General features: G+C 49.8%; 2 protein-coding genes and 1 non-coding gene across 4 annotated transcripts; 2 read left to right on the forward strand and 1 right to left on the reverse strand.

Annotated features, from left to right (window-relative positions):
- Positions 1-5,978: 5,978 nt before the first annotated feature.
- GTSF1L (gametocyte specific factor 1 like) lies at positions 5,979-6,443 on the forward strand. The gene has a single exon (XM_058562117.1). The coding sequence runs from the start codon at positions 5,979-5,981 to the stop codon at positions 6,441-6,443; it is 465 nt and encodes a 154-aa protein (XP_058418100.1).
- A 1,787-nt stretch (positions 6,444-8,230) lies between these two features.
- On the forward strand, positions 8,231-8,337 carry LOC131418815 (U6 spliceosomal RNA). Its single transcript, XR_009223054.1, has one exon. It is a non-coding gene; the product is annotated as a U6 spliceosomal RNA (small nuclear RNA).
- Positions 8,338-19,302: 10,965 nt separating this feature from the next.
- On the reverse strand, positions 19,303-60,747 carry MYBL2 (MYB proto-oncogene like 2). Of its 2 annotated transcripts, XM_058562665.1 has the most exons (14): positions 60,546-60,746; positions 57,163-57,256; positions 44,922-44,993; positions 43,880-43,972; positions 43,430-43,650; positions 41,494-41,656; positions 36,920-37,207; positions 33,116-33,526; positions 30,784-30,923; positions 25,072-25,171; positions 23,466-23,579; positions 21,910-22,014; positions 20,466-20,615; positions 19,303-19,839 (listed from the first exon to the last, which is right to left on the reverse strand). In XM_058562665.1, the coding sequence occupies exons 1-14, from the start codon at positions 60,563-60,565 to the stop codon at positions 19,711-19,713; spliced, it is 2,100 nt and encodes a 699-aa protein (XP_058418648.1). In that variant the 5' UTR covers positions 60,566-60,746; the 3' UTR covers positions 19,303-19,710. The 2 variants fall into 2 exon arrangements, with proteins under 2 accessions (XP_058418648.1, XP_058418649.1); XM_058562666.1 differs by lacking the exon at positions 23,466-23,579 and having other exon boundaries at positions 60,546-60,747.
- Positions 60,748-66,575: the final 5,828 nt, after the last annotated feature.

A 66,575-nucleotide genomic window follows, 5' to 3' on the forward strand; every position in this document is an offset into this window, starting at 1 on the left:
CACGCACATTCCCCACTGCAGTTTCTCCTTCTGTAAAAATGAGCAGAGAAGCACATCAGGACTCACGGACGGGCTCAGAGCTTCAAAGGGACGGGCCATACCTGAGAAATGAACACTATGATTCTTCGTAAATAGCTGTGCCTCAAGAAAGAAGAGAAAACCTTTAAGCAGAATTTTTCTGAAATACGTTCCATGGGAAACTCTCGAGGTGTTAAGGAGAAAAGGCTGCCCTCAGGAAATATTGACTGAGCAAAGGGACACGGGTTGTTCTACCTCAGGACCCCTTGGATCCGTGCTGATGGGCACATTGGATCCTGGGCTGGTTCCTCAGGAGAGGGTCACAGTATGCTTGTTCCCAGAGTGACTTGTGGGACCCACGTTCCAAGGAATGTCAGCTTCAAAAAATAAGATTCATTCAATAAATACTTACAAATGGAAAAGACATTTCATTCAAACATCTGCAAGGAAGTAACTAAATGATGACATTCTAGGCCACAAAGAAAACCTTAGTGGTCCTAATGAGCAATCGTCTTTCAGGCCACATTATCTGACCACGATCCAATAAAATCAGAAATTAAAGACAAAAGGATAAATGAAAAAAATTGAATCACTTGGAACTTTATTCCTAAATAAGTCAAAGAAGAGAATGAAACTGCAATTACAAGCCATTCAGAACACAATGATAATTGGAACTCCACAGAGCCAAACCCATGGAATGTGACCAAGGACTCCTCGTGGCTCTAAATGTTTTTGTCATTAAACAAGGAAGACTGAGAGTAAATGAAGCATCCAACTCACGAAGCTAGAAAATAAGAACAAGACAAACCTGGGGAGAGAATTGAGTAAGGGTAAAAATTAATGAAATAGAAAACATAAAAATCAGAACTGATAAATCTGAGACTTGGCTACTTGTAAATAGCTGTAAGATACCTAGACTTGTAAGAGTCCAATAAAGGGAGGGACAGGGAACGAGTGAGAGAGAGAATACAAAAAAATTAGAAAAGTGGAGGAAATTTAACTAAAGATGCAGAGGAGAGTTTTCAAATTAAAGAGAACACCAAATACATAGGTATGCTAGTGCTCGATGAAGGGTGCACGTGTATCCGTCTGTTTGGGTACCATAACAAGAAACCACAGACTGGGTGGCTTACACAACAGAAGTTCATTTTCTCACAATTCTGGAGGCTGGAAGTCCAAGATCAAGGTGCCGGCAGGCTTGGTTTCTGGTGGGACCTCTTTTCCTGGCTTTCAGATGGCCGCCTTCTCTTTGTGTCCTCACGGGGCCTCTCCTCTGTCCTCCTGTGGAGAGAGAGAGAGATCTCTGGAGTCTCTCCCTCTTCTTATAAGGACACTTGTCCTATTGGATGAGGGCCCCTCCCTCATGACTTCATTTAACCTTAATTACTTCTTTAAGATCCTATCTCCAAATACAGTCACGTTGGGGTTAGGGCTTCAACATATGAATTTCGGGGGGACACAATTCAGTCCATAACAGCATACTTTTCTAGAAAAATAGGAATTGCCAAGAGAAGTAGAAAATCACTGAACCAACTTGAAAACTGACAGAACGATTTCCCAAATGAATACGGGTCAGAGAGTTCTTTCAAATTTTCAAAGAATGTTTCTAGGCTATTTAAACCGTCTAGAAAACAGAAAAAGATAGAATGAGTTCCGATTCATTTTTCAAATCCAACGCAGCCATAACACATACATCTGACAAAGATCACTCAGTCTGGCATCTTAACAAGACCCCAGGTGATTCGTGTGTGTGTTAGTTTGAGAAGCGCTGCGCTGCACTACACTGGGGGTTTTCAAGATAAGGTCCTCAAATCTAAGGAGCTAGCAGGAGCCCAAATGGGCCGAGACCAGGGCAGCCTTGAACAAGGAGTGGCCCACAGAGGCAGCACAGAGAAGCCCTGGGCCACAGTTCAAGTGCTCAGAGGGGCTACCTAGGCTGTCCACACCAGCCTGCTGGACATGTAGGGAGCCGCAAGGAGCCAGGAATGGAGTGGACAACCCCAGTCCAGTGCCACGTACACGGGGCATGAGTTTGAGAAGCTCGGGATATCCTGGAGGATGTTCCTGGGGCCGAGGGCACAGAATTAACACTAACTGCTAGAGGCCATGAGGAGGCAGATCAGCTCAGCTCAGTGGGAGAAACCTAACAATGGAACTCTCTGGGGAGGTAGGAGCTCCCCATCGCTGTATGACCATCCTCCGGGGATGCTCCAGAGGGGATGCTGGCACTGGGAGAGAAGCTGGCCTTGATGTCATCAGAAGTCTCTCCAAGCTTGAAAGATTCAGACTCATAGTGATTCTACTCCTCAAACAGCTCCATACCACCCCATAATGATCACTGCTGACCTGGCTGGCCAGGACACACAATTTTTCATTTTCAGAAAACATTGTTTCTGCATGCTCCGTGCCTTTCTCCTCTCCATGTTTGTATTACCATCTGTGGCACCATCTCTCAAGATGATCGGTGTGGGAGGCGAGTGAGCAGAAAGCAGATCTGACCTTGCCTGCGTTATTGCAATTATATTGCATATATACATACATATATATACATATATTGCATTATATACATGCAGACAGGCCTGAGAAGTGCCACCCAGACAGGTGTATCTGCATCCCTCTCTCCCCTCGTGTTGCCATGGTGAGCAACCTGTCAGATCCCAGACTCGGAGCAGATGCTGGGAGAAGGCGGCAGGCTTGAGGACCATTCAAGATGTCCATTAGAAGCATTAACAACCCTGGCCTTCGCTCTCTCCGTAATGGACTAAATGTGGGCCTGCCACACTAATGTGTGCTTAGCCACAAAGAAACCTGCAACAGCTAATGCCTTGTTCTTTATTATGTGGATTTCAATGACGATGAAGTGCTTTCATTACCATCTCCATTCACAGACTTACAAATGCCCGAATTACTCAAGGCCTGGGCACTCCTGGTCACAAGTATGAAAAAGGCTGTAGGACTGGGAATTTAAAAAGCAAAAGCATTACCAGTGTCATCAGTAAACACCGTGCCAGGCTTTGGGGGGATGTAAGAGCAGACACTGAACCACCTGTTAACTCCCAGTAGGGCCAATGTCATAGTTCCTTCAATACTGGGTTGCAGGCTCAGAGAAAATGAGCACTCTGTCACATAAATGATATAGAAGTTACAATTTACCAAGGACACCTTCTCAGCAAAGTATACCAGGAGATATCTCTGGGGTGGATGGGTTGGTGTACAGTGAGCATGACTCTGTGGGCCTCTCATTCCTCACAGGGGACAGCTTGGTTGGAGGTACTAGAATTCCCACCAGTCTAGAGTAAGGTCCTTCCAGAACCCAAGAAGCCCCAAGTGAGCCCTGGCCAAGCTGTTTATCCCTCCACCCTGAGCTAGGACTTCAGGTTTGCTCCCTTGGAGAGGAAGGAATACACTGTGTACATATGGAGAAAAAGATACAAATACTGGTGACAAGAAGGACAGACTGGGGACGTTCTTAGGACTCTTGACAAAGTCCCCATTCTCCTTCTGGGCACGTGTACCTCCTTGACTCTTGAAGTTATGTGTGGGCAAGAGACTCACTTTGGACAATGAACTGTCAGTGGAAGTGACATTTATCATTTCAGTGGATGTGAGAGAATAGGGTAGAAGCAATATTTGAAGAGAGAATGGCTGAGTGTTTTCCAAAACGAATGAAAGACACTAATCCACAGATTCCAGAGGTCTAACAAAAAAATTAAAAGAACGAATAAGTAAAAAGAAATCCACAGGTCAACATCATAGTGAAACTATAGAGAAACAAAAGAGGAAGAAAAATTCTTTAAAACACATGTAGGGAAAGAAATAGATTACCTTCGGGGCCGGCCCTGTGGCATAGTGGTTAAGTGCGTGCACTCCACTGCTGGCAGCCCGGGTTCAGATCCCGGGTGCACACCGATGCACCACTTGTCAGGCCGTGCTGTGGTGGCATCCCATATAAAGTGGAGGAAGATGGGCACAGATGTTAGCCCAGGGCCAATCTTCCTCAGCAAAATAAAAGAGGAGGATTGGCATGGATGTTAGCTCAGGGCTGATCTTCCTTGGGAAAAAAAAAAAAAAGAAAGAAATTGATTACCTTCATAAGAAGTTAGGTAACAATGGAATTCTGAATTCTCAACCACAGAGTGGAAGCTAGAAGAAATTGAACTCCGCTTCAATGTGAAGGAAGAAAATAACACAACTACACTCAGCAAAAATATCTTTCAAGAATAAGAGTGAAATAAAGACATTTTCAGACAAACAAAACCAAGAGTTTGTCAAGAGGAAATTCTAAAAGGTAAACTTCCAGCAGACACAAAGTGATCCCACTTGGTGGGTCTGAGATGCAAGAAGCAGAGAGAAGTAAACAGGAGGACAAGTGTAAACAAACTTTGACAACGTAAAGTGACAATAATAATACTGTCTTGTGAAGTTTTCTAAAATTAGGCTTAAAATACAGGGGACAATAACATAATAAGTCAGGAAGGGAGTAAATGAAGAAAAAGTCTGTATTATCCAGGAAGAGGGTGAAACTTTTACTAACTTTAAACCTTGATAAGTTATCTATGAATGTTTTAATTTTTAGAGTAACCACTAAATGATCAGAGAATGTATAACTCACAAAATAGTGGGGGAAATGGAAAGATTTTTTAAAACCGTCTATTTAAAATAAGAGAAGAGGGGCTGGTTTGGTGGTGTAGCAGTTAAGTTCATGCCCTCTGCTTCAGCGACTCAGAGTTCGCCGGTTCGGATCTTGGGCATGGACCTACTCACCACTCATCAAGCCATGCTGAGGCAGCTTCCCACATAGAGTAACTAGAAGGATGTACAACTATGACATACAACTATCTACTGGGGCTTTTGGGAGAAAAAAGGAGAAAGATTGGCAACAGATGTTAACTCAGGGCCAATCTTCCTCAAAAAGAAATAAAATAAAATAAGAGAAGAAAGGAGAAAAAATAAACCAAAGAGGGGCCAGCCCAGTGGCATAGTGGTTAAGTTTTCACGCTCTGCTTTGGCAGCCTGGGGTTCAAATGTTCAGATCCCAGGCACAGACCTACACACCACTTATCAAGCCATGCTGTGGCAGGCGTCCCACATAAAGTAGAGGAAGATGGGCACAGATGTTAGCTCAGGGCCAATCTTCCTCATCAAAATAAATAAATAAACCAAAGAATAAATCAGGAAGCACAAAATAAGATGGCAGATTTAAACCCAAATATATTAGGAATTATATTAAACATATAAGTTTAAAGACAGTTAAATGATAACAGACACACCACAAACAATTTTTCCCCCTCCCCAAAGCCCCGGTACGTAGTTGTATATTCTAGTTGCAGGTCCTTCTAGTTCTTCTGTGAGAGCCACCACCACAGCATGGCTACTGACAGACAGGTGGTGTGGTTCCCCACCTGGGAACCAAACCCAGACTGCCAAAGTAGAGCACACCGAACTTTAACCACTAGGCCATCAGGGCTGGCTCCACAAACAATTTTGATTGGCAGCCATCCCCAAAGCCACCCCGCCCCTTGAAAGTGAGGGACGACAAGTAGCCTTTTCCTGATGACTCACACTGCCCCTTGTGACCCCCCGTGACTGCTCCTTGACATCACACAGTATAACTCGCAGAGTCAAGGGGGCTGGTACAGACCTTCTTCACCTCCCCGCAGGGCTGCTGTGGGTTTTTGGCTCCTGCCTCTGTGCTATATAGTTCTTCTGTCTCACGTGCCGTTTGATAACTCTGTTCTCTGTGCAGCTGCTTCCGGCAGCTCCTTGTCCTGTTTCTAACCCACCACTCACGGTCCCAGAGAACAACGAACACGAGAACATGAGTCGTTAAGACCTTCGCCTACAAGGGCCAACTCTGGGGCAGAGGACAGCTCTCTCCTTCTTACCAAAGGGCTTTTCCACGAGGGGTATTACATTTTGACTCTGAGCGGTGAGCTACTCTGCTTCAAGAACAATTTCTCATGGAGCCAGAAGCCTTAGAAATTTGCCCTTACAACCCTCACCACCGAATCCCACTCAGCAGATTTCAGTACCACCTGGCATCATGCAGGAGAAAGAACCCCAAGAAAGCCAAAAAGACTGCCAGCTGCAAATACAACGCCTGCCACGTGGTCCCCATCAGGAAGCTGGAGGAGCACAAGGCTGCCTGTGTCGACAGGAGCACGGCGGAGGAGGAGGGCAGCGTGAGCCCTCTGAAAGTTAGCCTCCCAAGTCCAGAGCAGAACAGAAACACCCCTCTGGTGTCCCCCTGGCTCCCCAGCGCTGAGGTCTGGAACGTCGATGGTCCTAACTGCCACCCCATGTTCATCCTTATGACTTTTGCTCCCCAAAAGCTTGCTTGTGAGAGCGACGGAAGAGAGACAGAGAGAGAGGACCACCTCCCATCCTTGATCACCCCCCACAAGATCCTCAGACCAGGAGAGTAGACCTCCAGCAGCAGAAAGGAGACCCACGCCTCTTAAACGCATGAAAGGAGATGCAACTCACAAGAATAAAAGGCATGCAAAGTAAATTTCACTGGAATACTTTTTTTTTTGTCACCTAAGCAGATTGGTAAAGATTAAAAGGCTTACGAGATTCTGCCAGCAAAAGTGGGGCAAAATGGGCACTTTCATAACATTGGTGAGAACATAAGTTGATAAACCTCCATGGAGGGCAATTTGACAATAGCTATAAAAATTACCAATGCACTGTGCTTCGATGGAGCCATTCCACTTCTAGGAATTCGTCCTTAAAATATAGTCACACATGTGGAAAATGAGGTAAATACAAGGTTATTCACTGCAGCGTTATTTGTAGCAGCAAAAGGTCAGAAATGATCTAAATATCCACTAGGAGGGTTTGATTAAATGAAGTGTGGTGCAGCTATACAATGAAATAGTATGCTGCCATGAAAAAGAGTGAGGAAGCTCTTTCTGTACTGACATGGAAGGGCTAAGACATGTTGTTTAACTTGGAGACCAGCAAACTGTTTATCTAAAGGGCCAGAGAAAAAAATATTTTAGACTTTTTTTGTGAGCCATATGGTCTCTGTCGCAACTATTCGGTTCTGCCTTGGTAGAGTGAAAGCAGTCACAGACGATATGTAGACAAATGAATGTTATTAGTGTCAATGAGTCAATTCCGAGTCTTAGCGGCCCTGTGTACAGCAGAATGGGACCCTGCCCAGTCTTTCTGCGTCATCCTCCCCCCTTCTGGCGCTGTCTCATCAGACAACACTCCGCTGCTATTCACAGGGTTTTCATGGCCAAATTTTTGAGAAGTGGGTGGCTAGGTCCTTCTTCTTAGTCTGTCTTAGTCTGGAAGCTCCACTGAAACCTGTCCACCATGGGTGACCCTGCTGGTATCTGAAATACTAGTAGCATAGCTTTCAGCATCACAGCAACACACGGCCACCAGAGAATGACAACTGACAGATGGGTGGTGTGGTTCCCTGACTGGGGAACCCGGGCCACAGCCGTGAGGGCACTGAATTTTAACCACTAGACCATGGCTGCCTCAAATGAACATAGGTTTCCATAAAACTATTTACAGAAACCAGTCATGGACTGGATTTGCCCAGTGGGCCAGTTTGCCAACCCCTGGTTTAACGGATAAAAGTCAAGTCCAGAACACTCTATATGTTGTGCCACCATTTTGTAGAGTTGTGGGAAAGGAGGTGTATAGGGATGTGCTTATATTTGCATAAAATTCCTCTTCAAGGATCCACTAGAACAGGGGTCTACCCACAAAGCCTAAAATATTTACTATCTAATCCCCACAGGAAAACATTGCTAATCCCTTCACCAGAAACTAATATCAGCTGCCTCCGGGAAGACCACCAGGTGACAGCAGGTCAGGGAAGAGAGGATTTTTACACGTGAACACATGTGAATGCATTATCTGGTCAAAAAATTAAAATACACATTTTTCAGGAGGAAATTTTAAGTAAGTTGTCTTTTTGTTAAAAGATTGGCCCTGAGCTAACATCTGTTGCCAATCTTCCTCTTTTTTCTTTCCTTTTCCTCCCCAAAGCCTCAGTACATAGTTGTATATTCTAGTTGCAGGTCCTTCTAGTTCTTCTATGTGAGCGGCTGCCACAGCATAGCTACCGACAGACAAGCGGTGTGGTTCTGCGACCAGGAACCGAACCTGGGCCACCGAAGCGGAACACGCCAAACTTTAGCCACTAGGCCATCAGGGCTGGCTCTTAAGTTTTTTAAAAGCAATCATAGTGCTCGCTTCGGCAGCACATATACTAAAATTGGAACGATACAGAGAAGATTAGCATGGCCCCTGCGCAAGGATGACATGCAAATTCGTGAAGCGTTCCATATTTTTTGGGTTGTAATTAGTATTTTGGTGGTGAACATGATGTAATCTATGCAGAAATAGAAGTACAATGATGTACACCTGAAATTTTTACAATGTTATAAACCAATGTTACTGCAATAAACAAAAAATTAAAAAAAATAATAATAAAAAAATAAATAAATAAAAGCAATCATAACTTTGCCACCCCTGACCCCTTCAACTCTTTCTACAAAGTATTAAATAAAGATTTATTCTTGGGGGAAAAAGAGAAGTTCTGGATGTTGGCCTCAGAAACTCCACGATTAACAAAGTGCATGGACTAGAGAATTGCCATCTAGGAAGCAGGTGAAACAAGACATGATGTGTAAGGCACATATCTGTAAACTGCAGGTCCATAGGACCAAGAAAAAGAAAAAAGGAATTTGGTTTGGGGTATGAATGAAGCAAATTGGTCATGAGTTAATCATTGTTGAAGCTGAGTGAAGGATAAATTTTACTGTTCTCTACTTTTATATAAATGTGTTTATTTTACTATTCTCTCTATTTTTATATAGATTTGCAATCTTATATAATAAAAATAGTTTTTAAAAAAATATATGTATATATACTAAATGCAATGTGGTATCCTGGATTGGATCCCGGAACAGAAAAAGAGATTAGTGGTGTTGACACAAATAATCAATAACCAATCTATAGATAAGAAAGATATTTAATGAGCTAATGTGATGACTAATTCCAGAGGTGTTCTCGCCACAAGAAAAAAAGCACTCCGGGGAGTGTGGTTTACAGCATAGTTATACACTGTTTCAGAAAAAAGAACATACATCAAGCATGACAGAAATACAGTTTTTCCCCCCAAATCACAAGGAGATGTTTTGCTGCAGTTTAGCACATACACAGCAGGTCAACTTGACCTTAGTTCTCTGGGAAGAAAAGCTTATATTCAAAGAAGTACAGGTATCAGTGTCAGAGAGAAGGAGCCATTACATCCCCATCTGGAAAGAGTGCATTCTTTGCTTCGGGAAAGTGTTTGAAGCAGATGTACAATGCATGTTTGCTGGGCCATGAGTCAGGCTGCTCTGGGAAAAACAAGTTTTAGGCTGAATCAGATCTAAACCAGAATGGCTTCCCCTATAACTCAATATGTGAAAATTTCTTATTAGTCTTACTATTTTAATCAGTGGAAAAGCTGGTAAAATCCAAATAAAGTCTGTGGTTTAGTTAATAGTATTTTACCAATGTGAATGTCTTAGTGTTGCTCAATGCCCCATGGTCTTGTAAGATGTCGACACTAGGGGAAGTCGAGTGGAGGGCATAGGGGAACTCTTTGTCCTATATTTGCAAGTTTTCTGTAAACCTAAAACGACTTCAAAATAAAAAATTTAAACACACACAGAGCAAAGAGCAACACAATGGATACAAGGAGGGACTTGCAAGACGCCTTGCTGGGACTGAAGCCCAGCCCTACTTCCTCTTGTCTGCTAGACCTTGGACAGCTGCCTGACCGCTGCAGGACCGAAATGTGATCCTGTTTCTTCAGCCACAAAACGAGGATGATAAGCTCATAGGATTGTGCGGAGAACTAAGGGATTTAACACAAGCAGGATGACCAGGACAGTATCTAATACATAGGAAGCCCTCAATGCCAACTACTAATAGTAGTAACAGTGGTGGTGGTATTCAGAAAAAAAAAAAAGTAATGGAGTAGGAGAAACAATGATGAATAAATAAATTTATAAAATATGTAAACAAGTTTAATTAACCAAAAAAATCGTCAATTTTGCATTCAAAATGATAAAACAAAACTTGTAGATAAAAATACGCTAGGGGAGGGCATTGTTCAGAAGGATAAAAACATTGAATAACAAAAATGTACATTAAAAATTTTAAATAGCCTCTAAAATAACATAAATATTTTTTATATGTTCCAAACCAAGCAAGAGGAGAAAACAGACAGGAGATTACAGAAAACTTTATAAATTCAACAAAGAAAAAGAGGAAAAAGGAATAGCAAAGAGAAAACACAATTAAATGATAGAAATCAATCCAAATATATCAATAATCATATAAATGAAAACATTTAACTTGCCTATTAAAAAAATATTCCCTTTATCTCTCTAAATCAAGTACATGTCCATTCTGATCAATACTAACCAATACCTTTAAGCCAAAGATAGTAGTAAATACGTGAAATGTGTGCCACCACCACCACCTCCCATGCGTACAACAGACATAACTAATCAATCATAGCACTCTTTCAGAATCCTTCTTAACACAAAGCTCCAGGCTGCCATTACATAGAGATAAAGGGTAGCTCTATCTTGACAGAGCCCCCTGTAGGCAGGTTCCCCACTTGGCCCACTCTCACCCTCCTGGCCTGACTCAAGGTGCTTCAGGAAGAGTAAGGAAATAAAGGGCTTAAGAAAAACTCCTGCCTGGAGAGCTAGTGGGAAAGACCAGGCAAGAGAAGGGGAATGCCCGTTCTAAGTTCCTGAGCTGGATCTCAGCCAGCTGTTCCCTCTCCTCTTCAGCCCTCGGCCCTTGCCTCTGCAGGGCCTGTCTCCAGGAGAACACCAGCTGCCAGCCACACTCTAACAGGGACCATCATAAAGACACTCGTTAGTGGTGACAGTGACCACAGCAAGCGAATGCTGGGCTGGGTGCCAGTGATTGAGAGAAAGGAGAGCAGCAGATGGACTTGGGACAGGCAGCCCTCCCAGCCCTGGGCAGCGGGCAAGCTTTCCAAGTTCGTGTTGGGGATTCCTGGCAAAGGGGGAGCCTGGCAGAAAAGCCACGTCCTAGGGCAGAGTGGGCTCCAGAGGGAAAGGGGAGCTGTACTGGGGCCAGGTGCCTTCCTTGCGGATATTATTATATTATGTCCTGGCCACAACACTGAGGGGCAGGTATTTTCATTTTCCATATACAGATATGAAAAGTGAGTCTCAGAGAAGCTAAGTAACTTGCCTTGGTTCACAAAGCTAGTAAGTGACAAGTGTCCTAATGAAATGGAACCCATCCTCAGCAATTCCACTCCTAGATACGTACAAACCAGAAATGTGCAGGAGTTCACTAAAAGATGAGGAGAAGCTGTTCATAACGCACTATTTGTAATAGCCAATCCAGAAACACTCTACACGTCCTTCAGGAGAATGGGTAAATTGTGGAAAACTCACACGATGGAATACTACACAGTCATGAGAAGGAACAAACTATAACAACCCAAGTCAACATGGGTAAATCTCACATAATGTGGAATTCAGTTTACATGATGTTTAAAAAAAGGCAAAAACAAATCTATGGTGTTTGAAGTGAGGATGGTGGTTACCCTCGGTGGAAGGCAGTGGGGTTTCCAGGGTGCTGGTCATGTTCTATTTCTTGATCTGGGTTACATGAGTGTGTTCTTTGTGAAAATTCATCCAGCTGTACACTTGGGATTTGTGTACTTTCTTGTGTGTTGAACTTCCGTGGAAAGTCTTTAAAAATTGAATCTATGTCCAATGCATATGCTTTTCCTACTGCACTGCCCTCCTTCGCTGGCTAATAACTATGAAGTAAGTGATTGCACAGAACGGGGCACACTAAAGAGCTAGCCATCTAGTCCAAGACCAGGATCAAGTCCTGACGACCACGTTCTAGTAACTTCCGCTCAGAGCAGTCAACTGAAGCAAGGACATGAACGTCTCCTTTGAGGGTTTATTGCGCATAAGAAAGGAATGAGAAGGCATTTTGTAATAACGTCATAAGAGCTCCTATTTTCTGAGCCCAAGTGTGTGCCAGGGTTCTCTCCAATCCCTTCAACAACCCCAAAAGGTTACGGATTCTCCCACTTTATAGCCGAGGACTCCAAGGCTCAGAGCAGGAAAGAGACACGACCTGTAACAGCCAGGCTGGGATTCACACCCAGGACTGTCTGATCCAAAGTCAGAGCTTTATCCATGGCTGCCAGGAGAGCCATGGAAAGCTTGCCAGGCGTCCTCGAGAACAACCAAGACACAGGCATAGTCACACTGGCTCTGGATTCCAGAATCCTCCATCCCACTCACGTCTAGCTAAGTTCTGAGTCTCCCATGCTCCTCCTCCACCCTGCTGAGCCCACAGCACACTGTTCATTTTTCTCACGGCTTTTTAGTGGACATGAGTCTACCTTCTGTATCAGCTAGTTATCGCCACGTTAATGCTGAGTAACAAACCACCCCAACCTTCAGCGGCTTAAAAAAACATTCTTATCAGGTGCCATTTGCGGGTTGGCTAATCTAGGTCCACAAAAAACCCCACGATATTGGATATTTGGATAATAGGATTAGCATAGACAAAAATGGGACACAGTCTTTTCAGATGCATAAGGAACGTTTACAAAATTGATCATATGCTTGACCATAAAGCAAGTCTCAACAAATTTCAAAGATGTGAAACCACATAGACTATGTCCCCTGACTACTGGAGAATTAAGCTAGAAATCAGCACTGAAAAATGACAAAACCTTCCCCACCCCTCTGGTTCTGGCTGCCCCGGGCTTTTTTCTCTACTCCATCACTTCATGGCAGATGAGACACTTACTGAGCATCTACTGGGCACTCAGGCCCGGGCTGCTCTCCGGACGGAGTGCAGGGACTCTCTCAGAGAGGAGACAGACATCGCCCCAACTATACCTTTCTGAAGGGCATTGAGACTCGGGCTCTGCACCTACGCTAGTCAGACTGTCCCATTCCTTATGTGCTTTAACCTAAATACCTACAGCTCAGCCCTAGCCAATATATCAGTAAAACGCCTTCCTCCTCACCAGCTGGGCCCACCAGTCTGTAGCAGTGAAAAGTCTGATTCTCAGCTCATATCAAAACTCAGCTTTAATTACTTTCAAACATGCATGGCCAATGGTGGAAACATAAAATCCATCTTAGAGGGGGTTAAATCACTATCAATACTAAATCAGAGGCCCGGTGATCTCTAGAAACAGCTAGAACACAGAATTGATTCACACTGGGGTCTGTGAAGAAAGTGGTGAATTCAGGCAGTCAGGCTCTCATGCTAAGCCTGGCCTGTTCTGGGACCCTGATTTCCCCACAAACCAGCTTCCCATGCACCTTAGTCATCGCTTTTGCTTTGGAGATGACAAGGGGGAGGATTTTTTCCCTGGGTAATGAATTATTTTTTTCACAGCTGCTGTCCAACAGTGGAGCTGGATGCCAAGGAATAGAGTCACCTCTCCCTGTCAGTGCAAGAAAGGCCAGACAACCGCATGATGGGGATGCTGAAGAGCGGGTCTGGAAAACAGAAAAATGCTTCAAGGACCTTCTGAGACCTTCAAGACAGTTCTATGGCCCCCTTTCCCTGCTGCTGCAAAACACACTAACGGCCACCAGGTGGCGACAGAGTCACACCATCGTGGCAAAGGCTTTAACAACCCAGAATACAGCTTTCCTGAAAATACCAAAAACCTTATTGAAACAAAACGTAAACAACTAAAATTAAAAATAGGATTACCATGTGATCAATCAATTCCACTCCTGGGTATATATCCAAAAGGACTGAAAGCAAGATCTTGAAGAGATATTTGCACACCCGTGTTTATAGCATCGCTATTCACAACCGATAAGAGGTAGAAACAACCCTACGGTCCACCAACAGATGAATGGATAAGTAAAATGTGGTATATCCATACAATGGAATAGTATTCATTCTTAAAAAGGAGGATATTATGCCAAGTGAAATAAGCCATCACAAAAAGACAAATACTGTATGATTCCACTTATATGAGAGTCCTAGAGTAGTCAAACTCATAGAAATAGAAAGTAGAATGGTGGTTGCCAGGGACTAGGAGGAGGGAGAAATGGGGAGTTGTTATTTAATGGGTACAGAATTTCAATTTTTTTTTATTGATGTTTTAATAGTTTTTAACATTGTGAAATTTTGGGTTGTACATTTTTGTCAATCACCATACATATGTCTCCCTTCACCACTTATGCCCACTCCCCACCCCCATAGCCCCTGGTAACCACAATACAGTTTTCTCTGTCCATGTGTTGGTTTATATTCCACATATGAGTGCGATCATACAGTGTTTGTCTTTCTCCTTCTGGCTTACTTCACTTAACATAATACCCTCCAGGCCCATCCATGTTGTTGCAAATGGAACGATTTTGTCTTTTTTATGGCTGAGTAGTATTCCATTGTCTATATATGCCACATCTTCTTGATCCAATCGTCAGTCGAGGGAGACTTAGGTTGCTTCCACTTCTTGTCTATGGTGAAAAATGCTGCAATGAACACAGGGGTGCATAAGCCTCTTTGGATTGTTGATTTCAGGTTCATTGGATAGATTCCCAGTAGTGGGATGACTGGATCATAGGGCATCTCTATTTTTAATTCTTTGAGGACTCTCCATACCGTTTTCCATAGAGGCTGCACCAGTTTGCATTCCCACCAGCTGTGTATGAGGGTTCCTGTTTCTCCACATCCTCTCCAACATTTGTTGTTTTTTGTCTTGGTGATTATAGCCATTCTAACAGGCGTGAGGTGATATCTTAGTGTTGTTTTGATTTGCATTTCCCTGATGATTAATGATGTTGAACATCTTTTCATGTGCCTATTGGCCATCTGTATATCTTCTTTGGAGAAGTGTCTGTTCATTTCCTCTGCCCATTTTTTGATCGGGTTGTTTGTTTTTCTGTTGTTCAGCTGTGTGAGTTTCAATTTTTCAAGGTGAAAAAGTTCTAGAGATCTGTTGCACAACAATGTGAATATAGTTTACACTACTGAACTGTACATTTGGAAAAGGTTAAGATGGTAAACTTTATATTGTGTGTTTTTACCACAATTTAAAAAAAAGAAAACCATAAACAACTGAGTCTGGCATGTAGGAGAGATCTGGGATTATCAGTCATGAGCAGAGACTGTGATTCAGGCCTTTAGAGTCACCCCGGGCCAGGTAATTGTCAATGGATGACGTGGTCTGGTCTGGGACAGGGACTCCTCCTGGGAGGCGGTGGGGCATGAGCCTGGGAAGAGGCCTCTGGGCTCTTGAAGGGGCTCTGTCTGCGTGGCTGGAGAGGAAGAAGTGGGAGATTCCGCCTGTCGAGACACATGTATGACTCTCAGACCACGGACACTTTTTGATCTGGCGCTGTGGTCAGACAGCAGAAATTCAGGTCTTCCCTTGGCCTTGTCAAGAGAGCAACCCCGCCTTGAGTGGTCTAATGTGGAGATCCTTAGCTCAGGAACACAGAACAACAGCCACAGGATGGCTGATCTCGCTTGGTTTTCATCATTCGTTCAAGAAATGTTTGTTGAGCACCTACTATGTGCCAGGCACTGATCAGGTCCTGGAGATAAAGCAGTGAACATGACAGGTGTCATCCCTGCTCCTCGGAGGTTACACACAGGTGGGGAGGGTCATACAATCAACCAGTACAATACACATGTAATTGCAGCTGGACAGGCTCCTTCCCAGGCAGATGCTCCACTGCCTGGGAGGCGAGGGCAGGTGGAGGGGGCGCAGAGGGCTATCACCATGGAAACCACATGGCCAACACTGCCCTGAATCTGCCAGGACTGACTTCTTGGAGTAAGTGAGGCTCTAGGAGGTGCCATGGAAACCCAGGAAGAAGAAAAGACAACAATAGCCCTAAAATCTCCAAACATTGAATTTGATTAATAAAAAATATGGTACCTTATTTTTTTACCCTAAGAAAATGAACACATCAGTTATATCCCAGCTACTCAAAGTGCAGTCCCCAACTCAGCATCACCCAGAAACTTGCTGGAAGCTCAGCATTTCCGGCCCCGTCTGAGAACCTCCCAGATCACTCTGCATTTTAACAGGATCCTAAATAATTCATGTGCACATCAGAACTTGAGAAGCACTTTATTAGACTATTAGCAGTGGTTACTTCTGAGAAAAATGGAGTGGATGAGAGAAAACTTCTCCCTTCTAATTTATACACTTCTGTATCATTTGAATTTCGTGTAACGCTTTTATAAGTTAAAAAATAGACAAATATCTAATCTAAGATCTAAACGCATCTTGGAAAACAATTCCCTTTATCAAAAGGTAGATATAAAAATGCAAATAAATGCTCTACTACATATCCCAAACATTATAAATAAACACCCTGTACCTAAAAATATGTCAACAAACTTCACTGAACGTCTTTACCTCCCCCACCCTCGCCAGGGGTGCCTGGCCTGCTCCAAGCCCCCGCAGCTTCCTCAAATTGAGAATGCCATTCTCCCAAGTTCTTCGCAACTGGGAGGTGAGCTGCTCACTGGCAGGCCCTGTTCCTCCACCCTGTGCTGGTCCAACCCAGGTGTGAAGGGTCGGCTGTGGCCTCCTCCTGCCCCTAGTCCCTGCCCTTCCATCACTAAGGACCAGGACACTTGACCAATTTATCCTGGACCACCAAGTACCCACAGTCCCAGTTCCCTATGACAGCATTTGTATCAGTTAGCTTCTGCTGCATAACAAGACATCCCAAAATTTAGTGGCTCAAAACAATACTGATTTATTATTTCTCAGGAGTCTGTGGTCGGCTGGGCAAAGTTCTTCTGGACTAGACTAGATCGGATGAGGCTGGACGGCTTTGGACAGGGTCTGGAGTCTCAGCTGGGAAGGTGGGGCATTCTCGCCTCCTTCAGCAGGTTCTCGCACAGTCCCTCACATGGTAATTGTGTGATTCCATTGGGCAAAGCAAGTCACGGCCATGCGGGTCCTACTCAAGGGCGTGGCTGCAGAGAAGAGTGATTCATTGGGGCCATTACTGGAATAATCTCCCACAGCCTCTGTGCCTCTGACCCTCTCACCTTCACCTCCCGGCCATGTTAGCCACCAAATGCAGAGCCACCATCAGGATCTTGTCAGAACACTCACCCTTGGCCATCCTAACTGAACCACGCGTGTCCCTCCTACCTGTCATCTCCCAGGGGGGACCCTGGTCCTCCCACTCGTGTACTCCCTTCCTGGACTCAGACGCTCAGCACCCCGGCACATCCCTGGCTAACTCTCTCTTGCTCATCACACTGGCCTAGCAAACACCTGGCCCTGGATCAACCCAGACAGCCAAGTTCTCCAGGCCACCCAGGGGCTGCAGGCTCCATTCAAGCATTGCATGTCCCAAAACTCGTGGTCACACCACAGAGGGGCCCTCAGCATTGACGTAGTGGCACCCTGTCCCCCCTTCCCCAGTGGGCTCTCCCTCCTTGTCCCCATGGTGGCCGAGAGCTGTGTCCAACCTTCTCATTCAAACCTCTCACTTCTTCATAGCACTCAGTCTGGCCCCCACGCTATTATCCGCTGCTATATCTTTCTTCAAAGCCCCGATTACCTCTGGTGTGTTTGTATAGATGTTGTTTATAGTTACCTGCCCTCTCTAGAATTTAAGTTCCCTGAGAACAAGGTTGTTTTGGGGGGCTTGGGGGTTTTTTACTGTTGTATCCTCGGCATAAGAATCACGCTTGGCACCTGGGTGAGGAGGGGCAGCTGTTGGAGGGACCCTCGATGCGTGTTTATCTAATGCAGGAAGCAGAGAACAGCTCCGGTGCAGAGCTCCCCGGAGGTGGCAAGTTAATAGGTCTGCAGATACTGTGGCCACCTCCCTCAGGTCCCAGGCAAGAGCCTCAGGATAAACCCTGAGAACAAGTGGGCAAAAAGCCCCTGGCGCGTTATAGGCCAGTTCGTCCAGTGTAGCCGCCGACCAGCTGCCTGCAAATCGCCCAAAGATGGCTGTTAAAATCCCTATTTCCAGGCTTCACCGCAGGAGCCTCTGATCAACTGCAGGGTGGGAGGGCTGGTGGGCAGGTGGTCCCAAGGCACGCTGTGTCCAAGGTTGATGTAGGTGTTCTACAGACTGAGCTGTGGTGCGAACCGCAGGGATGAAGGCACCCCTGGCCCCACCCTCACTGCGGGACAGGGGCTGCCCATCAACGCTGACAGCCCTGCAGGTCACCAGGGGAAGGAGTTTGGGGAGTGGGGGGAGTCCAAGCCAAGAAATCAGCAAAGGCTCAGGAGTGAGGCAGGCACAGCCCGCTGTGGAACAGGATGGAGCATCCGCCTCACACACGGGCTGCAGGAGGCAGAGCCCCCCCTCTACTTCATCTCTCAAGAGTAGGAACCAGCACACAGCCAGGCTCCAACCAGGCAAGATTGTGTGTGACCGGACAGGGGCCACCTGGGGAGGGCTCCGCCATGCTGACAGGACCCCATGTGCAACCTCGGCAGGGCAGGTGTATGTCTGGGTCAGACAGACTTGAACCCTGGAGGCCTAACTCCCACTCCTCCTCTCTTTAGAGGATTGGGGGGCCCCAAGCAAGAAGACCTGCCCCAAGGCTCCCTTGGGGACCAGAGGCACTGAGCAGGCTCTAGGTGTGGTCCTGCCCCGGGAGGGGGCCATCCTGCAGTGAACTGAGACCTCAGCCCCCAGGGATGGCCACATGCCCCATGAGCCCCACTGCTGAAAACATCACTCCCTGACCTAGACCTTCTCAGACCTGGCACTCGCCCTTCTCCAATCCCCAGCGACTCTCCCCAGCTACCAGCCAAGCACCATGGTCTGCCCCCTGGGCCATGACCAGGGCAGGCCATAGCCCAGCCTGCACTGCTGCCACGGCCTTGGGAAGTCAGGGCCACCATGGCCAGGAGGTTCTGCCTAGCTGCTGGTCACTCCTTGCTGACCAGTCTGACCTGGGGGCCAAGCTCACCGCAGGTCAGGTCAGCCATCCATGGCAAAGGCCAAGCAGGGCCTTGAGGCACCACCTCTCCCGCCCCCACCCAACAGCCACAAGTGCTCAGGGCTTTGCAGACGCCCCTGGGTGCAGCGGTGAGAAGTGCTCTCAGGACTCTGGGCCCCTCCGCAGGATAAGGCTGCAGAGTGCCCAGGCCTGGGCCGTGCAGACCAGGCTGCACTCTGAGGACGAGGGTGCAGGTCCCCACACCCCTGAGGGCCCAAAGGACAGTTACCAGGGAAGTACGACCAGGCCCAGGACAAAGGTGGGGCCCAGAACTGCAGAAAGAGAAAGGCAAATTTATTCTTTCAAGAAGATGCACCAACCAGTTGAGGGGAGGAGCTCGCTGGCCACATCCCCTGTCCTAAGCAGGGGTCTGAGATGGGGCCGGGCCTGAACAGGGCTTGGGAGAGGCTAAGGGGCTCCCTGTGGCACCGGGGAGAGGACTGAGCAGGCCCAGGGGTGGGACTTTGTTCTGTTAGCACCAGGAACCGCCCGCAGCCGCAGCCGGACTCGGAGACAGGAAGCAGGTGGCTCTGCTCTGTCTCCACCTGAGCAGTCTGGGGAGGGGCTGGCGGCAGAAGGCTCCCTGCAGGCGGTCATCTGAGTAAGTCTCAAATTCACAGACCCCCTCGGTCCCCCCAGCCCCTTGTAAACATGAGAATGGGCTCGTGACCCCCAAGCCCTTCAGGACAAGATGAGGGTCCGCGACGTGTGGCTGGGCTTCAAGCGGCCCAGGAGCTGCCGCGCTTTCTCCTGCATGAAGAGCTGGTCCCTGGTCCCCCCGCAGGCCACCGTCTTCCAGGCGCTGGTCATCTGGGAGGAGGTAAGAGGGTTACCATCCAGGCAAGGACAGCATGCTCCCAGTCACCCCCGGTGACTGGCCGGGGAGGGGCGGGGATATTTCTATGACCCTCCCTCCCTCCCTCTAGAAGCCACAAGTCTTCTTGTGCTCTCTTCCTGGTGGCCCTGGGGAAGTCATTCCCATCTCTGGGCTTCCTCAGCTGTAAAGCAAGGAGGACGGGCCAGACAACATGGCCACTCCTATCCTCTCCGTGTGGCACCAGTCTCCAAGTGGGGAAAAGCTACAGCCACGCAGGCTGGTGAGAAGGAGGGGCAAGGGGTTCATACATGCAGACGCTGAGATGTGAACAGCCCAGGGCAGCCCCTGCCTTCAAGGACAGACGTGCTAAGCAACCAAATACAGAGACAACAACTTAATTACAAGTGAGACCATGTCATAAAAGAGAGGCTTGTCAGGGGGTGGGGGGTGGTCTCCCCAGTACGTGGGTTCCCTGAGGGAGTGGCGTTTGGACTGAGATCTGAAGCAAAGAGAGCCACAAAACAGCATTCAGAAAGAGGCAGCAGCCTGTGCAAAGGCCCTGAGGGGAGAAGGGCAGCAGAGCAACCAAGGTGATGCCACATGCGTGGCTGGCACTCACAGGGGCAGGGGTTGGAAAGTGACTTCGGGGCTTTGGGGCGGCCACCGGCTTCTCGGGCTTGGCCTGCAGGAAGCCCTGGTTGAGCAGGCTGTTGTCCTCTTTGATGCCTGACAGGATGAGGCTGGAGGAGCTTGATGGAACATTTGTCGGCTGAAATCAAAACCAAGTCAGACTCACCATTGTGCCACAAGCGCTTAGTGGGAAGGAAGAAAACCTCAGTCACATCCCAGCCACATCGCCTCCAGCTGTGGAGACCCTGGGCAGAGCATTAACTTCTCTAAGCCCCAGCTTCCTCTTTCAGACAGGGAGTTCATTTAAAGATTAATAAGAAAACATTTGTAAAGCGCCTGCTTCAGAGCCCGGCACCTAAAACGCCCAATCATGCCGGCTCCTGTCACACGAAGCTCATTGCTCCCCCACAGCCTCAGCTGCTCTAGCTCCTCCAGGTACCAGAAACATCCACGGGCAGTCAGAGACGCCTGCCTCGACCAGCAAACACGTGGAGCTGTGCAAAGTGCCCCCAGGCCTTCCCAGTCTCCCCGCTCCACTCGGCCTTTACCCTCCTAGTCTGCTGGGCTCGGTGCCCTTATCAAAGGCAAGAACCTCGGGCTCAGGGACCTGAGACCCCAGAGAGCAGGCGCTGGTGTCAGGACAACCCAGGCCCACCCCACTCCAATCCTGTGCTCTTAACTGCCTGCCCTACAGTGTTTTCTTTTTGGTAATTATTTTGTGTGCCCGAGGCGATGCCAGCCCCAGGTCTGGCCGGAGGGCACTAAGTCCCTGGCCTGGCGGGGATCTCTGGCCAAAGTGAGGTTTCTCTACAAGGACTATGGGTGCAGCAGCCGTACCTGTAAGACCTAGCCAAGCAACTCTCTGTCTCATGACCCCCGCCATGCCTCTCACTGCCTCCCACTGGGGGCCAGGGCAAGACAGGCTGGCCCCATTGTCAGCTACAAGGGATCAACAGCGTGGCATGGTTTCTGGGGACCCACGTCCTGCACAGGCAGCAGCCCCCTTCCTGAGATCGGCCTGGGAACTGGACAGCACTCATCCCAGGGAGATGTGCCCCGACCACCGGGCTGTGCCTTGAGCCCCTGTCTGGGGTCACTCCCATGAACAGAATGCAAGAGAAGGCGGCAGGGACCTGGACCTGTTGTTTTCAAATATGTTTTAGCAATGCAACACTTGCCAAGTAAATCTTTCTGTGAAAGACAGGAGCACAGCTGCCCTGATTGAACCAGGGCAAGGGGTGCCCAGCCCCACCTCCTCCCTCAGCCCCCCAGCCCCGCCCTGCTGAGACGGGCACCCTGAGCCCCAGTCCGAGAACCACCAGCCCACTCCACCTCTGGGGTCCCCTCCACAGCTAAAGGGTTCCAGAGGCAGAAGAGCCCTCTGCAGTTCTGGGGGGGCGTGGCTGACAGAGCATCTCCCTCAGACCCCTTACCAAGGACAGAGCCTTGGGCAGCGTGGACATCATCAGCTTCATGTCCTCGTCCACGATGTCGAGAGCCAGGGACTTGCGGACTTTCTTGATGGGGCTCCGCCGCAGCTGGGGGTTGGGGAGAAGGAGGCGATTAGGACAGGCGTTCAGGATTCCCACGGGTCACCATCAGCGCCCTGATGACGCGTGCCCAGCTGCCCTGGTCATAGAACCGGGCCCCACTGCCTTCGAGCAAGGCCCGGCTGGTGGGGATTTGCTGGCGGCAGGTGGGGTCCAGGAGACTCTGTGCCCAGTGTAGACTCTGTCTTGCCAGACGCTGCAATAGGAAGCGAGGACACAAACGCCAGCCTCCACCCAGAGACCCGCTCCTCATCCCCGGACGGACCAAGCACAGCCCCCAGGTCTCTACCCCACTAAACACCCCCTAAACAGGCCCAGCAGAGAATCATCCAAGTTACACCTAAAACACCCACCCACGGATGAGTAACTCGGAGACATAACACCCTATGGGACAGAGGCCCATTACAGGCGTGCCTGGCCCCACCCCTGTGCCTCCTATAAGCAGGTCAGGGGTCAGCTTCAATACCAAGGAGGGGCTCTGGGACTCACACTCACCCCCTAACCCAGCAGTGTGACCCAAAAAGGTGCTTCCGCAGCTCAGAACCACCATCCAACACAGAGGAGAGGCCAGGGAGGCCCTGAGTCAAGATCTCTCTACCTACTCGCCAGAGGCCCAGTCCAGTGGGTCCCTCCCAGCCTGACAGCCCACCTTTCCCACCCACCCCCTATAACCTCTGCCTGCCACCCTGGCACATTCCCATCTTCCCACCTCTCCCCAGAGGAGAGCATCTGCGAAAAAGGGGGCACACAAAGCAGGACCCAGAGTCTGCCCTGCTAGCAACAAACAACACAGTGCAGCGGGAGAGCCTTCTGGGCTGGCCTGGGACGGCTCCTGCCTGCCCTCTGCACCCAGGTTTCCCTGACCTGTGACCCTACCGGCTCTCCACTTCACCTGAACAGACTGTCCCCCACCTGGCTCACATGGCCAGATGCAGAGCTGGCTCCATTTGAAGGAGTTCCCTTAGAATCCTCTCTTTGTGACCCTTTCTACTTCCTCACTTCCATGCGTACTCAAAGCCACTGGTGTCTGCCTGGTGTCCATCTCCATCCACTGAACTTGAAGAGGAAGTGACCACATCTGAGTCTTAATCACTGCTCCACCCACCCAGCCCAGCCCAGAGCCCACTTCAGAAGGGTCCAAACACAATGCTGAATAAGAGTGCTGTAAGAGTGAATGAGAGACCAGTTCAAAGCGGGAGGAGGGGAGGGTCCCAGGCACCAGGGCCTTACCTCGGTCGGTTTCATCAACAATCACTCCAGGGGAGCAAGGCGCATGGGGCCACAGCTCTGCTTTCCCCAGCACCTCACTTTAATCAGCTGTTCCTAGACCCACTCCCGGTCCCACTATCTCTCTTCACCACCCCCTTGGCCCCACCGTCCCCTGCCCAAGCTGCCGAGGCTGGCAGCAAGGGGCTCTCCCGCCCGACCCAGCCACGCACCCCAGCCTTCCTCTTCTGCTTCTCCGGCCTCACTTCATCTTCAATGATGAGCTCGATGCCGGCCTCAGAGCGCAGCACCTCTTTCAAGTCCTCCTCCAGGTGCGGGGTCTGGGGCTAGGGGCAGGGGCAGGGGCAGGGATGGCCCATGTGAGGCTCTGCTCCCAGGCTACGGGGCAGAGCCTGCTCATGGGGAAGGCAGGGCAGACCCAGCCACACTTCGGCTGTCCCAGGCCACGCAGGAAGGAGGCCCAGTCCCAGGACGCTGGCCTCACACACATCATTCACGACCATTAACGCTCCTGACTTGGACAAGCAGACGCCGATTTTAACTCACTGAGGGCCACCATGGGCCAGCAGCGTCCCCACTTCACCACAGCAACCCTCACACAACCCTGTGCAACAGCTGTCATCTTCCACAGGGTGGAAACGGAGGCTCAGAGAGAGCAAGAGCCTGGGCCAAGGTCACACAGCTGTTGTTAGAACCTGGACTTGCTCAAAGCACAAACTCCTTCACCCCTTGGTTCCACACTAATGGGGACGCTTGCTTCCATTTCCCTTTCTCGGGCCTGGGGGCTCCTGGTGACCTCTCTGGGCTCCGGCAGCAGAGACCAGGGGAGGCAGAGAGCTAGCGAGCAGAAGATCTAGGTACACCGACACCTGAGAAGTCACTCTAAAAGCGCCCATGTGCTTTAATTATAGCTGCCAGGCTCAGCTTTGCCCTCTCGCACCTGTCCAGAGAGCCCGCAGGTATCAGAGCCAAATCCCCCCTGGGATAGGACAGGGCAGTGCTAACTAGTACCCTGCCTGGGCCCGTTTAATTCAACCAGCTCTGCTCAGGACTGGGGAGACCATAGCCCCCATCGTCTCAGGCTTTCACACGAGGGCCCCACGAAGTGAGAGGGGAGGAGGCGGGGGCAGCACGCCACAGACTTTGTCCACAGGTTGAATGCTGCTCTATGATCCGCCCCTCTCACCTTCAACTGGTTTCTAAAATACCTGCCTCTGTCTCAGAAAGCCCCAAGGGTCAACTCTTTCTGTTTTCGTTGAGGAAAGCATGCCTGTCTCATGATATGAGAAAAAGGGGGAAAAGGGGGATTTGCACACTGCTGGGGAGGGTGCTTCCTCACTGGCCCTCTCAAGCCCACCCATGTTTTGTAAAGAATTGACAGTTAACCTAAAGGCTTCAGTTTGAGGAGCAATGTGCCACTCCCCCAAAATTAGCCACAGCACCCGAGCAAGTCCTTCTCCATTCCAACACCTGCCCATCTTCTGCCCAGCAATTACGATGTGCTAAAAACAGTTACATATGTATTCCTGTGTTAAACACTGGTCTCCACCATCCCACATTCAGCTTCACCAGGGTGCCACTGCGTCTCCAGCACCAGCAGAGCCTGCCCAGCACACTGTAGGTGCTCGGGAAATGTCTGATGAACTGATGAGTAACTCAGCCTTAGTTTCCCCATTTACAAAATTAGGATATCTGCAACTTCTTGGGGCTGTTAGGAGAATCCAATGAGATCTCAGAGAGAGAGGGCCCTGTGAACTGTAAATGCCTGGATGAACCCAGGAGACCCCACTGCACAGACCCCCTGGCCACACCACATACCAGGGGCTTTAGTGGTCCGTACTTCTCCAGAGCATTCTTGAACGGGGTCGGCGTGTGGGGAGTGTTGTCCATGGAATACTTCTGATCTGGAGTTACAAACCTGCCAGGGCCAGAGAAGCAGGCTTAGTGGTAGGGTAGGGGCAGACGCCAGCCGCTCTGCTGCAGGCGGCCCAAGACTCCCACCTCCCCTCCACCAGACTTCTGGCCTCGGCAGCAGGGAGGAACCCCCAGGACACACCCTCTTCCCTCACACTCACCCCACCACCACCACCTCCCCCCAACAAGGGTCTTAATCAGGGGCTTACAGGAAGGGCCATCCTCAGAAACAGGAAAGAACAGGACACAGTCTAAGAGGATCCTGGAGACCCAGGTGAAACAATGGCTGAGAATGCTGCTCAGTCATTGCTCTGTAATTAGGACTTCCCACAAGACAAGGAAGGCTTGTGGCCACACTTCAGGCCCAGCGAGAGATGGGCACGGGAGTAAGGCGGGAACCCAGGAAGACCTGGAGGGCACGTGGCAGCAGCATTAATAAGGAAAGGCAGGGCAGACATCAGGTGCGAGATGGTGAGGCCAACACACGTGCTTAACTTACCCTCTTCCCAAGTCTCCTCAAAACGACCACAGTGGGAACAGAAACGTGGAGGGAAAGCTTTAGCAGAGAGAAACCTGGGAAGGGTCTGGTCCACAAGTGGAAATATTTTTAAGAGCTTCTATCAGATGTAGCCCCACCATCGCGTGATTTCTGCCTGCGATGGAAAAGCCTGCTGGGGAAGCGACAGAAGAGGCACCTCACACCCTGAGCGCCAGGGCTGCGGGTACGGGGCCGGGCCAGCTGTCAGTGGGCAAACACTGGCTCTGACGGCAGGTGCCAGACTCCGCTTGCACGAGGCCGCGTGGCCTTAGCCAACTAGAGGCACCGCCACAGTGAAGCCTCACTGGGGTGGTCCTGAGAACCACGCCAGGTGGTCAGGAACTCGGGTGCAGAGGCCAACTCCTGGATACGCTGCCCGGGCCGCCACTCCAGCCACTTCCCTCAGCCTGCCAGACAGTCCACGGGCAGATAAAAAGCTAGAACAAGTAAAAACCATTCCTTTCTTCCTTGGGACTGAGAGATTAGTCAGGGATCGACAAATCTCTTCCCAAATCCCTGTCATCTCCCACATGGGGCACACAGAGACCCCTCTGTAAGGATGCTAAGCGCTGGTCAACCGTAAACGTCCCACAGTTCAAACCAAAGCTCAAAGGGGTGAATCTGAGCCTCGGGACCAAACATCTCTATGGGACACGGAGCTTCTGCAACAAACGAGAAAACTCCAGAACCTCTCTAAGTCATGGTGTCAGCAAGAACTGAGAGTAGGGGCCGGCTCAGTGGCGTAGCAGTTAAATGTGTGCACTCCGCTACAGCGGCCAGGGGATCGCAGGTTCGGATCCCGGGGACGGACCTATGCACCGCTTGTCAAGTCATGCTGTGGCAGCGTCCCATATAAAGTAGAGGAAGATGGGCACAGATGTTAGCCCAGGGCCAGTCTTCCTCAGCAAAAAGAGGAGGATTGGCATCAGATGTTAGCTCAGGGCTAATCTTCCTCACAAAAAAAAAAAAAAAAGAACTGAGAGTAACATGCGTGTTAGAAAACTAAGGGAGGCCGACTTGAAAAGGGAATACAGAAGATTGTTTGGAGATGGAAAAAATGCAATTTTTTCCAGAGAACTTGGCAGGCGGGAAACTGCAGAAAACGAAGCTGGTGATTCAGAAGACAATCCCCCGACCTTTGCAGAGTTCAAAGGAAATGGCTTAAGATGACGAATAGGAATAAGAAGATGAAAAAGAGACCAATGCAGCCCATGTAGGAAGGAATTTCTAACGTAGGAGGAAAAGGAGCAGACACCAGAGAAACAATAATTAAAGAAATAACAGCACATTTTCTCAGCTCAAATTTTCAGTCTTGAGTTTGAAATGCAAAATCGGGGGGAAAAAGTTAATAAAGAAATACCACGCCAACATAGAGCCTGACAAATTTCAGGAATAACTAAAAAAAAAATAAGAAGAAACCTCCAAGGATCCAGGGAGAAAAGATTTGGCACAAAGGAATAACAGTCAGATAGGTCTTTTCCATGACATAAACGCCATGGGAAAACGAAGTCGAGCCCATGGTTTGGGGGTCACAGTTAATCTCCCTCTAGATTTCCATATCCAGCTCCTGTTACTGAAAAACAATAGACAGACAGCCCAGACCTCAGAGAGCATAGGCTGCATACCCTCCCCTCTGAAAAGAACTCGAGAAAGCACTCCAGCTAACCCAGAAAATAATCAAATTTTAAAACAGGGGAAACTTTGCTCTTATGAACCAGTAAAATCTCAAAGGTGTTTGTTACACAGCTCAACCTCACCCCGTGTCCCCACTGACCCATACGGCCCTAGTGACCCCTAGCCTCTCTCCTACCATTCTTCCCTACACCTGATTCACTCCAAACTTAGTGGCCGTATTTTTGTTGATTAAACTCAAACAGTACGTTTCTACCTTGGAGCCTTTGCCATTCACACTGCCTGGAATTCCGTTTTCTCAAAATTTTGCCGAGTTCTCCCTCTCTGAGGGGCCATCCCTGACCTCCCACCTAAGTTAGAAACCCCTCACCCTTACTCTGTGCTCCCCAGGCCTGTATAATGTAAAATTTTCCCCCACAGTGTCTCTCTCCCTCTGAAATACCATCTACTGACTGTGCTCTGTTTGTTTGTTAGTGAACTGTCCCTTCCATCAACCATGAGCTCTATGGGGAAAATAAAGTGAGGAAGCTGAGATATAAAATCAGGGGACAAGGAAACCGTAACTGTTGCCTATTAAATCTTGCAAATGTCAAAAACAATTTTTGAAAGAGAAAATGGGAAAACCAATGAAGTCTTCTGTGACAATAATCTGGATTTACAGATAAAGTAGCAAACTTCCACTTCTGGCCAAAATGGAACATCAAGGGCCAGATTTACCCTCCCGCCTGAAACAACGAAAAAACAATACAGGACAGATGAAATGACAAATGACACTGGACATGAGGCAACGAAGGACAGTGAGCCTGGGAGACAGGAGACAGATGAGGGGAGCCGCCTGCACTGAGACTCCGGGGCACAGCACAGGGAGGGGGCGCAGGAGCCCAGCAGGCCCTGAGTTGAAGAGGCGACAGTGAGCATCCAGGAAGACAAAGGCAGTCAGAGTTCACACAACACAGTATCGCCAGAGAGGGGGAAGCTACAGAGGTGAGAACCCCAGAGATCAGCAGAGGGACCTCCTCGAGTATTCAGCAGGGTGCTCATCTGTGCACACACGTGAGGAGACTACCTGAGATGAGGGAAGAACCACTGGAAAAGATCACTGAGAACTGTACTCGACACTCACCCAGGGCTGGAAATAGTGGTCACTCCCACCAACCAGACTGGAAATCCTCATCATTCACAAGCAGTGGGCAGCGTCCTGTAGGATCCTAAACTAACCACTGCTCTGGTCCCACCTAATAGATCTTAAAAGCAAGAGCCAAAAAGATCAAACTATTTCTAAGTGACTTAACTGCCTCTCAGAACAAAGCTCTAAAAAATTTATAGGAATACAAAAATACGCAGTTCACCACAAGGTAGAATCTACAGCGTCTGGCATCCAATGAGATATTACCAGGCATACAGAGAAGCAGAAAATAACAACCCCAGCAAGAATCACAATGAGAAGAAAAGTCCCTCAAGGGAAACTGACCCAGAACTGATACACATGCTAAAACCAGCAGAGAACATTAAAACAGGGGCCGGCCCTGTGGCTTAGCGGTTAAGTGCGTGTGCTCCGCTGCTGGCGGCCCGGCTTTGGATCCCAGGCGCGCACCGACGCACTGCTTATCCGGCCATGCTGAGGCAGCGTCCCACATATAGCAACTAGAAGGATGTGCAACTATGACACACCACTATCTACTGGGGCTTTGGGGAGAAAAAGGGAAAAAAAAGAAGGAGGATTGGCATGGATGTTAGCTCAGGGCTGATCTTCCTCACAAAAAAAAAAAGAACATTAAACAGTTCAAGACAAGACAAGAACATAAATACATTATCATTGTATTCCCTATGTTTGAAAACTGAAGTAGAGACCGGAAGGATATTTTAAAGATCCAGTTGAATTTCTGAAGATGGAAACTACAATGCCTGAGAGGAAAAATGCACTAGATGGGATTACTAGATTAGTCGTGGCAGAGAAAAGGATTAGTACACTTGAAGACACAGCAATAGAAACTATCCAAAACGAAACAGAGAGGAAAAAAAAAAGAAAAAAGGAAGCATAACTCAGTAAGCTGTGGGACAACTTCAAGCAGCCTAACACATGTGTAACTGTGGAGTCCCCGAAGAGGACTGGGGGGTGGAAGGCCCAGAAAAAACATCTGAAGAAATAATGGCTGAAATGTTTCCAAATTTGGAGAAACCTATAAACCCACAGATCCAAGAAGCTCAATGAACACCAAGCATAAGAAACATAAAGAAGAATACATTACAACACATAATCAAATTGTTCCAAACCAATGATATAACAGTGGGAACCAGAGGCAGGAGAGCAACACCTTTCAAGCTGAAAAGAAAAAATGTCAACCTAGAATTCTATAATCAGCAAAAATATCTTCCAAAAATTAAGGCAGCTTTTCAGCTATACAAAAGCTAAAAGAACTCATCAGCAGCAGGCCCACAGTACAAATAATGTCAAAGGACGGCCTTCAGACAGAAGGAACGTCCTACCAGATGGAGATACGGATCCACAGAGGGCTGAAGAGCATGGACATGCTTCTGTGAGTGGAAGAGAACAGAGCAGCGGGAGCAACAGCAGGTTACGAACAGGACGAGGAGGAACAGGAGAAGGGGACGAGTCAGCTCCTTTTGCGGTCCCAGCATACCTGATTAGGGGCTTTGATTTAAATCCCAGGATGCTGGCTTGAAAGGAGAATAATTTCTCCCGAAATGTATCTGTGTTAAACTTTAGATCAACTGTTGAGACTGATTTCTGAACCAAGGGAGTCATAAATCTTTTCCGAAATTATGTATCATTACAAGGGCTAACATCCTGAACTCATCCCTGAATCACATCATTTACTCGTGAAACAACAAACAGCAATGCTTCTCCCGCGGCCAGTTAACAAGCAGAAGCAGTTACACAGCTCTCTCCACCTGGAGCTCAGACTCAGGCTGACACAAAGAAGTAAACTTGCTGTGCAAGCACTTTCATCGAAGCGGGCGGGTAAGCAACCTGTGCGGGCTTCGGAAGGAGAAACCCTGTGCTTCGTAAGCTCACAGCTTCCCTCCAACTGAGCACCAGAGAGACGGAGGGAACACAGGGCACTTTCGTCCTTCACATCAGACTACTCAAACACGGTGGGTTTGCACTTGAAACTTAGAAAAGATGGAGATTACGTTTTTTTGTGACAATCTGGTCTCTCTCTATTCCCAAGATTAGAAAACCATCAAATTAAAAAATGAAAATGAGGAAGAACAAAGGTAAAGCACCAGAATACACTCACGGAAACCAGGGGGGGTGGTGGCCAGAAGGGAGGCTGCTCTCTTGAAGCAGTCTCGTGTGTTTTTCCAAAAGTACCCCTCCCCAGTGATCCTGGTCCCCACCAGGCCGCCAGGCCGGCCACTGCTGGGGGAGCGGCAGGTCCAGCGCTCCTGGGCCAGCAGCAGGTGGACGGCACAGCACTCACGCAGCGTGTTTCTGGTGCAGGGGCGTCTTATCCCGGTGCAGGGGCGTGGTGACCACCACCTTCTGGCTGCACACGGGGGTGGACGTCAGCGAGGGGCTCTCCAGCTCCAGTGTGTCCTGTTTGTTCCAGAAGTTCAGAAACTGCCAGGGAAGAGAAAGGAAACAAGACAGAGTAACGACCTGCAGGGGTGGAGAGAGACCCGGGAGACACTCTCCCGGATATGGCTGCTCTGACAGAAGTCCCCTCCTGACCTGGGAGACTCCTCTCGTCAGACATCAGAGAACAAAGACCAGGACGGATGGACAGGAACCCACCGAGAAGATTCGTGTAGACCCCTGGGCTTGTCACTGCCCCCAATCCTCACTTTTGCCAGGCTGCAGGAGGTCCATGTCCCACCCCCAGGTGCTGCTGACAGTGTAGTGGGGGCCAAGAAAGTTGACTGTGCGAGAGCAGCCCCTTTGCAGAAGAAATAAGAGCTGTGACAGACTGGTGACTATGGGGGTGGTGATGTCAACATTTAGAGAGCGCCTTCTCACGCCAGAGCTAAGGACTTCATATAAGTGTTCCGCGTACTTGTCACAGAGCCAGAGGAGGACTCAACCAGATTTGAGCCAAGTGAAGCACCACCCTCCCCTCCCTCTCTGGTCTAAAGGTGCCCTTCATAGCTCAGGGCCATCCGCAGCACTCATGTCCACTGCCCTAAGCGGGGTCCCTGGAACAGGGCGGCCACCACGTCCCACCACCCTGGGCTACTGTTTGGGCAGCTCAGGGCTCTGCTGTCTTCCTTCCCCAGTCAGCAGCCCTCACCTGGGGCCTGTTAGATGCTGAACTGTGTCCTCCCCAAATTCGTATGAAGCCCTAACCCGTACTTGGAGATACAGTCTTTAAAGAGATGACTGAGGTAAAATGAGGTCATCTGGATGGGCCCTAATCCAATATGGCTGGTGTCCTTGGAAAGAGATTATAAGAGGAAAAGGTAAGAGATTATAAGAGAAAAGAAATTAGGACACACACACACACAGAAAGAGGACCATGTGAAGACCCAAGGAGGAGAGAGCCATCTACAAGCCAGAGAGGCCTCAGAAGAAACCAATCCTGCCCACACCTTGACTTCAGCCTCCAGAACGGTAAGAAAATTCATTTCTGTGGCTTAAGCCCCAAAGTCTGGGGTACTTTGTTATGGAGACCTAGCAAACTAACACAGGGCCTCTCTCGGAAACACGAGTCACTCCCTACACGTGGGCCTGGCCTCGATCCTTTCAGAGCAGATGACGGGGTAACCTGCTGAAACGTGCCACCTCTGGGCCTTGTGCTCTCCCACATCCTCAGAGGGGAGCAGACTCAGTGAGACCCAAAGGCTTGCCCACCCTCTTCCTGTCCGGGCACATGGAACTCTGGGTCCTGTGTCTCACCCACCCCCAGTCCATCCTCTCATAGCTCTACCATCCCCGTGCCCCCACAGCCCCCAGGGCACTGCATACCCCTCAGTCACACCCTAAGGCCCTCCGAGGCCCCTGCCTCCATCTCCCAACCTTCCCCACCCCGCCCACCCACCTATCACTTCTAGCTCTGGACTTCACACAACAGACACTGCTCTCCCAGCTCAGTGCCTTTGTCCAAGCTGATCGAATGACAAACCCCGGCTCAGACACACTCTCCAGGAAGCCTCTGAGTGCCTCCCCTGACCTCTAGGAAAGACAGGGCCCCTCCTTGGCTCTCCTCTAACACTGTGTATACTACAGATCCTGGGAAGCAGTACCCAGAACATAACAATCTCAGTGACTTAGTCATTGCTATCACCCTGGCACTTTTCAAACCACATTCTGATCCACTCATTATAGCCTGTCCCCAACCCTAGCTATCCACCTCAAGGGCAGGGCTGTATCTTCATCTTTGCTCCCCAGTGCTGGCAAATCTGGTGTGAAATAGGTGCTCAATAAATTGATTCTTTTAGCAAATATCAAGTCCCTTCCCTTCTTTGCTCAGTTATCACACCAGCACAAGTAATTCCTCCTCCTCATGGAAGCCTTCCTGGATGACACCCTCCCCGCAGACCAGAAGCACTCGCAGTCCTGTAGCCTTCCCCTTCATTCCATTTATCACGTTTATTTGGGTCTTCTTTTATCAACTGGTCTTCCAACCAGAGTGTAAGCTCCGCGAGGGTAGGGCCAGGCCCGTTTCTGCTCACCCCCGTGTCCCAGCACTTAGCACAGGGCCTCACACACAGACGCTCAACGAGTACTTGTTGGACGGCACGTGCCTGCGTGCCGGGCCTGCACTGGGCACTGGGAGTCGGTAAACCAAACCCAGCGAGCAGTTGGGGTCCACACACCTGGGAGGGCGAGAAGGGCAAGGTCTTGACGGGTGTGCTCTTGGGGGTGAGGCTGTTGCAGGAGTCCAGGAAGGATAGGCTGGCGCTGTTCTCCGTGACGGGGGACAGGGCAACACGCCTCTTCTTTTGCCGCTTGAGCACCGAGGGCGGCGTGCCGATGCCCGAGCCCCCCACTTCAGTGCTGGGGGAAATGGGGATCAGCTCGCCCCGACTGCTCCGGCTCAGGTCCGAGATGGTGTGGCCGTCCAGGCGGTATTCGGTCACGCTGGGCCCCGGGGCCGCAGGCTGGCGGGGCGGCGGGGCCTGCTGCTGCGATGGTTGTGGCTGCACCGGACTGTTGCTGATGCTGCCCTCTGCGGACGTCTCCTCGGGGAGGTCAAATTTACTCAGGTCACACCAAGCATCAGGGTCCTGCCCAGAGAGGTGGGGTTAGGAAAAACTGCAATTACTCTGCTTTTCTACCAGTCGATACAACCAGACTCATTCATTACAGGAAAATACACAGCTGTCAAGTATAATCCCACAGCCCAGGGGCAATCCTCATTAACATTTCCTTGCATTTCCTCGAGGATTCTTCTATGTCTGTGCATCTGTATTTGTAAATATAACTGAAGTCATATTGTGCATGTGGTTGCTTGCTGTTATTTTAAAAAATGTTCCAGGCAATATATAAGATATACAAAAAGCACAAAGAAAAATACAAAGAAAACTGATACCCATCAATCAGCCTAATAAATAAAACCTCATCACTAAAGCCCCACGTGCACCTCCCTGCTCACATCCTCTGCCAGTAGATAGGAGACCACTGCCTGAATTCAGTAGTTACCATCCTCATGCATTTCTTTACCATCTACACGTGACCCTAAAATCTAGGATTTTACGTTTCTTCCCCGTCCCCCCCCAAAGCCCCAGTAGATAGTTGTATGTCCTAGTTGCACATCCTTCTAATTGCCGTATGTGGGACGAGGCCTCAGCATGGCCAGAGAAGCGGTGTGTCGGTGCGCGCCCGGGATCTGAACCTGGGCCGCCAGCAGCGGAGCGCGTGCACTTAACCGCTAAGCCACGGGGCCAGCCTGGATTTTATGTTTTTAACCTTAGTATACAACATTTCTATAGCCTGCTTTTTTCTCCATTTAAAATTATTGTTATAATAATAATAGTATCTAATTCTATTACCTATGGAGTTAAATGTTTACTATTAATAAATATTAGTTATGATGATGAAAAATTTTCAACTTTTATAACAATTTTTATGACTGCAAAATATTCCCTCATATGAATATATCAGTTACGTTATCTATTCCCCTTCTGCTGGACACTTAGTTTTTCTCACCTAATTTTTTTCTTTTTTTGTGAGGCAGATCAGCCCTGAGCTAACATCTGATGCCAATCCTCCTCTTTTTTCTGAGGAAGACTGGCCCTGAGCTAACATCTTCCGTGCCCATCTTCCTCTACTTGTATGGGACACCGCCACAGCATGGCTCGACAAGCGGTGCGTGGGTACGTGCCTGGGATCCGAACCGGCGAACCCCAGGCCGCCACAGCAAAGCGCCCGCACTTAACTGCTTGCGCCACCAGGCCAGCCCCTAGCCTAATTTTTAAAAATTAAAAATAACATCTCTGTGAACATCTTGGACATAAATCTTCTCCTACGTTTTTAGTTATCTCCTTAATATGGATTACTAGCGGTGGAAGTCATGGGCCCCAGGCTGTGAACAGCTTTAAAGGTCCTGATTTGCACGGTTCCATTCCTGGAGAGGAGACGCCACTTGTGCTCCACGAGCCTGTCAATCACGGTGCCTTCCTGGGCGCTTCACCTGAATTGTTTCCAATTCCACAACAACCCCGCCAGGGAAGCGTTACTTTTCCCCTTTCACACCGAGACAGACAGGTCAGACAGGGTGCCATCCGCCTGGGTCACTAAGTTTCTAAGAGCGATCCCAAGAGGCATACCCAGGTCTTCCCACCTCTGCCCAGGAAATTACAACCCAGCCAAAAGGCTTCCGGAGACAGAAGCTTCCCCTCTGATACTTGGAGGTTTGGTCCTGAGTAGACCCTGACCCTCAGTGGTGATTTCTGGTCCTTGGGAGCTGCAGGAGCCTAGGGCCGTTCATTCCTAAGAGCAGAGGCCAGCTCAGGGCTGCGCTGACTTCAGGCCCACCCTCCCAGCAGCAAAGCCCTACCTCAGGGAGGCCCCAGAACTGACAGCGTCTAATAGACCAGAAGCACATCCTACAAGGTCTACCTGGAGTGCTGCAGGGAGGGACAGACAGCAGTACTTCTGCAAATGCTGTAACTCCATCAGCCACTGGAGGTCATCATGCAAAGGGCTCGAACTTAGAGACAGTAGGGCCTGACTCCTGGCCCCGGCTGTGTGATGCTCGGAAGTCTCCTAACCTCTCTTAGCTTGGGATTCCCTCATTAGTGATGAGTCTACCACCTACTTCGCAGGGCTATTACAGAACCAACAGAGAGCGTGTATATAGGCAGCAAGTAATGAGCCTGGCACATAGCTGGCACTCAAAGGTTAGATACTATAACTACTAATTAAGCATTGGGCCTGGCATACAGTGGGTGCTCGACAGAAGTGAGTTCCTCTCTCTTCTCCGTGCCTATCAAGTAGAGAAAGATACAGAACCGTCTGAGGACCAAGGGAGGTAACACTGTGAAGCGCCACCAGTGCCAGGCACAGAGTGAGCCCAACTCTCATCTACCACTCCCCTAGAGCCCAAAGGAGGGACCGCACACGGAGGCCTTGGAGACTGATGACCACAGCAGACCTGCTTCTCAAGCTACTCTGAAATTCTCCGCAGTGGAAGGGACACAGACAGACCTGCAGCTAGGTCCAGTCCCAGCCACCGAGGGCAAGAAGTGAGACCCAGAGTCAGAGGGTCTCAGCAGATGGCCCCCTGGAGACTGCACCATCCAGTCCTTCACTGGGCAGGACAGTGGGAGCACAGCACAATGGTCAAGCCATCAAGCTTACTCACTGCGTGACCGTGGGTACACTACTTGACCTCTCTGACCCTCAGTCTTATCTACAATACAGAGAAAGGATACACTTCACAGGATATTGTGTGGACTGTACATTAAGTTCCAAGCCTGGCATTTAGTACATATTCAATAAACAACATCATTATTCTTAGCAAATAGGAGAAGCCCAAGTGGGACGGTGAATGTGGGGCACCTCCCACTGAACCTCACTGCCCCTGGTCACCAGGCCTCCTGCCCATCACCCGCTGAACCCCACTCCATACCACAGGCCTAGATGATGCAGCTGGGAGCCAGGGATGTCACACCAAGAGGTGCTTCGTCCCCACCGAGGAGCTTTCTGCCAAGGGGCACAATCCTCTGCCAGTGCAGCCTTGGTGGCTGCGCCCCCCAAGCAATGAGAATGCACTCACTACTCCAGGGCCAGCCCCCAACCCTGGCACTTCCCAGGCCCCTCTCCACGGACCCCCAACCATCTGTGGAGCCACAAACACCACACTCCCCCCGTACTGTGTTATCAACTTCAAACACCGTCCCCCCATCATCTGTGAGGACTCAGTGCAGTGCCCCCTCCTCTGAGGAGCCCTCCCACCCCACCCCGAACTATACAGCGTGTGTCAGGAGCTCCCTTAGGGCAGGGACCGCATGGTGACCATCTCAGTGTCCCTAAGACCTGGCTCTCAGCCAGGCACTCTGCACGGCTCAGTAAATGTCAGCGGGACGATGAGTGAAGGGAAGGATGCCCGCCCACGAGAGCAGCACTCCCTGCTGGGGGTGCTCCGTGCCCACTGTGAAGTGCTGTGACCATATTACCGACTCAATCAAGTCCAGGGCTTCAGAGAGGCTGGACCCCACAGCAGGGATGAGGAGGTTTGCAGCCTCCACCACCCACTTATAGGGCAGGCTGATCTCTGGTGGGGAGCCCTCCTGGTCTTCACGCTTGGGGAAGTCCTCCAAGGGCTCTGGTGTCTGCACTCCATCCAGCTCTGCAGGGACGGGTTCACGCTCCTTGGAAGGGGCGGCTGCCCCGGCCTCCTCCTCGCTGCTCTCCTCTTCCTTCATGGCGGGGAGCGCCGGGGGCCAGCTGGTCACAAGACTTCCCTGGTGGACACAAGGGCACACTGTTTGGACTTTTTGTTATCAGACACAGACTATGCAGTATTCCAGCTAAAAACGCACAACCTGAATCTAACAAGGAAACTCAGATGAACCCAAATTGAGAGACAGTCTATGAAATAACTGGCCTTACTTTACACTTCAAAAATATCAGTATCATGGGGCCAGCCCAGTGGCGTGGCGGTTAAGTGCCCGCGCTCCACTGTGGCGGCCCTGGTTCGGATCCCAGGTGTGCACCAACACATTGCTTGTCAAGCCATGTTGTGGCAGCATCCCATATAAAGTGGAGGAAGATAGACACAGATGTTAGTCCAGGGCCGGTCTTCCTCAGCAAAAAGAGGAGGATTGGCGACAGAGGTCAGCTCAGGGCTAATCTTCCTCACACACACACAAAAAAAATCGATATCATGAAAGACTAAGAAAGGCTGACGAAGTATTCTAGGTGCAAGTAGTTGAAAGATACAATAAGGAAATGCAATGTCTAATTCTAGACTAGACCGTCGGCAGGAAAAAAATGGAATACGGACTGTAGATTACATAAAAGTTTTGAATCGGGGGCCGGTCCCCATGGTGTAGTGGTTAAGTGCGCGCGCTCTGCTGCTGGTGGCCCAGGTTCAGATCCCGGGCGCGCACCAATGCACCGCACCGCTTGTCAGGCCATGCTGTGGCAGCGTCCCATATAAAGTGGAGGAAGATGGGCACAGATTTTAGCCCAGGGCCAGTCTTCCTCAGCAAAAAGAGGAGGATTGGCATGGATGTTAGCTCAGGGCTGATCTTCCTCACAAAAAAAAAAAAAAAGTCTTGAATCAATGTTAAATTCCCTGGATTGGCTGTAACTGCACTGTGGTTATGTAAGGTCATACCATTCTTCTTCGGAAACACACACTGAAATATTAAGGGATAAAGAGGCACAATGTATGTAACCGACTCTCAAATGGCTCAGATAATAAAAGTGATATGTATATACAGAGAGAAAGATAAAGCACATATGGCAAATGTTAAAAACTAATGAATCCAGTAAAGGGTATACGGGAGGTCTTTGTACTATTCTTGCAACTTTGCTGTACGCTTAATATTTCAAAATTCAAGTTTGAAAAATGAGTGTTTACTAATTTTGTGACAGACAGAAAAAAAAGGAATAGAGGAAAATCGTTTGTGGCAATAGCTCTCCTGGCAAAACCTTGAAAACAAGCTTGACACGTTAACCTGACAGACCCCAGCGTAGCCTTGAAAACAGCACATGTGATTAGCTGCGGCCATGTTGAGAGCAAGGAGTGGGATCCCGTGTCAATGAGGCACAATGGAGTCGGGGAGAGGACACGGGCTCTGGATGCAGACAGAGCTTTGCTGTTGACCAGCTGACCCTGGGCAAGCTGTGTGACCATCTGAGGGTCAGTCTCCTTGCCTGTGAAATGAGGACGCTAAGGTCTACCTAGCAGGGATGTTATGCAGATCAGCAATGACGTGAAAAGCATCCCATCTAAACAGTGGCTATTATTGCTATCGTTGTCAAGACAGGATGGACACAGTTTGTGATATAAGCAAAGGACGTAAGAAGAACAGATTTGATTAAAAATGTGTAACTGCTATAACTGGGGGGGGGGGGAGAACGCTATAAACACTATTCAAAAGCTACCAATATGGGAATCCCACGTCAGAAAATAACCACTCTGAAAAACCGTTCAGCGATTTCCTATAAAGTTTGGTATGTACTTATCACATGACTCAGCAATCCCACTCCTAGATATTTACCCAAGAGAAACGAAAACTTCTGTTCACACAAAAACCTGCACACAAATGTTTACAGCAGCTTCATTCGTAAACACTAGCTGGACACAGTGTCCCTCAGCTGGAAAACAGATAAACAAACCATGGTACATACATACAACAGAATATCACTCAGCAATAAAAAGGAACAAATCACTGATACACACAGCAACATGGACAAGATGATCAGATATGAGAGTCAAGAATGGGGCAGGGGGCTGGCCCAGTGGCATAATGGTTAAGTTTGCACGCTCCGCTTCAGCGGCCCATGGTTCGCAGGTTTGAATCCCAGGTGCGGACCTATGCACCACTCATCAAGCCATGTGTGGTGGCATCCCATACATAAAAAACTGAGGAAGATGGGCAACAGATGTTAGCTCAGAGCCAATCTTCCTTACCAAAAAAAAAAAAAAAGAAAAGAAAAGAAAGAATGGGGTAAACATCTGTATACACATAACAACATACGAAGATTTAATAGAAAAAGAAACCTAAGATAGCAAGATATAACAAAATCTCATTTTAAACTTATTACTCTTAGTATTAAATGTTGGCAAATGTATTCAACGATATAGTGGTTCTCTCTGGAAGCTGAGATCAGCAGGCTCAGCCTTCTGCACTGTTCAATTTTGTAAAGTTCTAACTTTTTACAATGATCATGTATTACTACTGAAGAACAGGGAGAAACTTTATAATTGCAAGCACTGACCAGCGAGTGGGGAAAATAGGAGGTGGCCCCAAACACACATTAACAGGCAAACCTTCTCTGGTAGGCTATCTAACAGAATGTATTAAGAGTTTTTCAAGAATGTGTCTATCCATCTCTAAGAATTTCTGAAGAAATAATGGAGCAAATAAGCTGTGACTTAGTTACAAAGACAATCTTTAAAGTTTTGTTTCTAACAGCAGAAAATTGGACACAACTTTAGTTAAATAAATAGACAACACAACAGAACTATTAAAATGATGCTGGAAAGGAATGAGTAAGGCTGGAAGCAACACCCTGACCTGCTGACCTCACCTCCTGTACTCAGGGTCATGGTCTGGGGCTCATCCTGGCCCAGCACAGCCGGCACTCCAGACTTGAAAAATCAAGAAATAGAGGCAACAACATTCTATAACACTCCAGCAGGGACTTGCAGAACTAGAGTAGTGGCCAAGTTATATCTAGCCAGTAAGAAAAGGGAAGGGGGAGCATTAAAAAGAATTATTAAATAGTTCACAATTACAGAAGAAAATCGGGAAACAGTTGTGAAAGATGACATGAGTGGAGCCATATTAAAATAGAGCCAGAGCAGCCATGTTGGAGGAATTGCCTTGCACGTCATTTTCTTTATCTTCCAAACTGAACCAAAGCGCCAACATTCCAAGAAGTCAGTAAGGGCGAGAACGTCCTGTTTCTAAGGACTGATGGAACAGGACTTCACTGATGACTGAATCACTAACCAATCTATGAAGTACAAACCTAGCCGTACCTCATCTAGCACCAACGGACTCTTTAATACAACTTTGCTCATCTTCCTCCCTTTTTCCCATAAATACCCTTAGCCCCACTCCTATAATCGGGACACCATTTGAGTTTCTATCTGAATCTGTGCTCCCTGAATTGCAATTCTTTGGTCCCAGATAAACCCTTTGCCTCTTAAATTGGTTTCTGTTTCTGTAAGCTGACACAGTGTAGAGGTGTGTTACCTACTGTGTACCCAGCACTGTCAAATCTGCATACTTGGACACGTATGTTTCAAATCTTTATTTTTTTAAGAGTAAGGCATTAGATGTAGCTTAAAAAGATCAATAACAAGTTTTCTCTGGGGTGTGGGATGGGAGATGTTAACATCCGCACATTGGTTTCAGTTTTACAGTTGCAAATGTAACACCATAGGATTTCATTTATAGGATTTTCTAGCTCATCACATAAGATTATAGAGACAGAAAACAGATGAGGGGTGTGAGGGGCTAAGGGTGGGAGAAAGGCTGAAGAAAAGGGGCACAAGGGAATTTGGGGGGATGATGGCAATGTTCTGTAACTTGATTGTGATGGTGGTTACACGACAGTATGTTTTTGTCACATCTCAGGAATTACACACTTAATATAATGAATTTTACCGTATGTGAACTATACCTCAATAAATCTGATTTTTTTATTGCCAACATGCTTTAGTATGAAAAGCCTGGAAAGGGCAACAGGTAGGAAGAAAGCTTTGGACAAGGAGAGAGGAGGCTGAGGACCTCTGCACCTCATCCTCAATTCTACGGGTCGGCTTGCTGCCATCCCTCCCCCGTGGGCAGACGAGTGCCAGGTGTGCGCAGAAGCGTGTGACACGGAAAGGCCCCAGTGAGACACGCGGCCCACGCGGAGACCCTGTGGCAGGAACTAACGAACAGCTGTGAGAAGGTGAGATGGGAAGAACAGGTGTTAAATGAGCCAGTGTCAGACACACGTGCAAACCAACAAACCAAGCTGGAGCCACGCCCAGCGGCCGAGGCGCCTGGGGCAGCCGTCTCACCTGGCCTTCCGCAGGGGGGGCACTCTGGCGGCCGTCCTTGTCCTCGAGCTCCAGCAGCAAGTACACGGGGGGCTTACAGTCCTTGGACTCGCTCAGGAAGGCTCCCGTGTCCACCTTCCTCTTGATGGTGGAGTTCCAGTGATTCTTCACAGCATTGTCCGTCCTGCAGGGACCAACGGGGGACCTTTGAACCCCAGCCCTGCAGCCCATATGCCACTGCGCATGTCACTAACACCCTGAGCTGAGTCCCCACTTCTGTAAATGAGGGTTCAACCTGATGAACTCTAAGGTCTCTTGGCTCTAAGACGAAGTCTCACGTGTTTCTAGCCCTTAACGATTTACAGAGCATTTTCATTCACCTCTGTAAAATAAGCAAAGGTTTTGTTCAGCTTACGGCAAAAATCATGAAACTGAAATGTTTTTGGAACTCTCACTCCCTCCTCTGCTCAATTTGCATCTGTAGAAACCATGAACAAACCGCTGGCCGCTGACCCCATCCTGAGGCTCACCGTGACCTTGAACACAAGCCCTGTTCATCTCCCACAGGTTGGAAAATGGCCAAAGAGGTCAGAGCTAGATGACAGAGGGTCCGCCACTGCTCACTCTGAGCCTTGGTTTCTTATCTAGAGAATCAGAAGACTACTGCATACGCCATCACTTACTGAAGATTAAATGAGGAGACACGTTTATAGTAGTATGAAGCACAACGCAGTACAATACTACAGAACCATCGAGTAGTATAGAAGCGCAGAGAAGTACGGTAGGAGAGAAGCAGACTGGTAGAGTGTTATAGAAAGACAGAGTAGGAGAGAAGCGTACAGTAGTGGGGAAGTACAGAGTACTGTGGAAGCATACAGCAGTAGAGGAGTAAGCAGCATATGGCAGTAGGGTAGTACCGAAGCACAGAGTAGTATATATAGCACTACAGCATATAGCAGTACAGCAGTCAGCAGCATGTGGCGGTAGAGTAGTAGAGAGCAGTACTGTACTACAGAAGCAGCATGTGGCGGTACAGCAGTACAGTACGCGGTACTACAGTCGTGTAGTAGTGCCGACAGGCACTTCCTTCTTTGCGACTCCAAGCAGAGTGCTCTTCCCTTGAATTGTGAACAGAGACTAACAGCTTGACTGAGAAACCAGTCTAAGGGGAGAGTCTGTATCTCCGATCACTGCCACTGCAGGCCGTTAGGACACGGCGCTGACCAGGCAGGGGTCTGGGCACTCTGAGGAGGTTGCCAGGGACCGACTGTAGTCTAGAAGGACAAAGAAACATGCTCTGAGGAAATAACACCCCCACCAAGAACCGAAGGATGAGAACGTGTTGGCTACACGATGGGTGTGAGTGGAGGGTGCTCCAGGCTGACCCAAGGAGCACAACAGCATTTTTGGAGAAGAGCTCACCACGTGTGAGGGACTGAGAAAAGGGCGGAGCAGCTAAAGCCCAACAGGTGAGCAAGGGGGACGGTGAGTCTAGGCGACGCTGTAGCGTCCGCCAGGCCAAGCAGGCCACATGGGGAAAGAGGCCTTTTAACCCAAGTGTTAGGAGCCAGGCCCAGTGAGGAGCAGGGTGAAAACGCCCAGATCTTGGCCTTGACCTCGTAGGCAGGAGGGGAGAGACGTATTCTCTAGAAAAGATGACCAGGCAATGCTGGCCACGGCAGAGGTCAGGGATGGTGCACAGAGCTGAAACGGGGACCAGATGAAAATCCACACTGAATGGAAGGCCCCTCCTCCCTGCCCTGCTCCAGAAGCCCCCACAGCCAGGCCCAGGCACAGGCACCCCCAGGCCAGAATCTCAAGGATTCCCTGGGAGAAGTGAGCAACTCCAGAGAAATCTGACTGATCCCTGGAACATCCCCCCCAACGCCAGTGGAGGCCCCCACCTCCTGGGAACATCACCTGCCTGCTCCACCCGCTGCCCCCAGGAGGCGCTCACCTCCCCGGCAGCATCTTGGCAATCTCAGCCCAGCGGTTGCCCAGCACCTTGTGGGCCTCACAGATGATGCGGTCCTCCTCCTCGGTCCAGCAGGACTTCTTCACCTCGGGGTTGAGGTGGTTGTGCCAGCGCTCACGGCACTGCTTCCCCAGCCGGCCCTTCAGGTGCTTGGCGATCAGCGTCCACTGCTTCGTGCCGTACTTCTTCACCAGCTCGATGACCTTGCAGAAAAGCCTCTGTGACGCCAGTGGGACCCGCCCCTCCCTCGCCCCCCACCACAGCACTGTCACTCTGTGGGCCATGAGAGGTGGGACTGCCCAACCAGCGGGATGACACACACCCAATGTTCAGCCTGACCCCCCTGCCAACCCCAAGGGCAGCCTCACAGTCCCTTGACTCGCTGGGGTGGGTGAAGGCCTACTGTGTGCGAGGCCCTGACCCGGTAGTTACCTTCTGGTCTTCCTCTTTGGTCCATGGCCCCTTGACGAGGTCTGGATTCAAGACCCTCAGCCACCGGTACTGGCACTGCTGGTCAGTGCGGTTCTGGGAGGGGAATAGGAATTGTGAGAATTCCTGGGACGGCGGCCTGGGACCCTGGTTGAGCGCTGGGCTCAGGGGACTGCGGCCTGGGGCCAGGCCCACCTCAGATGAGCTTTGTCTTGTTCCCTACACCTACCACCCACTACATGCCCACATGCCAGAAAATGCATGGTTTCCCGTTGCTATAAGAGGGCATGGATGGAACTGGGCAAACTCAGAACCAGACCAGGGAAGCCACTTGCTGCCATCCTAACACAAGGGGGCTGCCATCATGAGCCTTTATCCCCTGTAAAAGCTTGTGGGGTATGTCAGGGTCCTTGCTTGCTTCTGGGAGAGCATTATTTCTCTGAAGGTTTCAGATCACATGGAAGAAGGGGAGATGAGGAATGGGGCAGAAGGGGTCTGGTGACTTGGTCCCGGAGCTGCCTGAGTGACCCAGGAAATAAGCCAGAGAGCAGCTCCTGTCACATTGCCTCCCTACCAGACAACTGCAGTCCTGGGAGTGGGATCTGAGGGGGACCTGCACCACCAGGAGGCTCTAAATGCTGGATGTGGTGGCACCAGCTAGCTCTGCAGGGACCTCAGCACGAAGCCTGTTCAAAGTATCGTTTCCCCAGCTCCAACCTCACTGTTGAGAGACTGAGCACCAACTCGCTCCTGACTTGCAGGAAGAAATGCAAATATGTCACTGAACACATGTGCAAATGTCACAGAGCCTAAAGACCACGGGGCACGCTGAGGCTGCTGTGTGGAGATGTTTACAAGGTGCCTCAAATTCCAGCTTGGGAAGAAAGGGCTTAGGGAGGTTGTTTTGTTCTGTTTTGGGGGGACAGGGGGGCTTGGTAAAGAACTTCCTTTTTTTCTACTTGGCAGAAAGTCTGACCCAGGCACACTGTCTGGTCACCCAGAACCCTTGACCCTGGGGAGGGGGCCACAGAGGGGCTGCACTCACAGGAAAGTGGCTGGCCAGGAACTTCCAGTCTTGCTGTCCGAACTGCCTGACCAAAGTCCTCAGCTGCTCGTCCTGCCAACACCAGAGAGACAGAGGGCTCGGCTCGCACATGTGCAGAAAGCAGCTGTTCCTGACGGAGGCTTCTCCAAGAGGAACAACCTCATTCATCCATTCAGTCAGGACATGAGCAGCTACTATGTGCCAGGCACTACAGACATGGCAGCGGGCAGCCAAAACTGTCCCAACCTCATGGCACTTGTGGTCTAGAGGGAGGCAGATGCTCATCACAGGCTCCCACAAACAAAAGTAAAGCCACCCCAGGTTGGGGGTATGGAGAGGTATCTGGTGACTGCTTATTCAGGGAGACCAAAGGATAGGCTCAAAGTAAGGCTAGGGTAGCTGAATGCAGGAAGCAAGTGAAAGAGGGATGCAACATGATTTTGGAGGGGACGGTAGGCGCCAGACCACAGGCAGGATTGATTTGGGCCTCTGCATCATGCAAAGCCACTGAGGCATTCGAGCCTCAGTGGGTGGTCATGGTCCCATGTGCTTATTGTGAAGTTCACTTTGGTGGCTGCAGGAAAAGGGGCTTAAGAGGGCAGGATGGACAACAGGAGGCCATTAAAGGCGCCCAGGCCAGAGAAGACAGTGACCCAGCACTGGAGATGGGGAGACCTGGGCAGAATAATCAAGAGTGGTTAGAAGGCAAAACCGTATCTCTCAAAACATCCTCCTGAAAACGAACTACTGATGTATGCCACAACACGAAATCTCAGTATCATCATGATGCGTGAAAGGAGCCAGGCGTCAGGGAGTACATACTGTATGATTCCACGCATATCAAATTCTAGATGATGTAAACTAAGCTACAGGGAGAAAGAGACAGTCAGTGGTTGTCTGAGGTCAGGGGTGGAGGGAGGGAGGGATGGACAGCAAAGGGGAGCGAGGAATGTTTGGGGGTGACGGAAATATTCTCTAACGTGATGGTGCTATAGCTCCATGGTAATACACCTGTTGAAACTCATCCAACTGTCCTTTAAATGGTTGTAGTGGATTGCATGTAAAGTATTCCTCAAATTTATTTTTTTCACTTAATATATCTATATAAAGGAAATGTGGTATATTCATACAATGGAATATTATTCAGCCTTAAAACAGAAGGAAATTCTGTCACATGCTACAGCATGGATGAACCTCAAGGAATTACGCTAAGTGAAATAAGCCAGTCACAAAAGGACAAATACTATGATTCCACTCATATCAAGTATCTCAAGTAGTCGAAATCATAGAAACAGAAAGTAGAAAGGCGGTCACCAAGGGCTAGGAGGAGGGGAGATGAGGAATTGGTGTTTAATGGTTATAGAGATTTAGTTTTGCAAGATGAAAAAGTTCTAGAGATCTGTTGCACAACAATGTGAATATACTTAACATTAACTGTAACCTTAAAAATGGTTACGATAGTAAATTTAATGTGTTTTTTACCACACACACACACACCCACACACCCGCCCCCACCCACCAGCTGGGCAAAGTCCCACAGACCACACCCACACAGCCAGCTCCGGACACCCTGTCCTCCTCTGCCACCCGGCCCGGCCAGGCCCACTCCTGTCTTCCTCCCACGTTCCCCATGTCCATCTCCAGCACCACCGTCCGCCCTGACAACTGGCACGCACACTTTGCTGTTTCATCTTCAACTCCTCCCAGACCCCGTGTACCTCCTCCACCTGTCAACTCCATCCTGCCCGGCCCCAGTCTCTCCACAGCCATATTCTCGTGCCTGCCCGGTACAGCACCCTCCACTCCCTCAGTACCGGTCTCTCAGCCCCAAGCTGCCCCAAATCTCTTATCCACCCTACGCACAGCAGACTAGCTCCCCTAAAGCCTGGCTGTGTTCATGTTACTCCTCTGCTTTAAAAACTTTTAGTGGTTCCGCCCCACTAACTGAACAATCCCTCACTCCTGAGCCCAACACTCAAGGCCTTCCAGGATTTGCCCCAGTGGATCTTTTCATCCATTTCCCTCAGCCAAACCGGGCTCTTCTACGTGCTTTTCTCCCCTCATGCCCTATTCGGACTTGTCCACCATTTTGCACACATCCCTGACTGCTGAATTTCCAAATCCTTATCCTTGAAACATTTCCTAATCTCCAGATAACAGTAACCTCTCCTTCTAAAGGTATTTCAACAATTGCCTCCTACGTGCTAGGAGCCTTAGTGCAAGAGAGTAGAGATATGACGGTGAGCACACAGGGACGCCAATCCTGCTGGCTAACCATAGCACGTCCACGGGCCTGTGCCCAGGCTTATCTCTCCATCCTAGATAGAGAGCTGCTCTAGGGTAGGAATCTTGTTTATTCTTCTAAGCCCACAAGAGCCCAATATAGTCCCTGGTCCACATTGGGATGAACAGCAAAGGCTTGCTTAGCACTCCTCTGAAGAAACATCATCTTTTACGATTTAAGAAGGTTTTACAACACATATGTGAGTTAAGGAAAAAAAGACCTAAAACTAAACACATCCAGGAAAATAGAAGTAGAATAAAAAGATAAGGCCAGTGGGAGTCTAAAATGGTACAACGAATTTAGAAAGAGGTCTGGCAGTTTCTATAAAACTAAGCATACACCTACCCCATGGCTGCACCTAAGTATCCTGCCTAGAGAAATGAAAACATAATCCTCAAAAAAGACTGATGAAAGAATCTTCATAGCCACAATCACCAAAAACTAGAAACAGCCCAAAAGTTACAAGTGAAACATCCTGTAATAGAATACTATTCAGCAATAAAAAAAGACAAACCAATTACTGAATCACACAACATTATGCTGAGCAAAAGAAGGCGGATAGAAGAGTACAGCTGTGTGATTTCTTTTATAGGACATTCAAGAACAGGCAAAACAAAACAAATCAGAGACATTAGATCAGCGACTGTCTGGAGCTGGGGAAGATGCCCCACAAAGAGAACTTTTTGGGGTAACCAGGGTGGTGCTTACATGGGTATACACATTCGTCAAAACTGTTGGAACTGTTCACTTTGAAAAGGTATATTTGATTGTATATAAACCATACTTCCCTAAAGTTGATTAAAGAATAAAATCAATTCAGAGCTTGATGTTACAAGATACAATCCAATTAATCTTAAATAGTGAAGGATGTAAATTATGTTAAAAATTTAATATGTTAACACCTTAAGGGGCAGTTGGGGCGAGTCTTCTATGAATAGAGTCTATCGATCCTAACTGACTCTGTTCGCGGAAGACTCACCCTAAACTGTTCAGAGAAAATTGAGAACAAGGGAGTGCTACAGAGGGATAAGTTTGGGAGGGTCGGGGTGGAGGGGGGCCAGGTGGGGACATGTGTGTGCACCTTGATAGCTGTTTCGCGCCGTAGCAATTCGCGCCATAAAATGTAACTGTCTGAATGTTTTGAATTAACCAATCATGTAAAACCGCGCCAACCTTTTCCCGCTTTATGCTCCCAAATCTTATAAAAGAACTTGCCCCCTAAGGCTCGGGGTCGACCCCTCTGTCTCCTGCGAGGGACACGAGTCGACCCGGAGCTCCGCTCAATAAACCTCTTGCGTTTGCATCAAGTTCGGTCTTCTGTGTCTGTGGGCCCGCGTCATCTCGAGACCTGGTGAGTTGGGATTTCCCTCTCCTTCCCCTTGGGAATCCAACATTTGGGGGCTCATCCGGGATCCACGCGGTAACCCCAGACTCCGAAGACCCCTTGGAGGTAGGCCTGAGTGACTGAGTGTGTGAGTGTGTGCGGCGCCGCAAAGTATTGTTTTATTGTTTTGGTTTCAGTATCGGGCAGCCGCCGCTTCGACCCGTGAGGACCGAGCGGCTGCAGTGGCAGACGTGCTGGGAACTGCAGGCTGCAACCCTGGGGGACGCCCCAAGGGACAAGGGGAGTCAGGAAAGCCTGACTACCCCCTTTCAGGTAGAAAAAGAAACGGCACTCTTTTTCCCAGGGAGGACACGAAAACCCCTCCCGTCTGAAACCGCCTTCGGTTGGCTTGTACAGACACCAACCGGGCAAAGTTGTTTTTGTCTTGCTGTGTTTTTTTTTTTTTTTTTTTTTTTTGTGAGGAGATCAGCCCTGAGCTAACATCCGCCAATTCTCCTCTTTTTTTGCTGAGGAAGACGGCCCTGGGCTAACATCTGTGCCTATCTTCCTCCACTTTATATGGGACGCCGCCACAGCATGGCTTACCAAGCAGTGCGTCGGTGCACGCCCGGGATCCGAACCAGCGAACCCCGGGCCGCCGCAGCGGAGCGCGCGCACTTAACCGCTTGCGCCACCGGGCCGGCCCCTGTCTTGCTGTGTTTTTGATGTTCATTGTTCTGTTTTTGTTCGTTACGTGGACCTCATTTGACGGGATGGGACAGACTATGACGACCCCCCTCTCTTTGACCTTAGACCACTGGACTGAAGTGAGAGCGAGAGCGCACGAATTGGCGGTAGAAATAAAAAAAGGGCATTGGCAGACTTTTTGCACCTCTGAGTGGCCCTCCCTCAATGTGGGTTGGCCCCCTGAGGGGACGTTTAATCTAACTGTTATCCTCGGGGTGAGGGCTATTGTTTTCCAGGAGAGACCGGGGTCCCATCCTGACCAACGACCATATATTACAGTGTGGCAGGATCTGGTGCAGAACCCACTCCCGTGGGTTAAGCCATGGGTAAAAGCAGAAAAACTAAGCCCCCGAGTCCTGGCGCTGCAGGATGCGGAGACACGGCAAAAATCGAAATCAACTCGAACAGCGGAGTCGGAGACCCCTTCGGCCCCCCCCCGGGGTCTACCCTGAGATTGAGCCTCCTCCCAAATGGCCCCCTTTCTCGCCTCCCCCTTACCCCTCCCCCGCTCCAGGATAGCAATCAGGGCGGAGGGCGACTGGCTCGGGTCCCTCCGCTGGAACCCGAAGCCGCCGCGGAGCCACTCCGGACGGGCCTGATACCACGGTGGCGCTCCCGCTAAGAGAGTATAGAGCCCCTGCGGGGCCCAACCAGCTGTCACCCCTCCAGTACTGGCCTTTCTCTTCCTCAGACCTGTATAACTGGAAAAATAACCATCCCCCCTTTTCAGAAAACCCCGCCGGATTAACCGCCCTGATAGAGTCCCTAATGTTTTCCCATCAGCCCACTTGGGATGACTGTCAACACCTCTTACAGGCACTCTTCACCACGGAGGAGAGAGAAAGAATCACACAGGAAGCAAGAAAGAATATCCGAGGCACCAACGGGCAGCCGGCAACGATAGCGGAAGCGGAAGAAGGGTTTCCGCACAACCGGCCCAATTGGGACTATAACACGGCTGAAGGTAGGGAGGCGCTGTCCGTTTATCGCCGGGCTCTAGTGGCGGGTCTCCGAGGGGCCGCAAGGCGGCCCACCAATTTGGCTAAGGTAAGAGAGATCCAGCAGGGGCCCACTAAACCTCCCTCCGTTTTCCTAGAACGATTGATGGAGGCTTACCGCAGGTATACGCCCTTCGACCCATCCTCGGAAGGGCAAAAGGCCTCTGTCATTATGGCCTTTATTAGACAGTCTGCCCCAGATATAAAAAGGAGATTACAAAGGCTAGAGGGGCTGCAGGACTACGACTTGCGGGACGTGGTAAAGGAGGCTGAAAAGGTGTATCATAAAAGAGAGAGTGAGGAAAAAAAGCGAGAGAGAGAGAGAAGGGAGGCTGAAGAGAGGGAAGATAAGAGAGATAGGAGACAAGAGAAGAAACTGACCAAAATACTGGCCGCAGTGATAAAGGCGACAGGGCCAGATCATAGGCAGTCAGGGAACCTGGGCAACGCCCCACGACCAGGCTCGCGCAGACGACAGCCCTTGGACAAGGACCAATGTGCCTATTGTAAGGAGAGAAGACACTGGGCAAGAGAATGTCCCAAGAAAAGGGCCACACCCAAGGTGTTGTCCTTGGGAGAGGACGAAAAATAGCGGGGACGGGGCTCGGGCCCCCTCCCCGAGCCTAGGGTAACCCTAACTGTTGAGGGGACCCCTATGAGTTTCCTGATTGATACTGGGGCTGAATACTCAGTACTGAAGCAGCCTTTGGGGAAATTAAAAACAAAGAAGTCCTTGGTTGTCGGAGCCACTGGGCAGAAACAATACTCATGGACCACTTCCCGGACAGTGGACTTGGGGAAAAGAAGGGTGTCCCATTCCTTCCTAGTAATTCCTGAATGCCCAACCCCGTTGCTAGGTCGAGACCTTTTAACCAAACTAAAAGCCCAAATAGATTTTGCTCAACCTCGGCCTACAGTATCCTGGTCCGCACCTACCACCATGATATTGGCCCTGGAGCTAGAGGAAGAATATCGGCTCCATCAGCAGCCTAAGCCTAGAGCTCGGCTCAATACCGATAAGTGGCTGATCGAATTTCCAACGGCATGGGCTGAAACCGGGGGACTAGGGACGGCTACGAGAATTCCCCCAGTCGTGATAGATCTTAAGGCCGGAGCCCTCCCGATAAGGGTGCGTCAATACCCAATAAGCAAAGAGGCGAGAGAAAAAATCCGCCCCCATATCCAGAGGCTGCTTCAACAGGGAATCCTAGTTCCTTGCCGGTCTCCTTAGAACACCCCTCTCCTGCCTATAAAAAAGCCTGGAACTAATGATTATAGGCCGGTCCAGGATTTGAGAGAAGTAAATAAGAGAGTGCAAGATTTACACCCTACCGTGCCAAACCCATATAACCTACTCAGCTCCCTCCCCCCATCACGGAAATGGTACACTGTCTTGGACCTGAAAGATGCATTCTTCTGTCTATGGCTTCACCCAAAAAGCCAATTACTTTTTGCTTTCGAGTGGCGCGACCCTGATATGGGGATCGCTGGACAACTGACTTGGACAAGACTGCCTCAAGGGTTTAAAAACTCCCCCACCCTGTTCGATGAGGCCCTCCACAGGGATTTGACTGACTATAGGGTTAAAAACCCTCAAGTGACTCTTTTACAGTATGTAGATGATCTACTGTTGGCGGCGGAAACCCCGAAAGACTGTGAAGAAGGGACCAAGCGCCTCCTGGCCGAGTTAGGTGAGTTGGGATACCGGGCGTCGAAAAAAAAGGCACAGTTGTGCCAGAAAAAAGTAGTCTACTTAGGCTACACACTAAAGGACGGCCAAAGGTGGTTAACTGACGCACGGAAAAAGACTGTGACCCAGATCCCGGCCCCAACCTCCGCTCGCCAGGTAAGAGAGTTCTTGGGGACAGCCGGCTTCTGCCGATTATGGATCCCTGGGTTCGCCACTCTGGCTGCTCCACTGTACCCATTGACTAAGGAGAGCGGGGACTTTGTCTGGACTCCAGGGCACCAAAAGGCTTTTGAGACTCTAAAACGGGCATTATTAGAGGCGCCCGCGTTGGCCCTACCAGATTTGACTAAGCCCTTCACCTTGTATGTAGATGAAAGAAAGGGAATCGCCCGGGGAGTCCTAACTCAAGCCCTTGGGCCCTGGAAGCGCCCAGTCGCATATCTATCAAAAAAACTGGATCCGGTAGCCAGTGGATGGCCCTCCTGCTTAAGGGCAATCGCCGCCACTGCCCAGCTGGTAAAAGATGCAAATAAGTTAACTCTGGGCCAACAGATAACCGTAGTAGCCCCCCATGCCTTAGAAAGCATTATCAGACAGCCTCCAGATCGATGGATGACTAACGCCCGGATGACTCACTACCAAAGTCTGCTCCTAACTGAGAGAATTACCTTCGCCCCACCGGCCATCTTAAACCCGGCCACACTACTGCCCGAAGCAGATGATGAAATACCTGTTCACCAATGCGGCGACATCTTGGCATCAGAAACGGGGACCCGACCCGATCTGCCGGATGAGCCATGGGCTGGGGCCCCTAATTGGTACACCGACGGCAGCAGCTTTATGGCAGAAGGTAAGAGGATGGCTGGGGCTGCTGTGGTAGACGGGAAAAAGACTCTGTGGGCAAGCAGCTTGCCGGAAGGGACTTCTGCACAAAAGGCTGAGCTTATCGCCCTGACACAGGCATTAAGGTTAGCTGAAAATAAGACTGTGAATATATACACGGACAGCAGGTATGCCTTTGCTACTGCCCATGTTCATGGGGCTATTTATAAACAAAGAGGGCTGCTTACCTCGGCCGGAAAAGATATCAAAAATAAAAAAGAGATTCTGGGCCTCCTAGAGGCTATACATTTGCCTAAAAAGGTGGCAATCATCCATTGCCCAGGTCATCAGAAAGGCACCGACCCCATAGCTCAAGGGAACCGCTTAGCAGATTTGGAAGCCAAGCGGGCGGCACTAGGACCTATGGTCCTGACTCTCCAGGGAGCTAAGGTCAACAAAACTGTCTCCGGTGGGGAACTAACTAAAGAAGAAAAAGTCCTTTCCGTTGCAGAAGGGCGAGAATATCTATCACATCTACACCGGCTAACCCACTTGAGCCCTCAGAAACTAATTAAAATTATTGAGGCCTCCCCATACCAGGTACCAGATTTGAGAAAGGCGGCTGAGGAAATTTATAAAGATTGTAGAGCTTGCGCTCTCACAAATGCTGCAGTTACCAAATACCGCACTGGACATAGACTCCGGGGAGATAGGCCCGAAACCTTTTGGGAGATAGACTTTACTGAAATCAAACCGGCCCGGTATGGAAATAAATATCTTCTAGTATTTGTAGATACCTTCTCGGGATGGGTAGAGGCTTTCCCCACCCGAAAAGAGACTGCCTCTGTAGTGGCCAAGAAGATATTAGAAGAAATCCTCCCGAGATTCGGGATCCCAAAGGTAATTGGATCTGACAACGGTCCTGCATTCGTTGCCCAGGTAAGTCAGGGACTGGTCAGTCAACTGGGGGTCAATTGGAAATTACATTGTGCTTATAGACCCCAGAGTTCAGGCCAGGTAGAGAAGATAAATAAAACAATTAAAGAGACCCTAACTAAATTGTCTATGGAGACCGGCGGTAGTGACTGGACAGCCCTCCTGCCCTTTGCCCTGTTCCGCGTCCGGAACACCCCACAGGGACCCTTAAAACTTACACCCTTTGAAATCCTCTATGGGACCCCTCCCCCTTTGGCACAAATAGGGATACATGACCCTGACATTATACCCTCTATACCCTTGTTAGCCCGCTTGAAAGCACTCGAAGCTGTCAGGCGCGACATCTGGAGCCAACTAAAGGAAGCCTACCAGCCTGGTGACCTGCTCATACCGCACCAGTTCCAGGTTGGGGACTCTGTCCTTGTGAGACGACATCGGACGGGGTCGCTAGAACCACGCTGGAAAGGGCCCTACGTGGTGCTCCTCACTACGCCTACAGCAGTTAAAGTGGACGGTATAACTTCTTGGGTTCACGCCACACACGTGAAGAAGGCACCCCAGAATGCAGCAGATCTTTGGAAGGTGGAAAAGACTGATAACCCTCTTAAGCTGCGTTTGCGTCGTGGGGACGGCAGACAGACCGTCCAATCCTAACCCCCACGCTCCTCAACTGCTCACGTGGCAAGTCGTCTCCCAGGTAAGAGATATAACCTGGTCAATCCAAAAAACTGCTTCCCCTTGGACATGGTGGCCAGACTTACACCCTGACCTTTGTAAACTGGCTATAGGAACCCCCGACTGGGATTTCATGGGTCGACGAGGGGGGGCAAAACAAGCCGGAGGATGCCACTCCCCCCCTCGCAAGGGTAAACTAAAGGCATACCCCTTTTACGTGTGCCCCGGTCACCACAGACCTCGTTCAATTGACTCCTGGTGCGGGGGCAAAGAAGACTTCTACTGTAAAAACTGGGGATGTGAAACCAGTGGGACTACTTATTGGGAACCCTCCTCTTCTTGGGATTTAATCAGGGTTAGAGCAAATTATAGCCACCAGATGAGTCGGGGCTCAGAATGCAATACCTGGTGCCACCCCTTAACCATTCAGTTCACAGGGAAGGGAAAAACAATTAAAACCTGGATCGGGAATGGTCATTCATGGGGAATAAGACTGTACAAAGAACGGTACGATGATGGCCTGACCTTCTCTATTAGATTAAAAATAGAACCCCCCGCCAGCAGACCAATAGGGCCAAATGGGATCCTAGCCGATCAGAGGTCCCCTCTGCCCCAAAAATCCCCCGCCAGCAGACCGATAGGGTTAAATAGCCCCAAACCCCCCCAGGTAAAATCCATAACCCTAAATGGGGCCGTAGATATGGTCACCAGATCTGCTCTGCGACCACCATCTACGCCACCTCCCGCAGTACCTACTGAGCAAAGATGGCACAGACTGTTTAACTTAGTATGGGGAGCTTACTACGCCTTGAATGATTCCAACCCTAAAATGACTGAATCATGCTGGCTATGCCTAGCGGTCAGCCCCCCTTATTATGAAGAAATTGCCACCATGGGGGTCTATAATAACACCCCAGACCACACGACTTGTCTTTGGGGCAAAGAAGGGCGGCTAACCCTAACGGATGTGTCGGGGACCGGTTCAGGACTATGCTTAAGAAAAATTCCCCCAGGCTACCAGGCTCTATGTAATAAGATTGAAGTCAGCCTTCCGACTACTCCTGGTCATTTTTTGGTACCAGGACCCAATAGGTGGTGGGCCTGCACCACGGGCCTAACCCCCTGCATCTCAACTAGTGTATTCAATTTGTCACAAGATTTTTGCGTGCTTGTGCAGTTGGTGCCTAGAATTTATTATCATACTGCCAATAGTTTCGAGGATGAATTTGACCAGAGATCCAGATTATGGAAAAGAGAACCAGTATCCCTCACCCTGGCTGTACTCCTGGGACTGGGAGTTGCCGCGGGCGTAGGGACTGGCACTACGGCCTTAGTCACAGGAAAAAGGAGATTAACTGCCTTGAGCAATGCTATAGATGAAGACCTCAGGACTTTAGAACAGTCCATCTCTAAATTAAAAGAGTCCCTCACCTCCCTGTCTGAAGTAGTGCTCCAGAATAGAAGAGGATTAGATCTGCTGTTTTTAAGAGAGGGAGGACTCTGTGCAGCTCTTAGAGAAGACTGTTGTTTCTATGCAGACCACACAGGGGTGGTCCGAGATTCAATGCAAAAATTAAAGAAGAGATTGGACATGAGGCAGCGAAGCAGGGAGGCCCAACAAAGCTGGTTTGAATCCTGGTTCGCTAAGTCCCCCTGGGTGACGTCCTTACTATCCTCCCTAGCAGGGCCTTTGTTAATTCTTTTTCTACTTTTGGTTTTTGGACCGTGTGTTTTCAATAAAATCACTACTTTCATAAGAAAAAGAGTCAATGCAGTGCATGCTATGATGCTCCAACGCCATTACCAAGCTCTCCCACGCAATGAGCCACTAATAGCAGACACCGAAAACTAAGTTCTAAGATTAGAACTAGGGACAAAAGAAGAAGTGGGGAATGAAGGATGTAAATTATGTTAAAAATTTAATATGTTAACACCTTAAGGGGCAGTTGGGGCGAGTCTTCTATGAATAGAGTCTATCGATCCTGACTCTGTTCGCGGAAGACTCACCCTAAACTGTTCAGAGAAAATTGAGAACAAGGGAGTGCTACAGAGGGATAAGTTTGGGAGGGTCGGGGTGGAGGGGGGCCAGGTGGGGACATGTGTGTGCACCTTGATAGCTGTTTCGCACCGTAGCAATTCGCGCCATAAAATGTAACTGTCTGAATGTTTTGAATTAACCAATCATGTAAAACCGCGCCAACCTTTTCCCGCTTTATGCTCCCAAATCCTATAAAAGAACTTGCCCCCTAAGGCTCGGGGTCGACCCCTCTGTCTCCTGCGAGGGACACGAGTCGACCCGGAGCTCCGCTCAATAAACCTCTTGCGTTTGCATCAAGTTCGGTCTTCTGTGTCTGTGGGCCCGCGTCATCCCGAGACCTGGTGAGTTGGGATTTCCCTCCCCTTCCCCTTGGGAATCCAACAATAGTAATAAAGAGTGGGGTGCAGATTTGGCTAAACCTCCTAGCAGTTAAAAGACAAGAGGCACAATTAACGTCCATGATACAGAACGCAACAGCTTGCAGGAGACACCACAGCAGTCCCTGGCCCTGAGGTCTGAGAGACACATCCCCCCAAGAGACCTCACTATTGAGACTCCCTGAGGATGCTCTGAGAGGAGGCATCATCAGGGAGAACCAGAGGACTCACCCGCTTCTTTCACCGGCTCCTCCTCTTCCCACTTGTCAGGGCATCAGGCAGATACACCCCAGGCTAGTTCTCAGGCCATCCCACCACCCCCTCCGGAATTGCCCCTCAGTGTCACTTACCTCCTCGTGGGTCCATTTGACCTTGCACTTGCTGTCCCTCTGCTCAGGCACGTCTGAATCCGTGTCCTGGTAGTGCAGCTCATCCAGCTCCTCACTGCAGGAGGAGCAAGTTAAAAGTCAAGTACATGTGTCTCCACACGTCCTTGCTACATGATGGACAGACAGTGTGGGCAACGGCCAGTCACCTCTAGGGACAAGTTATGGGAGGCAGGCTTTTACTCTTTCCGCTTTTAAAACTGTAAGTATTTCCACGCTCTTTTTAATTTTTTAATGAAATGGGGTCACGGGCTATTTTTATTTTCTTTATTCTTTTATTTTCAGGAGCACCCTAATGATTTCAAAAGCTACAAGAAAAAAGAGGTTAAGATTTCATCAAGAATATTATGAGACTCAAAACCAGCACCCATTTAATATTTTCAATAACAAAACTTTTTAAACTTGCATATTTTGAGGATTAGAGCTAACCATGTGTGTGATCATCAAGCACAAGGATTTTAAGAAATATTATTTTAAATACGTTATCTCAGTAACTATGCCCGTTTTTGCATACCCCCTTCTCAATCCTTCTCTACACACAGACAGTTTATGGAGTAGAAGCAGCTTTGAATTCTCGATGTTTTTAATTTTCTAATAGGCAATTTTCCAAGTTGCTCCAAAATCCTCATATTTATTAGGTTTAAATGGTTACAAAAATGGAGATCATGGGGCCGGCCTGGTGGCGTAGTGGTTAAGTTCCTGTGCTCCACTTCAGCAGCTGGGGTTTCACAGGTAGGATCCCGGGCACGGACCTACACACCACTCATCAAGTCATGCTGTGGCCGCATCCCACATACAAAATAGAGGAAGATGAGCACAGATGTTAGCTCAGGGACAATCTTCCTCAAGTAAAAAAAAAAAAAAAAAAATGGAGATCATACTATCCATCTTCAGGGATGTCAGGTGCTGAGGGAAGGTTAGTAACCTCCCAACTCCACGTGGTGGGGCCTGCATCAGGTCACCTGTCAGGTACGTTCCTAAGGCAGGTATTTCTAAGTGGGAAAAGCCTACACATCTCCAAGCAAGCAAGGCAAGCACAAGCCGTGTGCCAAAAGAAGGAAGAGGGCTTCCTTTTGTGTCCACACTCCTTTCCCCTTCTCCAGATCTCAGCACCTTCCTGGAGTCACTCCCGTGTTCCCACAGCACCTTGGAAATCCTCCTGTCTCAGAATGTAGACCCTTAGGCTGCAACTGCCTATCTCCTTGACATCTTCAATAGAGGTCAGCTCCACCTCCACTGGGCCAGGATGGGAGGTGGCACCAAAAAGGCCTTAAGATATGTTTGCTCAGGGAATGACCAGATACACGAATAAATGAATGAATGAACATGCAAAGCTGCTGCTTGTTAGTTGAAAAGAAATACTAATTAAAGTAAATTTTTTAGAAGTAGGAAAGGAAAGTATGGTGTCTAAACCCAGCAACACATCAGTCACAGAAGGAGCTGGAACGCAGCCTTGCCCTGTCATTCCCGAGCCCATACATGGGGTCCTCCACCATCACAAAGTAGGAGGCAAGACATCTACAAGACACTAATAACAGAATGAAGTGGGTTTTAAAATTAACTGCCCCCAGACTCCTTTCTGACAGAAACGATATTTGGTTCTCCAGCACCCAGCTTCTAATCGAAGCTCAGCAAATGTTCTTTCAAGGATGAAAAGGTATCCGTGTGTACACTCTCTGGTGCTCCAATCCTCTATTTAATGGGGAAGCAACTCAGCTGAGAGAATTCTGTGAGATAATACACTTCCGTCAGCAACATGGTGCTGACCAACCACTTCATAGGCACTTTCATTATCCCCATTTAACAGATGAGGAAACTGAGGCTCAGGGGTTATGCCACTTATCAAGTCCACAGAGCCAGGCTCCAAACCTGCACCTTCAAGTCTTCACCAAGTAATCACAGCTGAAAAAGCAGAGGCCAAGTCAGTGGTGGCAACCACGTGTAGGTCCAACACACCCTTTCTATGCCCTTCAATGTGCTGGGCTCTGCTCCAGGCGGGGTGAGTCAGAAGCTGAGCGGGAAGTGGGGCACTGGTGCAGAGGAGAGCTACAGCAAGTGGCCAAGAATCGAGCTGAGGGCTGTGGGGTGCCAGGTGCAGAACCTATCCCCCACCTGGGAGGGGGTTCCTCCACTGAGCCCCAGGGGAGAAGTGGCAGAGGACCTGGGGGTTGTCTGGGGCTTTGTCATTTCCTGGAGTAAAACTTCCTGAATCAAAAGTCACAACAGGGTCTGACAAGTGCCTAACCAGAAAACTCCTGGGACTCCGAGCAGCCCTGGGAAATCGTGACCTGAGGAAGACAGACCCTGTGCCAGGTACCCTGACCACTGCCCAGGGATCAGATGTCTCCTCGCTGAGAGGAACTCTGGGGAAAGCCAGCAATGAGTGCTTCTCGGGTCTACATCCTCAGCCTGAGAAGGCAAACACCATCTCAAGACGGGTGTAGGGTTGTCTGGGCTGCATGAATCCAGGCAGGGGTCAAGACAGGACCCCCTTTGTCCTCCCTGACTCCCAGACTGGCTGAAAAGCCCAGAACTCAGGTCCCAGGCGCACAGGTGTAAGACTGGGACCCGGAGCCCACAGACCTGGTTCCAGGTTCGACTCTGCCACTTATTCTCTGGGGGAATAGGTAAAATGGAGACCACAGTTCCTGCCGTGGCCCCAGGGGCTGCTGGCACAGAGTGGTCTTGATACACATCAGTTTCTCTTCCCCTCACCTTCAACCCCAGCTGCCCCAAACTCCTCACGTGGAACAGGAAGACAGGTCTCTGAAACTAAACCGAGCTGGGGCCCGGAAGCCAGGTGGTGGGGGACAAAAGGGCCCCCTCCCCCACAGCACCCTTCTCAGGGCAGGGGAGAGGACTTGGGGTGTTCTGTGCTTCCCCAAACGTTGAGAATCGCCAAATCTGAACCAAAATAGGTTTGAACGACAAGTGTCTTTCAGGCTTTGGCCTCCTGCTCACTGCGACTTGGAGCATCAGTTTCCCTCTCCAGGGGTCGCCTCCCTCCCCGGTAAAGGCCCTTCTAGCTGACACCGCCATTCCACCCCCACCCCGCAATTAGGCGGGAGACAAAATGACATCATGCAGGGCTTGGCCCGGGTCCCAGGAGACCCGCCCGCCCCGGCTCCGAGGCCCAGCAGGCCCGGGGAGCAGAGCGAGGGGTCCCCAAGAGGCCCCCGTCTTCGCGAGCGCCCCCTGCCTCAGGCGACCCAGGGCTCAGCATTTCCCGCAGAACTCGTCCCCCCGGCCCCGCTCGGAGGGACCATGGGGGGGGGGGCAGGAATCGGGGTGGAGGGGGATGGAGTCTGCGGAGGGGGAGGGGCCCTCAGCCGCCCGGCCCCGCTCACCCGCGCGTCCGCCGAGACATCCCCCCGGCCCGGGCCGCGCCGCGCTCGCCCGCCTGCCGGCTGAGCCCGGAGCGGGAGCCGGGCCGGGGTCAGGGCGCGCGCTGCTCCGGCCGCTCCGGGCCCCGGGGCCGCGCTGGGAGGCGTCAGCGTGTCCGCAGGTCCCGCCGCCTCTCGCAGGAGCTGCAGCCGCCGCCGGCGCGCACAGAAGCACTTTTCTATCTCCCGCCAAGCGCGTCGGCGCCGCCCGGGCCTGGCGCGCGGGCGGGCGGGCTGCGCGGGGCGGGGCCTGCGGGGCGGGGCGGGGCCTGCGGGCCGGCAGACGGGCGCCGCGCCGGCCCAGAGCCCTGAAGCCCGGGGCGGGGAGAGCCAGGGGTGCGACGGGGCACTGGGAGAGGCGGCTCTGAGCTGGCCACCGGGTGACTGAGGCCCGGCCCAGGCCCAGTGTGGATCCGGGGCGGCCCTGGAGTAGCCCCACACGGCAAAGGCTGAGGAAAGGGAGTGAGGGGCAAGGATGGGAGAGTCAGGCCGGGGAAACCGCCTGCGCAAAAACCTCAGCACTAGTCCAAGCCGCTCTTCGTCCCTACGGCCCCCACCCTAAAGCGGCCCCCTCACCCCTACGCCTCCCTGCTTCCTCTGCAGCCTCGAATTCAATGGCTCCACAGCCCCCACCCTAAAGCGGATCCCTCACCCCTACCGTCTCCCTGCTTCCTCTGCAGCGTGGAATTCAATGGCTCCCGCTCCTCAGGTCCACTCCTGGCAACCCGAAGGAGCCTTATAAAATGCAAACCTGAGCTTGCCTCTCCAGACTTAAAACTTCTCTCCTCTCCCTCAGGGTAAAAGACTCCATAATCAGGTTGATAGGATTCTGCCAGATCACCACCCCGCCCTTAGCCAAAGGAAACTGGCTAGCTTCTGTTGCCTTTGCTTGGGCCATTACCTGGGCCAGGAACACTTCCCGCCCATCCCTCCCAATTATCCCTGGGGTCCACTGCCCGCAATCTGCTTGTTGACTTGTGCGTTTCCGCCTTTGAACTATGGGCAGGCTGAGGTCCAAGTGGCCCCTCAATTCACTGCAGTATCCCCAGGGCCCAGAATTCAACAGCTGAGTTGAATTCAGTTTGCCACATACTTAAACTCCTAGAGACTTGGCAAAGATTTTCCATTCTTTTTTTTTTTTTTTTTGGTGAGGAAGATCAGCCCTCAGCTAACATCTGATGCCAATCCTCCTCTTTTTTGGTGAGGAAGACTGGCCCTGGGCTAACATCCGTGCCCATCTTCCTCCATATTTATATGGGAGGCCGCCACAGCAGGGCTTGACAAGCAGTATGTCGGTGTGCGCCTGGGTTCTGAACCTGCGAACCCTAGGCCGATGCAAGGGAGCGTGCACGCCTAACTGCTGCGTCACCGGGCAGCCCCGGATTCTCCATTCTAAGTTGCCATTTACCAAGCACCTCCGGAGTGTCATGCCACACCAGGCTCCCTGGGCGGAGTGCTGAGACAAGGTGAATGAACTATGAGACAGGAGCCTGGAGAGACCTGGCTGAACTCCAGCCTCTTAGGCCCTGCTTATGCCTTAGATCCCTCTTCCAGAAACTGCTGGCCACCTGGGACAGTCCAGCCAGCTGCTGCAAACTTCATTTACCACAGCAGAAGGAATACTGACATCTTAAGTGCTAGAAGCTTCCACATCAATTAATTCAGGGCTTCCCCCACCTACTTCTCTCATAAAGTAATTCATGTGGACATTCTGTCTTCATTGTCAGAGCATAATATTTAAGAGTGCAGGCTCTGAAGCCAGACTTCCTGGGGTTTTATGCCCAGCTCCATCATTTACTAGTTGTGTGATCTTAGGCAAATTCCTTAACTCCTCTGTTCCTCAGTTTCCTCATCTGTAAAAATGAGATTTATCAAAAACTTAGATAGCTTTCACTATATTCCAGCCACTGTTCTGTATGCTCTGTAAACTTTATTTCATTTAATTCTCATAACAACCCTATGACGTAGTATTAATATTATCCTCTTTTGGCAGATGGGGAAACAGACACAGGCCTCCCCCACAGGTCACACTGCTAGTACTGTCAATGGCAAAGCAAGGATTCAAACCTGGGCTGTCTAGTTCTAGAGTCTATGTTCTTAATCACTATACTGGTACCTACTTTGTAGAATGGTTGTGGGATTAAATAAATTAATATGTGTAAACCACTGAGAACAATCCCTGGCACATAATAAGTATGATATTACTTTTAGTTATTATTATTATTATTATTATTATGACTCTTCACCTGCCCTAATGCTTCTCCTTTGAGGTCCAGGAAGCTGCTTTGCACACAGCACACACTCTCACATGGATTATTTGTCCCATTTCAGGAGGGAGACAGGACCTGGCAGCTCCAGCAAGGCATTTGCCCAAGGCAAGAGGCAGGGAGCAGCTGGAGAGTCTCCCTGGAACCTGGAACTGGGGCCAGTTGAGCAATACACTAGAGTCTAAAAAGCCTGGAGTCAGTGCTCCGAGTCAAGGAGCAGGGAGATCACCCTGGTGCCAGATAGAATCTGGTAATCTCCACAAGTGTGTCTTCTCCAGTTATCATCATACCAACAGACAGCCCCTAGAGAGAGGATTCCAAGTGTCCTGGGTGCAGCCACAGGTGGGAGTGGTCCCTGGGCCCAGGACCGATAACATACAGACTGCACTCTACTGGGAAACTTCCTGGACATGCCCTCCTCAGACAGGGAGGCTCTAGTCCTCTGGTCATTCCATAATCTGCCCCACTCCAGGCTCCACACTCAGGGCAAGATAGGATCTGACTTGGGGAGACAGGATCAAATCTACTTATTAAATGCTCAGGGCCCAGCACTAGGCTGGACACAAAACAAACACTGATTGACGACAAGCAATTGACAACTAGGATCATGTGGCCCTTCTGCTTGGCGTCTTCCCCTCTACCTACTGAGCACCTTCCTTATCAACCTTGTCCTCCCACCATACTTCCCTCCACCCACAATTTTATTGTTCTCTCAAGAACAGGGACAGCCCCACATTCACAGTCTTAGCTTCATATCTTTACCATAATGTTTGGCTCCTTGTAGGTACTCACGGAAGAGGTTTTAAACATTTTTTAATTGAATGAATTAAATATTATAAAGCTAACATTTGGGCTGGAGTTAGGAAGGCACAGACTAGAACTGAAAGGACTTAGATTGCTCGAGTTTGAACTGTATCTTGTAAGATGTGAAACATCAAAAGGGATTTTTAAACAAAAGAATGTTTTTCAGACACTTCTGCCCCACTCCCAAGGGCATCAGTGTAGAGGACAGAGTCATGGCCACAGGCATGAGAGTCCAAGCACCACAACTGGACATGGGACACTGTCTACAACAGGGGGGATCCCAATGCAGGGAAAGCAATTCGGTTACCTGATTCAAGGAATCAGACCTCTACAGAGAAATTTCCCCACCCACTTCTCAAAAGATTGAGATTTTATGAATAACTCTTTGCAAAGGACCTATCTTTGAGTTCCAGAAAAGGATCAGCAAAGTATCCAGATCAGAAAATAATAATAGCTGGATTTTCCTGGGGAAGACACCATATGCCAGGCACCATACTAAGAGCTTCACATTCCTTTTGCATTTAATGCTCATCTGTATGTGAGGCAGGTACCAATAGGTTCCCCATTTGAAAGATAAGAAAACTGAGGCACCAAGATGTTAAGTTACCATGATCACACAGCCAGTGGACTGGTAGCTTGAAGCAAAGCACCCATAATTTAAAATGTAAATTTGGAGAGTACTGTTTGTGAAAATACGCTGAAATGATCGAAGCTGGGCTCAAGCCTGGGGCTAGTCATGAGATGATCCAACCATCCATACTCTCCAGAAGCTCCTCAGCTGATAGGGGAGACAATGAGTAAACAGAAAATCAGCTCAATACAGGTGAAGGTAAACTACAGGGGTTGTGGATGCCCAACCAGCGGGGTCACTAAATGTTCTTCAGAGCTGGGTGATTTAGGAATTTGCAAGGTGGCCAATGTGGGGAATGGCAGTTGAGGCAGAGGGAATAGCCAATGCATGTCAGGGAGAAGGAATATAAGAAGTACTCAGGGACTGGCCAGAGATGAAGAGGTCATTCTTGACTCTTCTCTCACATTACTTATCTGATCCATCTGCAAATCTTATTGGCTCTGCTCTCAAACTCTACCTTCAAAATATATCCAACGGCAAAAGCACATGAAAAGAAGCTCAATACCATGTCATTAGGAAAATGCAAAATAAAACCATGAGATTTACACACCTACTAGAAAGGCTAAAATTGAAAAGACTAATCATATCAAATGTTGGTGAAGATGAGGAGCAATCAGAATTCTCAAATACTCCTGGTGGAAATGCAAAATTGTACAACCACTTTGGAAACAGTTCAGCAGTTTCTTAAAAATTTAACATATATACCTACCATGTGACCCAAGCCATTCCAAGAAAAATGAATGCATATGTCCGCACAGAGAGTTTTACATAGCTTTATTTGTAATGGCCCAAACTGGAAACAACCCAAATGTCCATCAATAGGAGACTGGATAAAGAAATTATAGATATAAAACAAATATATCCATACAGTGGAATACTACTCAGCAATATAAAGGAATTATTGACACAATATGAATCTCAATCATGTTGAAAGAAGCCAGACAAAGAGTATATACTGTATGATTCCGTTTATACACAATCCTAGAAACTGGAAATCAATCTATAGCGGGAGAGCCAATCTAAAGTGACAATGGTTGTGAAAAACGGATTACAAAGAGACAAGAAACTTTTGGGGAGTGATGGTTATGTTCCATTTGCATGACTCTAGGGTTCCCTCTTCAATCACTGGGAGAAGTGTGGGGTCACTGATCACAGGACAGGGCAATCAACCTTGCCTAGGTCTGTCCCGGCTCACGCCAGCCCCAGCTGTGTCCTCACTTATGCAATTGCAAAGGGTGAGAAGTGTCCTAGAAAACATCTAATCCAAATCTCTTGTGTTCCTGATGAGGGAGATGAGACTCTGGGATGAGTGCCGGGGCCCTAGGTAACCTTCTACACACACCACGTCCAGCCCACACACCTGAGCTCTACTCTGTGCTTTCCAGGGCATCAGCTTTTGCAAACACTTAGTTCTTCCTTCTGTAACGTGGTCACTTGCAGTTCAGCAATCAAACAGGGAAGGACTCGCGGGTTAGGGAGTTCGGGCAGAACGTCAGGGAGGGAACCGCCGATGGACGGTCCAAGGCCTCGTCCCGAGGCCGGCAGAAACCAACTGCACAGCCCGGCCAGGCCCCGCGGCCGCGCTTGGCAGCATCGTCATGCTGGCATCCTCCTCCTACTCTGTGAAGATGGAGAGGGAAAATCAGCCCTTAGAATCCACCTGGCCGTCTCTCGCTGCCCGCGATGACCCGGGGCAAGTGACGTGACCTGTTTCGAAGCGCCCCCCGTGTAAACGGAAGCCAAGTGCCCCAAGCACTCTGACTGCAGGACCCGCGCCTCTGCGCACTGAGCGCCCAGTTCCGGGCGCGCGCTCCCGCTCAGAGGCCGCGCGAGGCATGGCGGGAGTCGCGCCGTCCGACGTCACCAGAGGGCGCCTGCGCTCAGGGGCCGCTGGGAGCCCGGCTGCTGGGCTCTGTTGCCCTGGCAGCCCCGCCCGCTGTTCGGGTCAGCCCTGCGCCCTCGGAGCCGTCGCCCCTGGGAGGTCTGGGCCGTTTGGGGTCGTGCGGAGGACGGGTGAAAGAAAGGTCCAGAGGATGAGAGGGAGCAGGGCGGGTCCGTCGCCGGCCTCCGACATGATGGCGGTCACGGGAGTTCGCGTTCAGTAGGCGCCCTCGGCCCAGAGTGCTGTTGACCTCCTTCTGCCTCGAGCCGTCCCTCACTCCCCGTGCGGGTCAGCAGCCCTGGACAAGCTGCTAACACGGCAGGTGTCCCTCGTGCTACTTGTCACCATTTGCGACTCTTACGGGGTTAATTTCTCTCCCGCATTAGATTGTGAACTGCAGGAGCGCACCC

The sequence above is a fragment of the Diceros bicornis genome, chromosome 19, assembly GCF_020826845.1.
Source record: "Diceros bicornis minor isolate mBicDic1 chromosome 19, mDicBic1.mat.cur, whole genome shotgun sequence".
Lineage (NCBI taxonomy): Eukaryota > Metazoa > Chordata > Mammalia > Perissodactyla > Rhinocerotidae > Diceros > Diceros bicornis.

Bases quoted from the DNA above. Each gene is read 5' to 3' on its own strand.
- GTSF1L (XM_058562117.1), top strand. From the start codon at position 5,979: ATGGAGCCAGAAGCCTTAGAAATTTGCCCTTACAACCCTCACCACCGA.
- MYBL2 (XM_058562665.1), bottom strand. From the start codon at position 60,565: ATGTCTCGGCGGACGCGCGG. The intron at 44,994-57,162 runs GTAAGTGACACT...TGGTGTTGGCAG, and splicing joins TCAAATGGACCCACGAGGAG to GACGAGCAGCTGAGGACTTT. The intron at 37,208-41,493 runs GTGAGACGGCTG...TGTGTCCACCAG, and splicing joins CCCCCCCTGCGGAAGGCCAG to GGAAGTCTTGTGACCAGCTG.